Genomic DNA, 72089 nt, shown 5'->3' with positions numbered 1-72089 from the left:
TAATTGGGTTCCACTACATAACTGTAAATACATACTTTGGATAATTACCACATTACCCCTAACTTGGCTTACCCAAGCCCAAGGCCTAATCCCTAGACCCACTGTAGCACCTGGTTCTTGGTACTTAATTCTTTTTATTTTTATCTAAGTGTTTTGCAATTTTGGCCTTGGACTCGGCGAGTTGAAGGACCAACTCGCTGAGTAGAAGCGGGATGGGACGCAGGATTTAAGTGATGGACTCGGCGAGTTGAGTCCCGGATTTGACGAGTAGGCCTTGGCTGGACTAAAACCCTAATCTGAGGGTTTGCACCCTATTTAAACATCTCATTCAGCCACCCATCGTCCCATTTGCTCCAAGAAGACCCCCATAGCGAACCCCAATCGTGTAAGTGAAGGTCTAAGGATTTTTGAGTGATTTTGGTGCTTTTTTGATATAAGAAAGGAAGGAAAGGCTTGAAGAAACAAGAAGAGGCTAGAGGGATCTGAGTTTGAGCATCTTCCACAGTGCATTTGAGGTATAAAGATTATACCTTGCTCATTATTATTATAGATCTATTCTTGAAAGAAGTTAGGGCTTCTAAGAGCCATTTTGGCTACCAACCATGAATGCAAGCATGGTTGAGGGCTAGGGTTTCAGATCCAGGGTTCTTGAGGGACCCTAAGGCAGAAAGCAACTGTTTTAGAACCCGTGGAAAGCCTCATGCATGTTGGGAGTTCCTTTTTGATCCATTTGGGCTCATTCTTCCATTCATGCAAGTAAAGTTTGTAACTTTATGTGACATCCCCAAAATCTCGGCCAGAAAAGACCGATTTTCATTTATGCTTTTAAAATAATTTCAGAGTAAATCCTTTTGATTTGAAAGAGTTGCGGAATTTGTTCCCAAAAACAAAACATGATAAAACAATGTTTACCAAAGCATTTCATAAAAGAAATGTATTTTCATTATATAATCAAAACTCGGGGTGTCATGTTCCGATACAGATCAATAAGCATAAACGATAACATTACAAGTCATTCAACAAATATATACATATACAGACTTGTAAACAAAACAACTTGATGGTTCATCCATCTTATGCCCTTGCGCCACTTCCTGTAATACAAATAAAACTGAGTGGGTCAGGCTTGGGAGCCTAGTGAGCATATAGGGTTTTCAACCCACAATAAATAATCATATTTAATTTTCACCAACCAACAATAACCCAATTACCCATTCCCGTTATTATCACTTTATGTCCCTAAGACAACTAACATAAGGGACCTAGTCTAAGAATATTTCATCGGGGCGACAACACATACTTCGGGGGTACCTCAGCAATATAAGTCAAATAAGGCAACCATGAGGGGGATGGAGTACAGTGAATGAACACCCAAGTTCATTAACACCTACAGGTGGCGAACCTGCTAATGTTCCACAAGACTGTCTAGAAAAGTCCGTGGTCGTTATCTAAACTCCGCTAGATGACTGAATCAAAACAACAACGAGGCCTCTCATCTGTTTATTACACACCAACTATCTACCCATGTTCTACCCAATATATTAGTAGATAAAAATATACATTTTTATACATAGATAAAAACCTGTATAGCATGCTTTGATCAATACATATTCCACATAATAGATGAGGCACACACACATAACACGTATTTCATAGAAAACAAATCAGATCCATGAGATAGGAGAGAGTGAATATACATCCACACATATAATACAAAATATACACATAACACGTATTTCGTATAAAATACTTCATAATTATGCGTTAGAAGAAAGTAACCGCACACTCACACCTATAAACAACAATATACTTAATACACTCAAACCATACTTGTATTATTATCGTGTTTATGAAAGGTAGTATACTCTCACTTGATCAGAAGATGATCAGACAGCACTACGACTTGCAGAAGTAGTAATCCTCAGCAGATCTGGAAGATCTTCACAAAAATCGAACTTCTCGCGGGCAGAGCTTCGGCTTGGGAACCGCACTTCTCGGGATATTCGGGATCTCGGGACTTGCTTCGGGGCTTGAGAATAATAACGGGGCTTCGGGATGGCTTCGGGGGTTTACGCACAGAGCTTCGGCACAAAAACGAGGGGAAATGAGCAAATAAGCCCTGAACCCTCGCATCCTATTTATAGGAAGCTAGAGCCTCGGAGTAGGCGGGGCGTACTGTTCCGAAACCGTCATGGCGTTCGTCATCCGAAGTCCTCGAGTGCGAGTGTCGACATTCCTCGGTGTACGCGGGGCGTACTTCGGATGAGTCCGATGACTCGTCCTCGGATAATACCGGAATTAAAGATTAAATTTAATTATTAATTATTTAATAAACTTCGGAAATTCATATCTTCTTCATACGAACTCCGTTTTCGACGTTCTTTATATCCACGCGAAGGTGAGACTACGCTCTACAACTTTAGTTTAGACTTCATTGGCTAATTTTAACTTTATTTTTATTATTTATTTTTAGTAGGTTGGGACAGAAAAACTTCGTTATAAATTCATAACTTCTTCGTTTGACGTCCGTTCTCGCCTAACTTTTCATCGCTTCGATACCAACAATGAGACCTTCGATCCTCATTTAGATTGCTTCAGCTAAAAACCCCTCGATCTCAAATCGAGTATTTCAGGCTGCATACCGCTAAGCCGAAACTTCGATAAATCATAACTTCCTCATATGAAGTCAGATTTGGGCGTTCTATATATATTCGGAAACCTCGTTTCAACTACTACAACATTATTCAAAGATATCAAGTTTACTTTACACTTAAATTTTGACGCTTATTTTTATTCTTAATTAATCAAACCACATAATTAAGCAATTAAGCACAAAACACATAATACTCAAATAATACAATCATATTATTTCAAAACGGGTTACAAAGGTTAACCTAGACCATTACATTGCTAAAAATGGCAAGACCGGAAACACAGGCGTTACACTTTACGTGCTAGATCGAGCCTAGGGGCTTGGATCTATCTTTTGGTCAAAGGTTGTACATCAGAAATCAAGGATTTAAGGTGTGGACGTTACCGACTCGGCGAGTCCGTTCTTGGGACTCGGCGAGTCCAAGGCATAAAGTCCTATATCTGTTGAGGGTCTAAAGAACTCAGCTGGGTGTTAGAAGGACTGTAGAAGGTCAGAAGGAGCGACCCAACGCTTTGGACTTAGCCTTAGACCCGAAATTCATGGGATTTGATGAGTGTTAGAACAGACTCGACGAGTCCAAGAAAATCTCCTTAAGATCGAAGATGAACTCGACGAGTTGTTCATACAACTCGGCGAGTCGAGGTCAGGACTTGTTCATCAGATGAAGGTGAACTCGACGAGTTATTCATACAACTCGGCGAGTTGGATGAAGGTTCATTTGATGTTCTTATAGAAGAGGAACTCATCGAGTCATCGCCAAACTCGACAAGTCGAGTCATGGATGAAACCGTGTAAAGGGATAGGGACTCGACGAGTTGATGGACCAACTTGGCGAGTCGGGTCAACTTGAAGTTGAGTTTGACTTGGACTTGATTGGGGGTAAAATAGTCATTTTACCCTAAGAGTAGATGTCAGTTTCTAACTAAGTGTTTTGTGGGATTGTAGCTGGAGGATTTCCAGAGCAGTAGCAAGCAGAGACTTCCTACACGGATTATCAGCAACTACTTGTTCGAGGTGAGTTACCTTCCAGTAGCGGTGGGTCTACGACCACAATGTCGGCCCACCAGTAGAAGTTGTATGTTATACGATTGTCTTTGTCATATCATCTAGGTTTGCTACTACCTGATATGTTATATGCTTGCATGATATGTTATATGCGATAGTAGTAGAGTTCGGTTGTTAGGACCGAAGGGTAGGTCAGGCACCCCAGATATGTCTGACAGTATGTGATGATATGTTTATATGCTGGCATGATATGTTATATGTGACAGTGGTAGTAGGGGGAATAGTCCCCAAGTTCGATTGTTAGGACCGAAGGGTAGTTTGGACACCCCAGATATGTCTGATAGTATGTTATGTTATGATATATGTTATAGTAGCAGTAGAGGGGTGGAATAGTCTCCGAGGGTCGGTTGTTAGGAACGACGGGTAGGTCAGCACCCCATAATGGCTTGACACGGGTAGGACGGCAACCCAAAATTGCCGCATGGGTAGCTCGGCACCCAAAATGGCCGTACGGGTAGGTCGGCACCCCAAAATGGGCGTACCGGGTAGGTCGTGCACCCTAGAATTTCCCGGCAGTATATATGCTATGTGACTGTCTGGTATGTGGTACGATAGGGGAACTCACTAAGCTTCGTGCTTACAGTTTATAGTTTTGGTTTTTATGAAAAGTTATGTTTAGATGGTGTTTTCTTATAAATAATTTTACTAGTCGATTAATTAAAAATGAAATTTTTGGACTTGAAATTTGGGTCGTTACACCCACAGGCCACAGTGAACTAGGGATCAAAGCCTAACATATGGCCCAACTTTCCAAATTGGGCCCAAATCTCTACATGGACTTCCATTAAGGCCCAATTGTTCAGTCCAGTCCAATCATGTGTTATTCTAAGGGCCCAATATCATACAACCATCTAGGCCCAAACTATGGCCTAATTTTCTAAATTGGGCCCAAACCCTCCTTTGGGCCTTACCCTAAAGCCCATTAAATTATTCTAGTCTATTTGCTTGTTCTTGGATGACCTAACACAAAGCCCAAGTGAAATTAGGGTTTCACATAAAATGATAATTAGGGTTAAGTGTTTTTTACTTAACCCATTAAGGACTTAATCCATTAAATCCTTTACTCTACTAGATAAGTGATATTGAGTGATTTGGGCTTCATACATAATTCCATTTCCAATGGCCCAAATAAGTCCAAGGCCTAATTACTCAAGATTAGGGTTTTCTAAACCCTAATTAGAGTTTTCACCCAAACATGGCCCAACAGGCCCAAAATAAATCTTTAAGCCCATTAGGGTTTTGCTAGGGCAATTAGGGTTTGCTAGGGCAATTAGGGTTTGCTAGTGGGGCACCATCCACTACCACCTCGGGTAGTGGTGGTCAATGGCAGATCACGGCGGCGGCCACCATCCTAAGGTGGTGGTTTTCCATTTCTTTCCTTTAATTAATTAATTTTCACAATTACAATGTAAATCTCCAAAATAAACACACACTATAATGCTAGATATACACACACACAGCCACCCTAGTGGTGGCTGGTGGTGGCTCGTGGCGGCGGTGACTTTTCCGGCCAAATAAAACACACCATTAAAACTCAATGGAAAAAGAATACACACACCCAAGCTATAATCTTGCAACCGGATCTAGCCGCCCTCCTGGTGGCGACGGGAGAGAGCAGTGGCAGCAGCTAATGGCGACTTTTTGCGGTGACAGCCACCACCGCAAGGTGGTGGCGGTGGTTCTCTTGCTTCCTAGCCGAAGATGCACACACAACAACTCACACGTAATCACAATCTAGAGGCTGAAACTTCCCGACTCAACCATCACGGGTGGCGGACGATGACCAACTCCCAGCATCGATTCCCACCGTCGTACACGATGTTGGCCACAGAAAGAGTGAAGAAAAAGACGTAGGTGGGAGGCGATGGTCCAAACCGAGAGCTCCTTTCTGTTCATGACTTGCACGATGACGAACACCATTAGCTTTCTCAGTATCGGTGATTCTCCAGTAGCAACGTTGCAAAGGTGACCCTCCATGGCAGTACAACGGTTGTCGGTGCTCTAACGACACAACATGTGGCGGTAGAAGAAAGTGGAAGAAGAAGGAAACACGGAGAGGCGATGGAACAATGGCGGTCACACTCTCGCTGGCAGATGGTGGCCGTTGGTGGCTTCTGACCTCCATGATGATGATGGTGCGGCAACGGGAGTCCAGAGGAGAAAGGTGGTGATCGACGGAGGGGATACAAGGTATATATACCCTGGTTTCTTTCAACTTTCCATAAAATACACTTCCAGCCCTCCCTTCCCTTATTCCTTTCAATTTTGCTCCTTTATTTACACTTTAGACCCCAACTCCTAAATTCTTTTCAAAATAATCCCAAAAGTTACTAAAAGCCCCTCCTCCACAATTTATTCTCAATTTGAATCCAACACTTACACTTTTAGCCCCTGACTCCATAAAATCTTTCATAATAGATCCCTAAATTACCAATAAACCCTTAAGCCTTCACTTCTTTTCAATTCAAGTCCCGAATGTACACTTTTAACCCTTGAGTTTTAAAAATTCTTCACAAATTAATCTGGGACTTATATTTACTAATTAATTTAAATAAACGGGGCGTTACAAGTGAGGATATGGAAATCCACGAATTGGATTTCGAAATTACCTAGATGGATTAGATTTGGTTGAGCTAGTAATAAGACTGTAGGAGTGCCACTACAGTTATGGGATCATGGAATCAATGGACTGTATAAGATTGCTTGTGATATAAGGCTACCAATGGTCAGGTAGCAATCACTTTTAGTCTTGGATTTTGGTGACATCAAGACTCGACGTACGGAACCAATCAGTTAGATCATAAGGTTATTAGAGCCTCAGTGGCATGATAACTAGTGACAACTAATTACAAAGAAGTATTTCATTCGGAAGTCGTGTGAGGTAACTAAGTGGGAGTCAAATGTTATTATTTGGATTATTTGTGGGTTAATGTGTAAATTAGAGACTTACATTGTAAAGATTTTAGAAGACAGGGGGTGTTTGGTATCATTTGTACCTAATATGAAAAGATTTATGGAAGCAGGGATTAAAGCATTCCAGTAACCCTAACTCTAGAGGATATCACCAGCCGCCACCTCTCCACCCTTATGCCTCCCTCACCGACGCCACCACCACCGCATTTTCCGATCAGCGAAAAGGCCGCCAGCGACCAGAGGATTACCACCGTTGTTGAGTTTGCAAGCCACTGAAGTCAACCACCGTGCTTATCCTGATGATTGGGAACGTAGCGTGTGACCAGGAGACCCACTAGTGATCGAAGGCGGAGCGAGGAGTGCCGATACGTGGGCTGTGAACGACAGGTTGCTGCCGCTGTCAGGATGGCTCAAGACCGATGTGGATGGGTAGGCTATGAGTGCCACTGTTGCATTTGCTATCACCATTTTTTATTCTTCTCTTCTTTTCGTTAGCTTTCGCCTGCTGCCAAACGCCATAACTGCCACTGTAAGCGCCGTTGTTGTGCTGATGTGCCGTCGCTGCCCGGTGCTGTTGAAGACAATATGGTCGCCGACTTCCTGTGGATAGCTTACTTGGAGGTTCTATTTGTGTTCGTGTGTGTGTTGTTGTTGTTCCACTTGAGCTGCTGCTAAACACGGCAATCCGCCGTCAACCGCCGCATGCCGCCATTTCTTCTAGTTTCTGTCGTCGTTGTCGTATCTTGACACCACCAGCCACCGTGGGAGGTGGCTATGAGTTTGTGTGGGTGTGTGATTTTGTTTCTAATGTGTTTTGGGTGTGTTTACCAAGAAGAGGCCACCACCACCACCGTGAGGTGGTGGCTGCCACCATGTGCCACCGCCCGCTACCACAAGGTGGTTGTGTGTGTGTGTGTGTGTGTGTGTGTTTATTTTGGGATTAAAGCTTTGTAAAATGTAATTAGATCTTTAGATAACATGTTTGACTATTGACACTCTGATATTATTTTCTAATAACATGTTTGACTAGTGACACTTGGGTTTTGACATGAGATGTTATTATGGATATTTTTATACTTATGGTTTTATAATAACTTATTTAAAAACAAAATTTTTGGTCTTGAATTTCGGGATGTTACAATTGAGTCTGTATTAACCCACATGCACATAACATACAAGCATATCATTAAGATTCATGAAGACAACATGCACAAAACGAAACCTAGTAAACTATAGTATAGTGAGAAGACTCACCTGAATGAAGAATTGAAATCCCCTACTCATAGTCCCACAGAATCAGCTACAAGAACCTCCTTAACCAATCACAAGCTAAATCTCAAACTATAGCTCAACACCTCACCAAATTTCACAAAAAATCAAACTAGTCAAAAGTCAACGGTCAGCAGTCAAAGTCCATTTCATCAGGTCACCACATCGTGACCTCCCATTTGCCATGTTGTGGGAGAAAAACAACGAAATACTCAGGCATCCTGTGACATCCCCAAAATCACGGCTAGAAAAGACCGATTTTATTTATGCTTTTAAAATATATTTAGAGTAATCCTTTGATTAAAACAGTTGTGTAATTTGTTCTCAAAACAAAATATGATAAAATAAAATTTATCAAAGCATTTCATCAAGAAATGTATTTTCATTATATAACAAAATTCGAGATGTCATGTTCCGATAACAGACTAAAGCATAAACATTACAAAATAGACCTTACAACATTTACATATAACTATTGGTCTAATATCAAAATATCTTGATAATTCATCCAACTTATGCTCTCGCGCCACTACCTGTAATACAAATAAAACTGATTGGGTCAGGCTTGGGAGCCTGGTGAGCATATAGGGTTTTCAACCCACAATAAATAAATATATTTAATTCATCAACCAACAACAACCTGATTACCCATTCCTGTTATCCTCACTTTACGTCCCTAAAACAACATCTATTACCAAGGACCTAATCTAGGATTTTCATCGGGATGGACATTACTGCAAGGGGTTTCCTTAGCAATAAATGTCCTAAAGGAAACCATGAGGGGGATAGAGTACACGGGTGAACACATCGTTCACAAACACCTATAGGTTATGAGCCTGCTAGCGTTCCACTTGACTGTCTATAAAGAGTATGTGGTCGTCATCCATACTCCGCTAGATGACTAGATCAACAACAACAACATCGAGGCCTCTGATCATTTTATCACACATCAACTATCTACCCATGTTCTACCTAACATATTTGTAGATAATATATATATATATATATATATATATATATATATATATATATATATATATATATAGACACACACACACACACACATAGTTTAAAACTTGTATAAAACACTTATTCAACATGTATTTCGAGTAAACAAATAATGTATAAACACATAACACATATTTTCTAGAGAATACTTCGTATCTATATAATAGAAGAAAATGATTATGCACTCACTTCAAACACACATTTAATACATTCAAACAATACCAGTATAAAAATTGTGTTTATGAAAGGGACTATACACTCACTTGATAAGACAATTATCGGACAGCACTACGGCTCTTCAAGTAGTAATCCTTCGGTGAATCCGGGATATCTTCACACACTGGGCTTCTTGCGGGCAGAGCTTCGGCTCGGAAACTCTTTTCTTCTCGGGATCTTCGGAGCTTCAGGACTTGCTTCGGGTCTTAGGATTATACCCGGGCTTCAGGGGTATAAAATAGGGCTTAAAGAGAGTATCGAGAGTGAGAGAGTAAGAGTGGAGCAACCTAATCCGGTTGTCCTTTGATTTCTATTTATAGGGCAAGATTTTAACATATACGTCATGAACCAGAAGTGTTCAGGTCGTGAGCTCGATCATCATCCAGTGTGTCATCACAACTTGGGTCTGCCGGGCTCGGAAAGGTCGAATCAAAAAGTTCACGTCGTGAACATAAGGTTCACATTGTGAACCCTGACACATGGTGGGGTTTCGTGCCCCGAACTTCGTAAATTCATATCTCTCGCATACGAGCTCCATTTTTGACGTTATTTATATCCACGCTTAGGTGAGATTATGCTCTACAACTCTCATTTAGACTCCGTCGGCTAATTTTGACTTTAACTTTTATTAAATTATTTTAGTAGGCCGGGACAGGAAAAATTCGTTAGAAATTCATAACTTCTTCATCCGACGTCCGTTTTCGTCTGTCTTTTTACCCTTGAACTACTATCGATGAGATCTTTGATTCTGGTTTAGATTGTTTCGGCTAGAACTCACTCGATCTCAAAATCGAACTTCGGGCTGCATACTGCTAAGTTGAAACTTAGAAACATCATAACTTCTCATACGAAGTCAGATTTGGACGTTCTTTTTATGCACACTATCGATTTAATGAACTCTACGACTTTCGTTTAGATCACTAAGGCTAAATATCGCTCTATCGTAAATTCACATTTTACACCATTCAGCGTCGTACCGGTTATGTCGCGAAACTTCGACAGGTCATAACTTCTTCGTTACAACTCGGATTTCAGCATTCTATATATATATATATATATATATATATATATATATATATATATATATATATATATATATATATATATATATATCCGGAACCCTTGTTTCAACCACTACAACATTATCCTTAGATATCGACTTTATAGAATATTTCATTTTGACGCTTATTTTCATCCTTAATTCAATTAAGTTACACAATTAAGCACAAAACACAAAATAGTCAAATAATACACTTCTATTATTTCAAAACGGATTACAAAGGTTAACCTAGACTATTACATCAACATTAATGACGAGCCCAGAAACACAGACGTTATAATTCTGTTCACCTTAGGATGAATCCGTCCATGGAATTGCACACCAACAAACAAATGCGGATAGCGGCCCATCATGTCACTCTCCGTCTCCTAGGTGACATTTGGCCCATTGGTATGTTTCCAACGGACAAGCACCAATTCGACCATCTTGCATCGTAATTTCTTAGTTTTTCGGTTAACGATTGCCTCGGGTTCTTCAATCAACCTCTTGTTTTCATCAATTCTTAACTCGGAAATTGGAATTATGTCAGGAAATTATCCCGTGAACTTCCTCAAATAACACACATGAAAAGTGTTATGAATACAATTCAGTTCTTCTGGTAGTTCTAGCTTGTAAGCTTGGTTTCCAATCCTTTGAAGAACTTTAAACGTTCCAATAAACTTTAGACTCAACTTTCCCCTTTTACCAAATCTTATAAGTCCCTTTCATGATGAGACTTTAAGTAAAACCGAATCTCCAACTTCAAAAGTCATCGGTCTTCGCTTTTTGTCAGCATAACTCTTTTGACAATTCTAAGCGACTAACATTCTTTCCGTGATTATTTTCAGCTTTTCAGCGGTTTGATGGACCATCTCGGGTCCCATAAACCACTTTTCCCCAGCCTCAAGCGAACAAGATGGCGTACGACACTTTTGTCCGTACAAAGCTTGATAAGGTGCCATCTTTATGATCGAGTGGAAACTATTATTATAGGAAAATTCTACCAAAGGTAAATGTTCATCCCAATTACCTAGGAATTCCAGGGTACATGCTCTTAGCACATCTTCAAGTGTTTGTATCGTTCTTTAGCTCTGACCATCAGTCTGTGGATGGTAAGTTGTGCTTAAACACAACTTGGTACCCATTTCCTCTTGTAGACTTTTCCAAAACCTCAAGGAGAAACGACTTTCACGATCCGATACAATCATTAACAGCACACCGTGAAGCCTCAATTTCCTTCATGTAAGAATTCACAAGCTTATCCAAAGACCATTTCTCATTGGCTGCTATGGAATGTGCACTCTTAGTGAATCGATCAACGACCACCCAAATCATGTTATGACCACTTTTTGTTCTGGCTAGTTTAGTGATAAAATCCATAACAATGTCTTCCCATTTACCCATAGGAACAGGTAAAGGTTCTAAACTACCATATGGTTTCTGATGTTGTGTCTTAACCCTCGCACAAGTCACACACTCGGCCACATACTTTGCAACATCAAGCTTCATCGTCGGCCACCAGTAGTAGGGTTTCAGGTCCCTATACATTTTAGTGCTACCAGGATGAATTGAGTACATGGTCTTGTGAGCTTCTTCCATTAGAAGATCTATGACTCCTCCTGTCTTAGGTATCCAAATCTGATCTTGGAACACCTTCAATCCATGACTGTTTATACCGAACACCAACGTTTTGCTCAAACGTTCTTCCTTTTGGTCGTTCTTCTCTGAAGCTTCCTCTTGATCTTTCTTTACACTTTCCATAATTGTCGAGAAAACTTTAATTCTCAACGCTCGTGGCCTCTACCTTTCAAGATTGACTTTCCGACTGAGAGCATCAGCGACAACATTAGCTTTACCGGGGTGGTAAAGTATCTCACGGTCGTAGCCCTTAAGTAACTCTAGCCAGCGTCGTTGCCTCATATTCAATTCTTTCTGATTAAAGAGATATTGGAGACTCTTATGATCGGTGAAATTTTTGCACTTCATGCCATATAGGTAAGGCATCCATATTTTTAGAGTGAAAACTACCGTCGCCAACTCCAAATCATGAGTGGGGTAGTTCTTATCATGCTCCTTTAGTTGTCGAGACACATATGCTATCACATTTTCTCTTTGGGTCAAAACACAATCCAACCCAACACCAGATGCGTCGCTATAAACAGTGAAGTCTTCAACTCCATCGGGTAGAGAAAGAATCGGTGCTTCACATAATATCTTCTTTAGCAACTCGAATGCTTCTTCGTGATTAGCACTCCAAGTATAAGTAGCTCCTTTGTGGGTCAAATCTGTTAATGGAGTAGCGATCGAAGAAAAGCCTTGGATAAACCTTCGGTAATATCAGGCTAATCCCAAAAAGCTTCGAATCTCCGTGGGAGTTTTCGGTTGTTCCCATTTCATCACAGCTTCGATCTTTGCTGGATCAACCATTATCCCTTCTTGGTTGACCACGTGACCCAAGAATTGGATTTCTCGAATCCAAAAATCATATTTGGAGAACTTTGCACACATCTTCTCCTTTTTCAATACTTCTAACACTTCTCGCAAGTGTCTGCCATGCTCCTCTTGGCTTTTTGAGTAAATTAGAATGTCAACTATGAACATTATCATAGATTTATCAAGGAATGGATTACAAACTCGATTCATCAAATCCATGAATGTTGCTGGAGCATTGGTTAGTCCAAATGACATAACCAAAAATTCGTAGTGTTCATATGTCGTTCTGAAAGTAGTTTTCTCAACATCTTGCTTTCTCACCTTTAGTTGATGATATCTTGACCTTAAATCAATCTTTGAAAAATAACTTAAGCCTTGTAGCTGATTGAACAGGTCATCAATCCTTGGCAATGGATATCTATTCTTTACCATCCTTCTTCTATACAAATAACTCCTGAAGTTGCATCATCAGCTCCTTCATCTCCGTTGGTGCTAATCAATACGGTGCTTTCGCTATTGGCGTCATTCCGGGTAACAAGTCTATTTTGAACTCTACTTGTCGATCGGACAGTAATCCAGGCAGATCTTCAAGAAACACTTCAGGATAATCACACACCATCAGAATACTCTGCACCTCCTTCTTAGCATCAATCACGAACGCTAGATATGATGTACATCCCTTGTCTAAACACTTTCTGGCTTTCATTAGGGAAATGATTCCAGAATTTACTCTGTGTTTGTCCCCATACACCATAAATGATTCTTTTCAATATTTCGGCATCATTGGTGCTAAGCCAATCCATTCCCAGTACGATGTCGAAACCGTTTAATTCGATAGGCAGTAATTCATCGTGGAACTTATTCCCATTTAGGTTTACGAAGATGTTTTTCATGCGATAGCCAATAGGTACAAACTTGCCACTAGCAACTTCGACTAATAAAGCATTATCTAGTTTATCAACAGGAAAATCTAGTTTTCTATCAAATTCATGTGAAATAAAGGAGTAGTTGGCTCTAGAGTCAAACAAAATTTGGGCAGGCAATTCGTTTACAAGAAAGCTACCTGAAGCGACATCATCTTCTTCTTTAGTAGCTTCTAGTGTCATCTGGAAGGCTCCCGCCTTTGGCTTTGGTGGAATGTTGGGTTTTGCTGCCTCCTTCCTTGTTGGGCAGTCCCTCGACATGTGTCCCTCCTCACCACACCCATAACAAACTTTCTTGGTGAGGGTTCATGTTGGGTTTTAAGCATTCTAACACTCCTAAGTGTACATGCAACCCTAAATACCTTGGATCTATTTTTTCTCTATTATACATGCAACTATGAAAATCCAAGGTATTATCCTAATCTAGCGTACAAAACAATGAATATAACAAGATAGAATACATACCTCTTTGATGTAGAAAGTCTTCATGAAGCTTGAGTGCCTACTGCCCCAAGTGTGACACCTCAAATGGTTCACACAACACCAAATACACTTGGAATAACTTGAGAGAAATCTACACTTCATGAAATCGGCTAGCCCTTCTTTTCCACTCTCTAGTGGCCGATTTTAGTGAATAATATGATGCTTATATAGTGTGTTACAATTAAGGTTACACCATGTAAACCCTAATTTTCATGACCTTTCATTTCCATGACCCATGGGTTATGTAACCTCCATGGATCATCCTATGGGTTTAACCCAACTTGATTATCCATGGAGCTTTGGCCCATTATATAAGTTATGGATGATTTGCACAATCAACCCATATATTTAATTAGTCTTCTTTTGATCACTTAATTAATCCTAGATTAATTCTTGATCAATACTAATTAAATAATCTTATTATTCTTATTATTAATATACTAGAACTTATAATATATTAATAACCATAAGTGTCTTATTTCTCTCATTTTAGTCTATCCAAGTACATGATCCCATGCAACCCAAATGGACCATGTCGGGTCGGGTCAAGTCTTACCAATTATAATTATGGAATTAGACATTAATCCAACAGTCTCCCACTTGGATTAGTCTAAAACTATTATTGCGTATGACTTTAGGAACCGACTGGCAATCGTAGCTCTCAAAAGCTTCTGTCGAACTCTGACCTTGTAGATGAACTCTAACCTTTGTCCATGACTTGTCCATTAGATAAGGGATCATATATTCCTCCATTCTAGATATCGTATGGACTGAGACATGGATTATAATCATTCTCTCTATCCACTTGTTGTTTCCCGATTTCCGATTTATGACGACTGACTAATTGAACAAATCAAATCAGTCCTGGCCCGGCCGAGCACTTCCATTTGTCATCATTAAATCATCGAGGGGCCCACAGATATCGCTTTTATCCCGAAGGTAATAGGAATGGATAAACTTCGACTCGTATGGATTGTTGTACTACTTGTTGAATCATACACAAAGGCACGTTTTATAACACCGAGTTACCGTATGCGTTTTTCGTGCAATCAATGTATAACCAACTCATAGTAACAACTCATATCTCTAGGTTTGAAGAATATAAGATATTATTGTCTCATGATCACTCGTGATAAAATCCATGAAGTGATTCCAATGAGCGCGGGTTGAATCCAATACTCAGAACTTATGAGCACTCATGAGTGTTGTAGCCCTTTGTCCAACATCTTAGACCTCTACATGCCAACCCATGACAGTCTTGATTCATATCTACTTCCAACATATGACCGACTATGGATGGTTTGAATAACTTAGTCATTCCGGAAGAATAACCTAGTTTATTCTGGAAGTCAAAACATGCAAAATGAAACACAATAATAATTGAATCCAATATGGTCTCAGAACTTATGAATATAAATAAAACACCTTTTATTTATCACCATATGATTACACATTATTCATTGTATACTGTTTCATCTATCAACTTTATTCTTGAATTTAAAACAATAGTTGTCCCATGCTCCAAGCATGTACACTATGTTTTCTAAACACTAGTCATGCCATACACCAAGTATGCATACTATGTTTGTCTATGATCTTCACTTTATGAATTAGATCAATTGAACATAACTCCAATGATCCTCTTTCACAGTCCCAAATCCTTACTACAAATGCAAGAATTCCCAATTCATGCCATTTACTGAAATCTGTTAGATTCTAAACTTATATGCATTAATCTTCTTGTAATGATTATGCACAAAATCACAAGGACTTGAAAACAACCATTACAAAGTATTCCACAGGAGATCAACTCCTCGGGAACATCCTTCTTGCATTAAGTTTCCTAATCTTACACAGATTGAATAATTTCTAACTTTGAAACATTTCCATATTCCATTTTGACTATCACTTCTGAACAAGAGTTGCCTCCTTACAGATTATGTCAATATGGTCCTTCCAGAATTATCACTATACTTCCAACTGTCCTTGAGCAACCAATCTTTGGTAAACCTTAGACTGTCCTCGACAATTGTTTAATCCTTTTAGTCATATCCAATTCTAGACCTTTTCCCTTCTTAATGCCCCAGGCATTTGGAAAATTTTAGAACGGATGAATATAGCACATGTAATCGATCCTATATCTGAAGCATACGGAACACGATTCATGATGTCTCACATAAAACTAAACCAGTCTTTTGCTATAACATTTCCATTTCTATTTGCCAAGTTCTCATAATTTAGATTATGAAAAGGGATGTCGTAATCATAATCGAATTTTAGAAAGCAAATAATGGACCCATATACAGAATTTTCTTATGTTGAGCCATTCCAGCATGAAATTCATATATATATATATATATATATATATATATATATATATATATATATATATATATATATATATATATATATATATATATCCTTGACTAAATGATTAAAACCTCATGATCTAAGCTTATAGACTTGAGATGAAGTATAATTTCCTCTCCCTTAATTATAGCAAAACAACTTTTTCCTAATTGAAACCTTTTGTTTTCTATAATTAACATTTCTAACTTACAATACTTATCATAATTATCATGCTCCCACTAACATGATGATTATTAGCATAACACTTATGCTCCCACTAGCTTTGACATGTACTCAGAAATTAGCTGACTTTCTTACCAAAGTTCAGATTTCTGATACTAGATTCTTTTGATAAAACTTTATCAAAATCATACACCTCTTTTAGATAGCTCACAGGTGTGTCTAAACACTTTCAAGAAGTATGAAAAGGGATTCCGTAATCATAGTCTTGATTGTTTTGACCTTTGCCACTTCTCACAAGTCCATGTTAGTGTGCCGGTAAACCACACACGCTCCACTAACGACTTTGAGAATGCAAATATCACAATTGCTATCTAACTAAAATCTACTTAGTGAAAGTGTTTCCTCACGATCATTTTCATGTGTATGTGTTCTTATCCATGTGAATTGTCAAAACCATAGTCACAAGACAAGGATAATGACAAATCCAAATTCATATGGACTGAACTCAATCTTAATTTCTTGCCACCCGGCAGCTCAAGGGCCTGCCATTGCTTCCAAGTTGTTGTGCAACAAATTGAGAACTCTAAGAACTCATATGCAAAGCCAACTTTAACTGGAATGGGCACAGAATATGTCAACACGATAGGTTATAAACCTCAAGTCGTGTGCTAGTGAAGAACTTCAGGTTTTATTCTTGATTAGTTCTTGAGACTTTCAAGACCTTTAAGACTCCCACTGTCCTCGTGACATATAAGACTTTCTTGTCAGATATTCAAGAGATAGTGTGGATTCTAATCAAGACAAACACTTCACAAAATTGGCCTAAGTTGGTCTTTGTTTTACCCAAAACATCACAACTTACCAATTTCAAATGTACAAGAGTAGAAAACTTTTACTCTTACATTTGACAAGTGTTTTAAACCTTCTTTAAGACATGTCACTCAAATTACAATCTTGGAGTATGACTCTAAGACTTGTATTGGAACGAAGTATGACTCATCTTCTTGATTTAACCATTTCAACAATTCAAGTTCCTCTTCTTAGTCATAAGAATGCACTAAGATTTCCTTAGAGAACTAATTGTGCTATGGTTTCTTAATCATTAAGATGATCACAAAACTGATACTAAAGTACTCTCCCATCTTTTCAGATTTGAGAAACTTTTATCTTTCTGCTTAAGTTGATTCTTCTTATTCGCTGCCTTACATTGGAACATTTTCCAATGTCTCAGAATTACACTTAAGCTTTTAAGTATAATCATATTTACTGAGCTTTAGTAAACTATGACGAATAGTCTTATCGATCTTTTGTGGTGGACTTAATCAGTGCACAAGAATGTGTACTCGATCCCTTAGTCCATTACTTGACTCACACATCCATGTGAACAAGTAATTAGTCTTAATTTTCCAATACTTGAAAGTTCTCATTCATCATGCTATACAACTTGCATGATTCCAAGTTCCGGTCCAATTGAAACTTGGGTGATGAGAATCTTTCCTTATTTGGTAAATTTAGACATTACCACAAATGAAAAAATCAATTTCATATTTCCACTCTTGCTATTAATGGAATCCTATAAGCAACAAAAATTTTCACAGATGCCATTGTAAGGATATTTTAAAATAAATAAAATCAGAAATTTTCCTTTTATTTTAAAAACTTTGCGGAATAACTTATCCTTACAATCCATATGAAAACTTGTTGTTGTCTATTCCTAAGCAAAAATATCATAACTCCTAAGAAGTAGCTCAAGAATCCAATCTTCAAACTATGCGATAGAAATCTATCTACGCGATCAGATTCAACATATTCTTTCTTTAAGTTTCTTTACTTTTCTTTGATTCTTAAAACACCAATATGTGACCCAGTCACATCATGTATCAAGAATCTCAGAATAGAAACTTAGAAGAGTTAGAGAGTGGATTTTACCTGAAATAAAGTCAAACTTATTGACTTTACCATCCTTAGGTAAAATTGGCAGCTTCGCAACTAATGCCCCTTCCTTTGGCAATATAAACATATGGCCCCTTTGGTAATGGAACATGGGACTATCACAGACTTAGCCTTTCTCTTTACCATTTGGTCAACCCAGTTGACTATGGCTGATCCCTTTCCATTGGGAAGAGAGAGCTTTACTGGATATCCAATGTCATCATTGTCAATGTCCATAAAGTTTTAGGAAGTTGATCTTAGCAAATAGATAAGATCATTAAGGGTCTTGTCATAGTCTATTTCATAGGTGTCCCAAAGGAACTCACTATGTGACTTAGAAAATGATTGAGCCACTAACTTTCTCAAGACTTTGACACCCAACTCTCCTGGCTTGTCAATATGTGACTACATCTCCAAGATGTGACCACACCTAGACCTTGCCTTGCCAATAGGGCTTGAATGACCTTAAACTTTTCAAGAACTTGTGGGTTAGGGAGAATAATTGGAGGAGGTGAAAGAAGTATGATTTCCATGGGACATCATCTTCATTTAGGAAAGCTTGTTTCAAGAGATTTGGGAAGATCATAAATGTCTAAACCAGACATCTTTTGGGAGATATTCAAGATAGTTAATCTTAAGTCCTTAATATTACACCCAATATGAAATATTAAGGCTAGGACCCAACAAACTATTTTATAACTTAGAAGAGGGATGTCGTAATCCAAGCTATAAAATATTTGAAGGTAGGTGAATGACGATTCACCAATTTCCACCAAGATAAACGAAATGTATTATTATGTTTTAATTGGTTTTGAAACTCCTAGATCTTTTGAGATTCATTGAACTGTTCAATGGCATGTTTCAATCTCGAGTGTGCCCTTCAGGTTTTGTGACTGGGATGCCGAGGATCACAAAACAAGGTGTGAAGTAACCATACAAATTACTTGGTACCCTTAAGTGTTTACCCCTCAATCGATGTGCCGGTTAACCACATGCTCCATCGATGCTATGATAAACATTAAGTTACCCTTTGCCTACCTTGTTAAATACGAGTTAGTGTGCTAGTTAACCATACACGCTCCAATAACCGACTTAAACAAAGTGGAAAGTGTAATTTCATGGATTAGCACCTTATTCACATTTTCCTAAGTAACTAAGATTGGGTATTATTAAGAGTTTACTTACTTAGTATTTACCATTAATACTTTTAATGAAGGGAGAATTACAGTCCTGTCAAACCCGTTCGGCTAACGACCCTCCACTGGTCAAGGAGACACCCATTAAACTGCCATTTTATAGGCAGTAACCTTATACCCCCTTATAGACCGGCTTCGTGAATGAGGCCTACTAACGGTAAGACTGACTTTACTCTTATATATATATATATATATATATATATATATATATATATATATATATATATATATATATATATATTATTAACTTATAGTATTATAAAATATAAGGGTTGAATTTTAACTTTTAAAATTTTAAGGAAAAACTTGGAATTAAAGTATTCATAAGAGAAAACTTTACAAATTCCAAAACTTGAGGGCAAGTTTTGAAACTATTAAAAACTAATTAATTCCATAACTTATGTGTTTAAAGTAGTTTTAATCCAAAAACTCTTCAAGTTCCATAACTTGAGGACAAGTTATGGAAGACTTTAAACTAATAAAAGAATTAACTTTTTTTATTTTATAACTTATGGAATTAATTAAGGTTACATATTTTATTACTTAATAAAGTGACTCTTGGACCTCCATAACTTGAGGACAAGACTCTTCATTTTTTTTTGTAACCTTTGCCAACTTTTATGAGTTTTATGAAACTTAAATGTGACTTTTCATATAACTTGAGGACAAGTTACAAAAACACATTTTAGAATCAACTCTTAGATTAATTTGGATTGAAAACAATAATTTCACATAACTTTCTATTAATCTAAGCAACTCATAAGAACAAGATAATTCAAATCAAACTTTTTCATGTAATTAGCCTAATCACTAAACTAATTCAAAACATGAATCTATTGACAATTATCTTTGAAATTGGATTAGCATGAACATTACCACATCAAAAACAAGTTTATAAGTCCAAAAACATATTAGGGTAATGTTCCTAGTCCAATTCCAGCCAAAAAGGTCGAATTTATGTTGTCTGGGGGTCCAACTCGTCGAGTGCACAAACCAACTCGGCGAGTTGGATGCATTTTGTCTTGGACTCGGCAATTATGCTGGGCAGACAACATCAAAACTCGATTTTTCAGCTACTTTTGCAAGTATAACAAGAAAACAAGCCTAGGCTCTGATACCACTGTTGGTATTTAAGCATTCTAACACTCCTAAGTGTACATGCAACCCTAAATACCTTGGATCTATGTTTTCTCTATTATACATGCAACTATGAACACCCAAGGTATTATCCTAATCTAGCGTACAAAACAATGAATATAACAAGATAGAATACATACCTCTTTGATGTAGAAAGTCTTCATGAAGCTTAAGTGCCTAGTGCCCTAAGTGTGACACCTCAAATGGTTCACACAACACCAAATACACTTGGAATAACTTGAGAGAAATCTACACTTCATGAAATTGGCTAGCCCTTCTTTTACAGTCTCTAGTGGCCAATTTTGGTGAATAATATGATGCTTATATAGTGTGTTACAATTAGGGTTACACCATGTAAACCCTAATTGTCATGACCTTTCATTTCCATGACCCATGGGTTATGTAACCTCCATGGAGCATCCTATGGGTTTAACCCAACTTGATTATCCATGGAGCTTTGGCCCACTATATAAGTTATGGATGATTTGCACAATCAACCCATATATTTAATTAGTCTTCTTTTGATCACTTAATTAATCCTAGATTAATTCTTGATCAATACTAATTAAATAATCTTATTATTCTTATTATTAATATACTAGAACTTATAATATATTAATAACCATAAGTGTCTTATTTCTCTCATTTTAGTCTATCCAAGTGCATGATGCCATGCAACCCAAATGGATCATGCCGAGTCGGGTCAAGTCTTACCAATTATAGTTATGGACTTAGACATTAATCCAACAATTCATTCATTGGAAAAGTGCCCTGGATTTCCACATTTAAAACATGTGACCACTACATCACATTTTCCATGATGCTTCTTCTTACATTTGTCGCACCATTTGTCTTCGCCTCCTCCTCCTCCTCTCGAACTAGACTTCGACAATTTGTTTTTCTTGTTGGACCGCGAAGGTCCATCGAACTTCCTCTTCTCACCAACATCAAACCTCTCCGGACCCTTCTCTCTGATCTGGGTCTCAACATTCTTAGCAGCCTAGATGACGACTTTCAATGTGGTTGCTTGCTTAACCATTGGACCAAAATTCGGTGGTAAACCATGAGCAAGCTTATTGAACTTAGAGAGTTCAGTTGGAACTAGGTACGGAATAAGCTTCATCTTCTCTGTGAAACTTGCAGCGTATTCTATAACGCTCATCCCTCCCTTCCTCAGATTCTGAAATTCATTATTGATTTCCAGAAGGTCCTGATCGGAGCAGTATTGCAATTTCAGTTCCACAACAAAGTCTTCCAAAGAAATCTTACTAGCTTCTCCCTTGGGCATCGAATCAACTAGTAACTTCCACCAGCTTAGTACCCCGGACTTTAACAGAGGGATCGCAAGAGCGGTCTTCTGTCTATTGCTGCATTCGCAACTTTCAAACATTGTCTCCATCTCGGAGATCCAGTTTATAACCTCCACTAGCGTCGGGCTTCGTGATAGACATGGTGGTTTAGATGCCATGAAATCCTTGTACTTGCATCCTCTTCCATCATTTCCTCCATCTAGGTTGTTTTGGCGAACTATAGGTGGGTTGGCTTGACCAACGGTCCCATTGTAGTTCCCTCCTTCCGATTTCCCTTAATTTAATTCAGGTTGTTCAACATGTATAGAAGGTTCTTCATGATTCTACTGAAGTAATCGCCTTGTCTCCTCCATTTGGCGATCCAACATCATCTGCATCATCGCTTGTACCCTAGCCATCGTTATTGGCTCAAGTGCTACTGCTGCAATAGCTACTTGCTCAATCAGGTGGTTGATTCCTGTTTTCATTCACGTTTGCAACTCCGCTTCTTGTTATTGCCATTCTTGATCTATATACCGAATAAGGTGAATTTAGATCCTCATTCACAATAGATATTAAAATCTTCCTTATCAATCCGAAACATTTACATGTTGGTTCTAATATCGTAGCCATATGCTTAGAATCCTAAACACATAAGGTTTCCCGATCTGGTCGACAACAGACCATTGATCCGAACAAATAATATCATATATGGCATACATATAACATTTAGCACATAAAAGCATTTTAGGCAACTTTCCTAAAATATACTAGTGCTCGTGTCTAAAATATAACAAACACACATCACACAATCTTCACTTAGCATTCTAAGTTTAATTCTAGAAATCCTACAAATTTCTAGTTCGCTTAAACTAATGTTCTGATACCAACGGTGATATCCCCAAAATCAAGGCCAGAAAAGAATGATTTTATTTATGCTTTTAAAATATATTCAGAGTAATCCTTTGATTAAAACATATGCGGAATTTGTTCCCAAAACTAAATATGATAAAATAAAATTTATCAAAGCATTTCATCAAGAAATGTATTGTCATTATATAACAAAATTCGGGATGCCATGTTCCAATAACAGACCAAAGCATAAACATTACAAAATAGACCTTACAACATTTACATATAACTACTGGTCTAATATCAAAATATATTGATAATTCATCCAACTTATGCTCTCGCGCCACTACTTGTACTACAAATAAAACTGAGTGGGTCAGGCTTAAGAGTCTAGTGAGCATATAGGGTTTTCAACCCACAATAAATAATTATATTTAATTAATCAACCAACAACAACCTGATTACCTATTCTTGTTATCCTCACTTTACGTCCCTAAAATAACATCTATTACCAGGGACCTAATCTAGGATTTTCATCAGGATGGACATTACTGCAAGGGGTTTCCTCAGCAATAAATGTCCTAAAGGAAACCATGAGGGGGATAGAGTACACCGGTGAACACATCGTTCACACACACCTACGGGTTATGATTCTGCTAGGGTTCCACATGATTGTCTATAAAGAGTCTGTGGTCGTCATCCATACTCCGCTAGATGACTAGATCAACAACAACATCGATGCCTCTCATCATTTTATCATACATCAACTATCTACCCATGTTCTACCCAACATATATATATATATATATATATATATATATATATATATATATATATATACACACACACACAGTTTAAAACTTGTATAAAACACTTATTCAACACGTATTTCGAGTAAACAAATAATGTATAAACACATAACACAAATTTTCTAGAGAATACTTCGTATCTATGTGATAGAAGAAAATGAGTATACACTCACTTCAAACACACATTTAATCATTCAAACAATACCTGTATAAAAATTGTGTTTATGAAAGGGACTATACACTCACTTGATAAGACAATTATCGGACAGCACTACGGCTCTTCAAGTAGTAATCCTTCGGTGAATCCGGGATATCTTCACACACTAAGCTTCTCGCGGGCAGAGCTTCGGCTCGGAAATTATTTTCTTCTCGGGTTCTTCAGAGCTTCGAGACTTGCTTAAGGTCTTAGGATGATACTGGGGCTTCGGGGTATAAAATAGGGCTTAGAGAGAGTATTGGGAGTGAGAGAGTAAGAGAGGAGCAACCTAATCTGGCTGTCCATTGATTTCTATTTATAGGGCAAGATTTTGACATTCACGTCGTGAACCAGAAGTGTTCACGTCGTGAGCTCGATCATCCAGTGCGTCATCGCAACTTGGGTCTGCCGGGCTCGGAAAGGTCGAATTAAAAAGTTCATGTCGTGAACCCTGACACATGGTGGGGTTTTGTGCCCTGAACTTCGTAAATTCATATCTCTCACATACGAGCTCTGTTTTCGACGTTATTTATATCCACGTTTAGGTGAGATTATGCTCTACAAATCTCGTTTAGACTCCGTTGGCTAACTTTGACTATAATTTTTATTAAATTATTTTTGTAGACCAGGACAGAAAAACTTCGTTAGAAATTCATAACTCCTTCATCTGACGTCCGTTTTCGTCTGTCTTTTTACCGTTGAACTACTATCGACGAGATCTTTGATTCTCGTTTAGATTGTTTCGGCTAAAACTCACTCGATCTCAAAATCGAACTTTGGGTTGCATACTGCTAAGCTGAAATTTAGAAAATCATAACTTCCTCATACGAAGTCAGATTTGGACGTTCTTTTTATGCACACTCTCGATTTAACGAACTCTACGACATTTGTTTAGATCACTAAGGCTAAATATCGCTCTATCGTAAATTCACATTTTACGCCATTCAGCGTCGTACCGGTTCTGTCGCGAAACTTTGACATGCCATAACTTCTTCGTTACAACTCGGATTTCGGCATTCTATATATATCCGAAACCCTTGTTTCAACCACTAAAACATTATCCTTAGATATCGCCTTTATCTAATATTTCATTTTGACGCTTATTTTTATCCTTAATTCAATTAAGTCACACAATTAAGCACAAAACACATAATACTCAAATAATACACTTCTATTATTTCAAAGCGGGTTACAAAGGTTAACCTAGAATATTACATCAACATTAGTGACGATCCCAGAAACACAGGCGTTATAATTCTCTCCACCTGAGGATGATTCCGTCTCTAGAATCGTACACCTACAAACAAATGCAGATAGCGACCCATCATATCACTCTCCGTCTCCCAGATGAGATTTGGCTTATTCGTATGTTTCTAACGGACAAACACTAATTCGACCATCTTGTGTCATAATTTCTTACTCTTTCGGTCAATGATTGCCTCGGGTTCTTCAACCAACCTCTTGTTTTCATCAATTCTTAACTTAGAAATTGGAATTTTGTCCGGAACTTCTCTCGTGAGCTCGATCATCATCCAGTGCGTCATCGCAAATTGGGTCTGCCGGGCTCGGAAAGGTCAAATAAAAAAGTTCACGTCGTGAACATAGGGTTCACATCCTGAACCCTGACACATGGTGGGGTTTCGTGCCCCGAACTTTGTAAATTCATATCTCTCTCATACGAACTCCGTTTTCAACGTTATTTAAATCCACGCTTAGGTGAGATTATGCTCTACATCTCTCGTTTAGACTCCGTTGGCTAATTTTAACTTTAACTTTTATTAAATTATTTTAGTAGACCGGACAGGAAAACTTCGTTAGAAATTCATAACTCCTTCATCTGACGTCCGTTTTCGTCTGTCTTTTTACCGTTGAACTACTATCGACAAGATCTTCAATTCTCGTTTAGATTATTTTGGCTAGAACTCACTCAATCTCAAAATCGAACTTTGGGTTGCATACTGCTAAGCTGGAATTTAGAAAATCATAACTTCCTCATACGAAGTCAAATTTGGATGTTCTTTTTATGCACACTCTCGGTTTAACGAACTCTACGACTTTCGTTAGATTACTAAGGCTAAATATCGCTCTATCGTAAATTCACATTGTAAGCCATACAACGTCGTGCCAATCCTGTCGCGAAACTTCGACAGGTCATGACTTCTTCGTGGTGATGCAAATCACATCAATATTGATAAATGAAATTTGCATTAATCATAAAACTTGAGGCCGAATGATTTCCAAAATCATATTCAATTGGATTTTTGGTAATGCAATTCTCGTTCATCTCAACAAGACTATGATTTGAAAAGTAAATTTCATCCAAACTTTTCAATGCATTTGAATCAGTACGTTTTGTGGTCGAATCTGAACAAACAATTATTTAGACCAATTCATTCAGATATTCTTCGTTCTTGACAAATAGGGATTGCATTGATCATAAGACTTGTAGTTAAATGAATTCCAAAAACATATCCAACTGGATATACAGTATTGCAATTCTTATTTATAACATGATGATTCCATATGAGTACATCTCGTTCAAATATTCGAATTTGTTTTTGAACTATTATTCCTATACCATATTTACATATTTCAAGACTTTCCTTTTTAGGAAACACATGAAATGTTAAACATTTTTAACATTTTTAAATGAGTTGCCTTTTGATCTAAAGGATAGCAGTATGAACTTGGAGTCCTTGATCAACTCTCATATATATATATATATATATATATATATATATATATATATATATATATATATATATATATATATATATATATATATATATATATATATATATATATATATATATATATATACTAGCAGGATACCCGCGCGATGCAGCGATAACGATTAGTTTCATTCTGACATTTTGTTTCCGTTGAAAAAATTGTTTCGTTTTCATGGTCGTCAAATTATTTACTTTTGGTGCACAATTTCATTTGTCGATTGACATTATTTAGGTTAAAGATAAAAATACTTTATTATTTTGTTTTAAAAATACATGATTTTTAGTTAAATATAAAATGTATTATTGATTTGGCTTACAAATAAATGTACAATATTGTTGTAATGAAAAATATTTATTTCTAAATATTTAATATTTTATAACGATCTCATGAAAAAATGTTATATTTAATACTTTATATATTTGTTTCTACATATTTTTTAAATATCATCACCACTCTATAATAGTTATAAAAAAATCTATAAATTATAAGAATTACAATTTACAAATAGTACTGAAAATTAAAAATAAATACAATTATACTTACTGTTTTCATATTCATTAATATAAATAATATTAAACAATAGTTAATTATAAAAATATCACTGAAAATAAAAAACAAATTTTACATAATACAATATAATTTAGTATTTAGCATAATATAATAAACATTTTAGTATAATACAGTGATTAAAATAATTATTTTATATAATTATAAGTAGAAATATATCATTTTATTATATGTATGTATAATGTTATGATAACGATATTTTTGAAGTTATGCTAACATGTATAAATTAAATATTCGTTTGGTATAGGTTATAATAAATAATAAAGTTTGAATACAAAATAAATCAATAAATTTCATCAAATAACAAATCAATAAACACTACAAGAAACCGGAGTATTACCGGTGACGCCTTTAGCGACGACATGTAATTGACGCGCTATTGACCCATGTCGCCGCTATGTCGCCGCTAAAGGCGTCGTCGGTAATACTTGCAAATGGCGATCCGCGTCAACTTACCCTTATCCGTCCGATTTGTTTTCAATCCAACGGTTGTACAGGAAAGCGAAAACGCGCTGACTTTTCCCTCCAAGGCGTCGTCGCTATTGCCCAGTTGTTGCCGCTAATACCCTAGCGTCGCCGCTATTGCCTGTCGCAGCTAATACCAAGCGCAGATTACCCCCCTTCCAGTTCCCTTTTCTGCGACATTTCTCTTGTTTCTTTCTTCTCTCGCTCTCGTTTCTTGTTCTGCTTCTCAAAAAATAGTGGACCAGTTAATTAAGTGGAGGAAGAACATTATGGCGGTGCTAGCCCTCCTGCCACCACAAGACCGCCACTCCTTCCCCTATTACCGGCTACCATTGAGCTCATTTCCAATATTGGCCTCATTCGGGGTTTAATTCCTCTTATTTGCTATCATTTTTCTGCGTTGGATGATCAATTGGTTTGATTATGTTGGAAATTGCCTCTTCAATTGTTGTTATATTACTAATAAACACAAGACCCATTCATATTTTTTTCTTGCTTATTATTGTTCATGAATGTATAAATTGATGCTATATGTGAGTAATTGCCTCTTGAATTGTTATTAGATCACCTATAAACACAAGACCATTAATATTTTTTTTTCTTGCTTTTGTGCTTGCTTCTTGCTGAACTAGCAGGAGGTATCAAACCTCCTGATTTAACCAAACTCTATTACAAAGTATATATGATCAGCCCCTCAACTTTTGATTTGTACGGTTTTAGTCCCTTGCTCTAAAAAATAATTAAAAGTTTATTCTTAAACAAAGAAACTTCAATTAAAATCTTCAAAGTTTACCCTATTGAAATTTGGCACGTTTTTGTAATTTTTGTTTATACCATATTGGCTAAAAAATGAATTTTGGCATGTTTTTGTAACTTTTGTATATACCACATTGGCTTAAAAATTAAATTTGTGTATGTTTTTTTAACTTTTGTTTATACCACATTGGCATGAAATTGAAATTGGATATTGAAATTGGATGTGTGTGTGTGTATATATATATATATACACATTTGTTTGATTTTGTTTAATTAGAAAATCAAATTAACTTATCTTTAGAATCAAATTAAGTTACCTTTATAAAATCAAATTAAATTAATTATAAAACCAACTTAATAGTAACATACTTTTAGTGACTTAATTATATGAAATTGGATGAAATTGGAATATGCAAATTGGATGTATACATTTGGCTTAATTGTATGAAATTGGATGAAATTGGAATATTCAAATTGGATGAAATTGGAATATGCAAATTGTATGAAATTGGATGTATACATTTGGCTTAATTGTATGAAATTGGATGAAATTGGAATATGCAAATTAGATGTATACATTTGGCTTAATTAGGTTATTAATAGCGACTTACTTCTAGTAATGTATTGTATATGGTCTCAAAATGCTTAATTTTGTTAGTAACTTAATGTTTGGCCAACTTAATAGCAACATACTTTTAGTGACTTAATGTTGGTCATTACAACTTTAGCTTTAATTAGGTTATTAATAGCAACGCACTTCTAGTAATTTTAATTTAATTATAGAATAAAATTAAATTAATTTTAAAAAACATTAAAAAAATAATAAATTAATTGTAAAATCAACTTAAAGTAGTTTTAAAATCAAGTTAATGTTAATATTAAAATAAAATAAAATTAGTTTAATAAATTAAACTAATAACAAAAAAGAAAATATTAAATTAATTATAAAATCTAATTAATTTACCTTTAGAATCCATTTAAGTTACCTTTATAAAATCAAATTAAATCAATTATAAAACCAACTTAATAGCAACATACTTTTAATCGTGCAAAACAAGTAGTTGTAAACAGAGGGGGTCGAGCTCATACAGCAATGCATGTTTCAAAGAAGTAAGTTATGATATATTTAAATATTTATTTAAAGTATAAGTAAACTAAATTTTAATGTTAAATATGATATCAGTCAAATCGAAGCTTTTCGTAAGGCTAATTCCAATTGCCAAGGGGTATTTTATAGTCCTGCAGTCGAGCAACAATACATAAGTGGTTAATTTGTATTTTTCATATAAGTGTTTATATCGTCAAAGGTATTTAGTAATCTAATTTTGATGATTTTTATTATTTTAAAAAAATACAGAATGCTTTACTCGAGGAGATAAACCAATGAACCCAAGCTACTTCTGAGGCAGGCGATCTAGCACCAACTGATATAAAAGATTGTTTTGAAAGAATATTGGGTGTTCGACGCGGACATATCAGAGGCATTGGGCGTAAACCCCCTACCGTTGTGTCATGTACGATCAGGAACAACCAATGACACAAGAACAACCACAATCACAGGTAATTGTTAGTAAATGCTATAATGGAAAGTAGAATGCTATAATGATATGTTGGTTATGATTTGATATGTTGGTATTTTGTAGTTTGGTAATTTTTGGAAAGTAATGTTATAATGGAAAGTAGAATGGTATAATGATATGTTGGTTATGATTTGATATGTTGATATTTTGTAGTTTGGTAATTTTTGGAAAGTACAATGCAATAATGGAAAGTAGAATGGTATAATGATATGTTGGTTATGGTTTGATATGTTGATATTTTGTAGTTTGGTAATTTTTTGGAAAGTAAATGCTATAATAGAAAGTAGATGTATGTTTAAGTGTATTTGATATGTTGATAAGTTGATATTTTGTAGAATGGTATAATTAATTATAATGTTATTCTGATATGTTGTTAATATATTTTGTTTTCTTTATAGTTGCAAATGCTGCAAACAATACTACAGGAACCGGCCTGTTCTGCAGCATTGGAAGAGTGGTTTCGCTCATTGCCGCCACCAAATAATGAAGGAGATGATGATGAGGACGAGTAGTTACTTTAGGATTTTATGAAACGTTTTGTAATTTGGAAGAATACTTAATGTGGTATGGATTAATATTTTGGATTGATTGTATAATATGTATTAATATTTCTATAAAAACTTTTCAGATTTTTCAAATGCTATATGGATTAATATTTGGATTGATTATAAATTTAATGTTAAATAAATAAACTAAAAAAATCAAAAGAGTATTAGCGGCGACAGCTTTTGTGGCGACACGCGCGTATTAGCGGCAACAATCTATTAGCGGCGACGCGTGGCGTTTGCGACGACACGTAATATTAGCGGCGACAATAAGCGTATTAGTGACGAAACAATATTGGTGACGCATTTGCAGCGACACGTCGCCGCTAAAGATATTAGCGGCGATCCGCCTAACCTTTAGCGGCGACACGTGTCGCCGCTGTTGCCCGATCTTCTTGTAGTGAAATTATATCAAATAATAAAGTTTGAATACAAAATAAAAAACTAATAATAATCTAAGAACAAAGGTTAAATCAGGACAACAACTGAGGTGTATAATTAATAAAACTATTTACGTAAACAATAATTATTACTTTTATTTAAAAATTAATAGAAGAAGAGAGAAACATTTTTATAAGGAAAATAATGTTAGATTCTAATTATGTTTACCTAAAAAAAATAAAATGATTGAGAGGGTATGGTAATAAAAAAAGATAGTATTTTTGATTGGCCGTAAACATTAATTCCTTTGTCGAAAATTTTGAAGTCGGTATAAATAGAGTAATTGGGCATCAATTAGGGTTGAATGTTGCCTTCGGTGAACATACGCGCCTCATCCTCACGGCCTCTACGGGTCCACCTCCGGCGTTCCATCACTGCTTCATCTCCATCTGTGAGTCAAGCTCTTAGGTTTTTTCTTTATTTTTCTGTCTTTCATTTGTCTTTCAAACTTAAGTTTATTCTTGTTAGTTGTTAATGTTTTGTGCAACAAGTTCAGATTTTGGTGGGTAATGTTTTGACTGTTGATTTTTATGTGTCTGACTTTATGTAAAGTATCTCAGTATGAGAATGCTACTGATAATTTTTGTGTGAATTGTGATCATGATGTCTTGAAACACGTAGATCAAGTAATTTTGCTATTATCATGTTTTGTTTGCGGATTTTAAAATTGCTCTAATAGGTAATGAACATATATATTAAGTTACTGTTCACTATTTGGTATCGAAAACTATGGAATTGATAGATAGCATACTGTTGTTGATTTTGTGATATAAATTGGTTCGACCATGGGGGATTTGAAAACATGGCTGTGTCACGAGTTTGATCCACTTTGTTTTCAAATCCTAATTTTTTTCGCATGCTTTATATAAAAGAAATGCTCGAAATCTATGCAAATGAACTATTGTGATATTGTTTTCAATCAGGCCATGGAAACCCAACATTTTTATCATCCATTGGTAGCAAAGACATCAACTATTAGTCTTTTGAATGTTAGAGGGACGTCAAACCTTGGTTTCGATGCAACCTTCATAAAGCCACACAAACACAAACAAAACTCTTTTCAGGTATGTATGATATCTTATCTTTTCCCCTCAAATCTCATGATACAAAAACAAAAAACAAGGTCAATTTTAAAAACGATTCATTCAACAGAGCGGATGCGGAGACTACTACAAGATTAAGCATGGGAATTGTGAGATGACAAGGTCATATAGGAAAGTTGCATCAATTGTGGCCAACATAGAAGAATACAAGTGTGTGAAAGAAGTAGTTATGAGAAACCAATCCGAGTTCCAACAGAAGTTGATGATTTGGGCAGAATACAAGTGCGTTCCAGCGATAATAACAGCCATTAAAAGAGTCATGATAAGTCAACTGAAGCTCCTAGTGATGCTGGCGATGGCTGGAATGACCATGTCAATTAATTTCGTGTTCATTTTCTTGCGAGACTCTGCACCCGACTTCCCACCTCTTTGGTTCAAAGCTCTTACTGCAACCATTCCATTTTTACCTGTCCTTCTTAACTTTCTTCTCATCCCCAAAACCACCACCGTCAGATATACAGTTGCTGCCTCCATTCTCGGACAGACTCTCGGATTAGTGGCCCTCAAACGCTTTTACGCCAACCGAACCTTCTCTCACCGCCACCGCCTCCGCCTCTGATGCCTCTTATTTAATTTCTATATCATGTGAATATGTTTGTTGAATAGGTCTAATAATAATAAACCCATCTAATCAAATTGCTCATTGCGTTTGTTTGTTTTTTTTTTTTTTTTTTTTTTTTTTTTTTTTTTTTTTTTTAATATTAATCCCGTTAGTTATCAAAAACACCCACTAAACGCCCAATTATATGTAATTACATTGACTATAAAGTTAGCCCAAATCATATATATCATTTTGTCCGTTGATATTTTGTTTGGTTTTTGACTTTTGATATAAAGAAACTACTATTTTATAATTAACTAGGTGGTTATAACTGGTGGACAATTTTTAAAAAAATGTTGCTTATATATTTTTCAATATATAAATAATAGTTTTCAGAAAGTAGAATGTTACATAAGAAAATGTTTTACACTTATTTTTCAAAATCTTCAAAAAAAGAAATCTGTTTTACGTGTAAACATTGCTATAAATGATAGTTTTTAGAAACTAGAATGCTATAAACTTGTAGTCTATTGGATTTTACATCACCTATTTGAAACATAATGGTTAGAGAATAAATAAACATTCAATTGTCATAGATAATAAAAAGGATAATGACATAAAAACCCTAAAGCTTACAAGATTTTTGTTAGTTTTATCATTTTGCAGATTTTAGATTCATTAAATCAGTATTTGCAATTTTTTTTTTTAATTTTAATCTTTGGTTTATTAAGGTCTTTAAGTTTGATACAAATGTTTTGTTTTATCATTTTTCCTGGTTTATAAAAGCCTTTAAGTTTGGTTTTTTGTTCATTAAAATTCTTAAGTTCGCCAAAAAAAATTAGTTTTACTAGAGGCAATCGGAGTAAAATTGAAAAAGAAAGTTGCAAATTTGAGACTTTTATGTAGGGCTGACAATTCTCGACACGACACGAAATAAATGGGTTTGAGTTGAGTTTTTCAACCCGCCAACCCGTCAACCCGCCAATCCGTTTATTAAACGGGTCATATATGAGTTTCTCAAAAAATAAACGGGTTGACCCGCCAACCCGTTTATATTCTTAATAAAAAAATTATTTTATTTTTAAACGTATTTATGTATCAAGTATTAATATTTAATAAGTATTACAAAAATATACCATTTATTTATAGACCATTTGACTGTTTTCTACTATAATTACATTAAATTATTAAAATTAGAATAAAATTAATACTAACTATAAAATTATATAATTTCATATATTTATTTAAATCAATGATTAAAATTTATATAACTAAAAAAATCTCTTATTTATTAATTTATTTAAAATAATTAATTAATAATTTTGATTTTTTAATATAAAATTTAAATAATTTAGTAACCATAGTTCACACGGGTTACAAACTAGTGTGTGCATATATATATATATATATATATATATATATATATATATATAAAGAGAGAGAGAGAGAGAGAGTGAGAGAGAGAGAGAGAGAAAGAGAGTTAGGATCATATATAACAATCAAGTATTGTGTGAATGAGTGTACGACGAATTCTGGCCAATCATTTAATAAATGTATAATTGAAATTTTAATTCTTAAATAATTATGATAAAAAAAAAAGTAAATTAATTAATAACCCATTAAACTAGGTATATCAGTTTCACACTCTATAAGAATACCACTATCGTCTTCATCCCACCCCATCACCATCAACATTGAACGCCCTCGACCACCAAATGCCGCCACCATTTGTCGCTTCCTTCAACAACCAAATGTCACCTTCATCGTTGTCACCTACAATCAACAAAGTTAAGATTGTGCCTTGCTTACCTGCTTAACTCCCCCATCTTAACAAAGCCTTTTAATTAGTCTCCTCATATTTTCATCCTCTTCTTTCCAATAAATTCAATTTTGGTGTCTTTTCACCTATTGTCTCCAAATGGATAATAAGAAGAATCACATAATAAGCGGTTCACCATGGAACTGAGGTAGGACACTAAGCACGAGGTAAATTTTAAATGAAAGGGATAATCTTCTTGAGTAATTTATTAATATTTTCTGCAACCAGAAAATCAATTTGGAGATAATCACTTCGAAAGTTATTGATTTTGCCTTAACTTGAACAAGGTATTCTAGATGAACCAACACAGATCACATATTTCTTGATTGCAAATTTATATCTTAATTATAATGGTTTTGTTACTATCAGTTACATAAAAGGAAATCTTTTTTGTGTTGCTGTTTTGGTGTCATTGCTTAAAGATTTCATCCAAATTCAGATTTATATCAATTTGTTGATAGTTGTCATATTTTTGGTTGGGAGTGTTTACTAATACATTGAGCATTTACCTCGTCATGTCATTTCTGGTGTGCAACCGCTTTGGTGCCCTGCTTGAAGTTTTCTTCCATTTTATTTGGTGGTATGTCACTTGTTGCTATCTTGGCTGTTGGGGATTTTTTATGATATTGTAACCCTTTTACCATTGTTGGGTTTCACTTCTCTCTCAATTGTTTTGGTGTTTATGTTTCTTATGGTTTGTTTTCTTGTATCCTAGTACTGTTTCTTGTATTATTTTATTTTTTTCAGCTTCCCGCTGGAGTATTTGTTTTAATATATACCTTGTTAAAAAAATCTTAATATGTCACATGTTCATGACCTTCTGTGACATTCTATGGCGAAGAAGGAGACGAGCAAAAAATCAAATTTCCCATTGGAATGTGAATGTTAGAAACTGCCCATGAGAATGACTTAGAGCTTGAAGGTTGTTTCACTATACGCAACCAAACTAAATATAGCAATAATCTTTCATTCAAAATGATTTTTTTTAATGATTTTGCTTAAAAAAAATCATTTTGAATTTAATTACAGGAGCATGTAAAGGATCGCTAGCTTGTTCTATGATGTAATTGAGACACACTACAAGAAATTTTCTATTTAGCTACGGAAAATTTCGTAGCCAAACACTAAAATTCTGTAGCTAAAGCTGAATAACTACGAAATTTGTTACGCAAATTTTCAGTTAGACTTCGTAAGTTTATTTCTTGTAGCAAATTGTTTAGCTACGGAAATACAATTCTGTAGCAATTTTGCTATGACAGTTTCTACGACATATATTCCGTTGTAAATTGAGTTCCATAGCATTTTCGTAGCAAAATCCATAACAATTTTTCCGTAACAAATTCCGTTGTAATGTTTCCGTAGCAACTTTTCCGTAGCGAATTTCATAGCAACTTTTCCATAGCAAATTCCATAACAATTTTTCCATAACTAATTTCGTAGCAATGTTTCCGTAGCAACTTTTCCGTAGCAAATTCCATAGTAACTAATTTCGTAGCAATGTTTCCGTAGCAAATTCCATAGCAACTTTTCTGTAGCAAATTTCATAGCAATTTTTCCATAACTAATTCCGTAGCAACATTTCCGTAGCAAATTCTGTGGCAATTGTTCCATACCATTATTCAATAAATTTTGATTATTCAATTCGACTATTATATAATTTCATAAAAATGCAATTAATATAAAACCACAAGTAAAAGAGTATTTCTATAGAAACTAAAAGAAATATCCAATATATCAAAAGATACCTATTTCAAAATCAAAAGTGGCTACTAATTAAATATAAAATATTATTCGATACATAATATTCTATCATTGATTAATAAAAATTTTAACCTACTCACTCAAAGCTTGTGCAAGTTGTTCAAACTTTACTTGAACATCCATATTTTTCTGTTGAAACTCCACATTCTCTTGTTGACCATCCTTATATTTTTCTGTTGAATATCCTCATTTTATCCGCGTTGCGTCTCAACTAAGGCAATTTGGTTTGAGACATAAGTCTTTCTTTTTATGATCCTACAATATTTCAATATAACCAGTAAAAACAAGAACGAATGATTAAACAAGAAATTTGACTGTCGAATATTATAAATGATGTAAAGCACAAAAAAATTACCTCAAAAGCCTTTTTCAAAAACATAAGATTTTTTTTCGTATTTTTGTCTAGCAGAACCAAATCCCACTAAAATGGCATTAAAAATGGACATCGCCTTTTTGCACAACCTCTTCATGTGCTTCTCTAATTGCAACCTATAGTGATTTGAGAGAAGATTTTATAAAGGCTTGTACATTGGTTTATATAAAAGTCAAAGAAAATAATGAATCATACTTACTCACGTGGCCTTTGTACGATCAAAGATCGACACATAGAGATCAGTAGCCAACTCATACGCCCTTTCACACGTTGCTTCTTCAACACTCTGTAAAATGGAAATAGTTTAGTAAAACACAATAAGAATTAAAAAGAAAATTATATAAAACTAACATGCCATGAGAAGGTTACTGTAGGCACTGCTACATTTTACTTGTGCAAACTTTCTTCAAAACCAAGAAATATTAGAAACATCTGTTAACTATTGAAAAGGATTGCGAGGGCTACAAGCACAAGCCATGAAAATCCGTACACATGTAGGAATGGAAAGATTGGTTATGTTTGGTTGGTTTATAGAAATAGAATAAATTTTCTTATGAATTTACAAAAGTCGTCCCTTCGTTTTGGATTTTTATCGTGTTTAGTCTAGAATTGAAACCTTTTCTACAAAGGGACCACTTTTGTAGTTAATTGTTTTTGTGTTATATGTGAATATGCTATAGGGTAAAAATTATTGAATTATAAAACATGATAAAAGATTATTAAAACACAAATAAGATTATAATAAAGCATATATAACTCTTTGAAAAAGATGGGACTTGTCTAGATTTTGAAATTTAAATTCTTACGGATAATGATGTATTTGAATTTTGCACATCCAATTTGTAAACAACACCGTACTGGAATATGAATAACCGTAGGCTCAAAATCGTCTCCATAACCCTTCTTCGAATATGAGACTACAAAAGAATCACATTTTATCATAATTAAGAATTGTATATAAATACATGGTAATGGAAAAACAAGGATATTTTTTAAAAATTGTAGTACCAATTCTTCATCTCACCAAGCTTCCCAACTTTCTTCTCCTTTAACACTAATTCCACCTCTAAAGAAGAGTTAATTTGTCCGGTCTCTAAGTCCTCTACCGTCCTAAAAGTGGAAAACAAAAAAAAAAAGTATAAAATATAAAGATGATGTCATAAATTATAAAAAGAAAAAAGAAACTCACTTTTGCCACTTGAAACCGGATGGATTGAACAAATAAGGAGCAAAACGCCATGAAATGGCCATAAACCAACTGCTAACACTTAGAAGAATGTAGCCTACTAAACCACCTGCATTGTATACATATGCAATATACACCACTAACAATAAAACCACTTCCATTCTGTTTCAATAAATAAATAAATAAATAAAATATTAAAACCGTGAGAGATTGATTATTCTAAAGAGAGAAAAAAGAGTACCCTTTGACCAAATGACTTCACGAATATGTACACAGTGATCACTTTTAAGTGTTAACTGCATATTAAACCAAAAAAGTTGTTAGCCGTTTAAAAAAAATAATATAAATAAATAAAAAAGAGTGTGTAGTCTACCATGGTGCAGAAGTAGAATCCAACGGTTATAAACTAGAACAAAAGCATCCGGAAAAAGTCAGAGTTCCCAAAACCTGAAACTTTTCCTTCATAATCCATCTTCATTCCCTGCTACCTTCTAGTTTTTGATGAAGAAGGTGATGGTGATGGTCATGCTGATGGTGATTGGATCAGTTGTTGCATAATGATCTTAATATTCAAGAAATTCAGAATCCATTGATAGGCCTGGTTTATTTGTTCCACCAAATTTGTATAGTCTTTTTTCAAAGAACTTGCAGTGAATCATTCCAGTACTATGAGCACCTATAATGAAACTATATAGATTAAGAACTGAAGCAACTAGAGTAGAGAACTGAAGAATAAATGATTGATTTGTATACCTAAAAGAGTGACTGTTTCTTTATCAGTGAAAACCCCTTGTTGCAAATCTTGCAATATTTGTAGAAAGACCATATAAGGGACTAGGAAGCTCATAGGAGAGCCGAGAGAAAGATCGACTGTTGTCTTTTCTACCTGTGTTAGCTGGATAAAATGGTCCACCAGCCTGTAAAAGAAATTAGATGTTAATAATCTAAAGTTTCATGTGTTCTTGAATGATTTGAAGAGGAAAAAGGTGAAAAGGGAAATGATTAGGAGATAAATGTGGTTAGTTACTAGAATCACACTGTCATAAGCAGCCACCACAAGAAGATCAACACAAGAAACTACACTAGGGCATGCATTTTCTGATTCGGCTTTGATGATGTCAAGATGTTCAAAACATTTCAAACTATATATGGAAAAATCATATTTAGACAAAACTAAAAACAATAAAACTGCTACAGCATCATAGCCATAACTCTGAATCACTATGTTAAGAAGATAGAATTCTTGTTCTTCTGTGGTAGGTGAGTACACGAGTTTGTTGATTATACCAAGCACAATGTGTCTTAATCTCCCAGTCATGAAAAGCGTAAGGATTGATTTATGTAGGTAAACAAAACTTCCAAATCAAAATGAAAATTCTATCCAGAAATCAAAATGGAAGTTACTTGCTGATGGATACATTGTTCAAATATTCACAATTTTAATTTTAATTACCGTTAACCAATACGAATTATCAAATTAAACCTAAAACTCAATCGATGTAATAGAAAACATAAGTTAGGGTTTTTTTTACCAAAACATGGAGAAAAAAGCTGAAATCGGATCCAATGGTAAGGTCCACCAGCTGCAGCAGCGACTTCGACGGTGGTGGTGGCGGCAAGAGAGAGGCGATGTTGATCTTCATTCACACTGTGAGAAAGGGGAGCAACTTTACTTGTTTAAGGGGTGGTGGGTTGCATGTCGTACCGACAGTGGAAGGGAGAAGGTATGTTGCATCGACGACTTTGAAGGAGCTGGAGGGATTTGTTGCCGCTAGTGATGGCGGAGGTGACGTCGTTGGTGGAGGCAATGGTCGACTAGAGGCGGAAGGGATGGCCGACTGATTGCAGATCGGGGATGCTGGAGCCTGAGGTATCGTGTGATTAGATAGAGAAGAGGGAAAGTGGGAGTAGGGCAAAATCAAACCCACAACGATTCAGTGAAGCTCACCCTTTAACATTCTCATATTTACCAAATTGTCCCTACTACTTAAAAAATAAAAAAGAAAATCAAATATTACCAACGCGCATTTTCGACCGAATGGAAAATTATTGATTTGTGTTGGTAAAGGGTCTGTAGTTGTTCAGTGGATAATGACGTAAATGGAGACCGTGGGAAAATTGAAGAATGACGAAACTGAGGAATGAGGATGGTATGTTCAGTGGTTTATATTATGGGTCCTCGCCCTCCTATTTGCCCTTAAAGTTTGAGAATTGTTTTATGTTTTTCTCTAAACTTAAAGTTGAGGGTATAATCGGAAGTACAATGAATTCCTCTTCTCTTCTTCTATAGCAAGATCTTGCTCTTCTTTTGTAAACTCATGATACTTCACCTAACACCTATATCTAAAATTATCGCTAAATTATATATGTGTTGACTATTTTTTGATTATTTTTATTTTTGTTGTTGAGTTTTCAAAGATAATTATGTATTTTTAATCTATTTTTTTTCAATAATCTTCTATATTTTGCTACGGAAACATATTTCGTAACTACTTAACTACGGAATTTTCCGTAGCCAAATACCTATGGATTTTGATTCCGTAGCTATTTTGCAAATTCACCTTTTTGTAACAAGTTCCATAATAGATTAGCTACAAAATTTTATTTTGTAGCAAATTTTCCTAGCAAAATAACTACGGATCTTAATTCCATAGCTAACTAGCTACGTATTTTTATTTCGTAGCCAATTATGTAGTCAACTAGCTACATACATGGATTTTGTAATAAGTTTCATAGATAACTAGCTACAACCAAAAAACTTGTAGCATTATTTGTAGTAAACTAGCTACGGATTTTAATTCCGTAGCAACTATTCAAGATTTAGCTACGGAATGCAATTCCGTAGCCATTTCCGTAGCAAATTAGTTACAACCAACCATTTTGTAACGTATTCCGTTATAAAATAACTATGAATTTAGATTCCATAACAACTTTACGTAGCTATTTAAGATTTAGCTACATAATGTAATTCTGTAACCAATTATGTGGCAAAATAGCTACGATAAATTGTTCCGTAGCATATTCCGTACTAATATAGCAACGGATTTTGATTCCATAGTAACTTTCCGTAGCTATTTAGGATTTTTCTTGTAGTGACAGTATGATGTTTATTACCCACATTTCGTTCATGGAGAATATCATTTAGTTAGTGATAGCCCCATATTCAATATCTTTTGAACAACTTTAAATTCCGATCCACCGTAATATGCTACATTGTTGTTGCACGAATGGAACAAAGATATCTTCTGTCAACAAGTTTGAACCTGTACCACCTAAGCGATTCAAAACTTCACATGATGTAATAAAGTGTAAGAACAATAGATGAGGTGGTGATCCTAAAATTCTCTTGATATCATAAAATGCAAGAAAAATATATCATAAAGTGCAAGAACAATATATCATATGCATGCTTGTTAAATGAATACTATATTATTCTTTTAGAATTTATAATATTCTTTCATGTAGTATTATTTAAGAATGTATCTTATTTTTTTCATAAATGTTATATTATGTAATGTCACTTATCCAATTATATTTAATTTCTTTTTTTTTTTTTTAAGAATTCATTTTTTATTCAAGAATGTAACTATTATTCTTAAAGAATATCATATATGAACTTATAATTGATGACTCATTCTTCAAAAATGAGAATGATAAGAACGGAAATTGAATTGGATCCCTATAATGTTCAAAGCAATCTATATTAAAAACGTATTAGTTAAGAACGAAAATGATAAGAAACAATCACCAATAAAAATTCATTTTTTAAAAATGAAAAAGATAAACATGGATTGAGTTCTGTAACGTTTAAAAATGTTAACTTGTATTTGTATTTTTATCTTTTGATTTTTCTTTATTAATATGACTTACTTGTCTAAAATATAATTATATAGTAAATGCTAGCCCATGGTATTAAAATGTACATTAAGATCACATCCTTTCATTATTTTCAATCTAATAGCCAAAATTTGGTTATATCACACAATATATATATATATATATATATATATATATATATATATATATATATATATATATATTCATCCCTAAATAAGTTAAAAGAGGATAAAACAACTACCAAGTATTTCCTTTATATATATATATATATATATATATATATATATATATATATATATATATATATATATATATATATAGCATCATCCCCAAATAAGTTAAAAGATGATAAAACAACTACCAAGTATTTCCTTTATACAAATTATAGCTTCCATTTAATTGAAAAAGAATTGATAAAGAGAGGAGTTGGAAGCACTATCATCTTACACCTAGCAATTAGTGATGCCCGGTAAACATATGGAGATAAAAAGTTCAGAAACATTACTTATATGCATATAATAAATTAAAAACGAAAATAGTGATTGTTTCTTTCTGTTAGATTATAGTGTACATTGCTTTTTTATATGTATTGTATAATATAAGGACCGCAACGTAATATCCTCATATATAAATATATTGCATACATAACCTCCAATTAAGGAGGTTTTTATCATTATTAACATGGTATCAAGCTAGGTCTATGTAACGCCCACGTTTCTAGGCTAGGCATTATCGTATATGTAATTACATTGACTATAAAGTTAGCCCAAATCATATATATCATTTTGTCCGTTGATATTTTGTTTAGTTTTTGACTTTTGATATAAAGAAACTACTATTTTATAATTAACTAGGTGGTTATAACTGGTGGACAATTTTTAAAAAATGTTGCTTATATATTTTTCAATATATAAATAATAGTTTTCAGAAAGTAGAATGTTACATAAGAAAATGTTTTACACTTATTTTTCAAAATCTTCGAAAAAAGAAATCTGTTTTACGTGTAAACATTGCTATAAATGACAGTTTTTAGAAACTAGAATGCTATAAACTTGTAGTCTATTGGATTTTACATCACCTATTTGAAACATAATGGTTAGTGAATAAATAAACATTCAATTGTCATAGATAATAAAAAGGATAATGACATAAAAACCCTAAAGCTTACAAGATTTTTGTTAGTTTTATCATTTTGCAGATTTTAGATTCATTAAATCAGTATTTGCAATTTTTTTTTAATTTTAATCTTTGGTTTATTAAGGTCTTTAAGTTTGATACAAATGTTTTGTTTTATCATTTTTCCTGGTTTATAAAAGCCCTTAAGTTTGGTTTTTTGTTCATTAAAATTCTTAAGTTCGCCAAAAAAAATTAGTTTTACTAGAGGCAATCGGAGTAAAATTGAAAAAGAAAGTTGCAAATTTGAGGCTTTTATGTAGGGCTGACAATTCTCGACACGACATGCGACACGACACGAAATAAATGGGTTTGAGTTGAGTTTTTCAACCCGCCAACCCGTCAACCCGCCAATCCGTTTATTAAACGGGTCATATATGAGTTTCTCAAAAAATAAACGGGTTGACCCGCCAACCCGTTTATATTCTTAATAAAAAAATTATTTTATTTTTAAACGTATTTATGTATCAAGTATTAATATTTAATAAGTATTACAAAAATATACCATTTATTTATAGACCATTTGACTGTTTTCTACTATAATTACATTAAATTATTAAAATTAGAATAAAATTAATACTAACTATAAAATTATATAATTTCATATATTTATTTAAATCAATGATTAAAATTTATATAACTAAAAAAATCTCTTATTTATTAATTTATTTAAAATAATTAATTAATAATTTTGATTTTTTTGATATAAAATTTAAATAATTTAGTAACCATAGTTCACACGTGTTACAAACTAGTGTGTATATATATATATATAGAGAGAGAGAGAGAGTGAGTGAGAGAGAGAGAGAAAGAGAGTTAGGATCATATATAACAATCAAGTATTGTGTGAATGAGTGTACGACGAATTCTGGCCAATCATTTGATAAATGTATAATTGAAATTTTAATTCTTAAATAATTATGATAAAAAAAAAAGTAAATTAATTAATAACCCATTAAACTAGGTATATCAGTTTCACACTCTATAAGAATACCACTATCGTCTTCATCCCACCCCATCACCATCAACATTGAACGCCCTCGACCACCAAATGCCGCCACCATTTGTCGCTTCCTTCAACAACCAAATGTCACCTTCATCGTTGTCACCTACAATCAACAAAGTTAAGATTGTGCCTTGCTTACCTGCTTAACTCCCCCATCTTAACAAAGCCTTTTAATTAGTCTCCTCATATTTTCATCCTCTTCTTTCCAATAAATTCAATTTTGGTGTCTTTTCACCTATTGTCTCCAAATGGATAATAAGAAGAATCACATAATAAGCGGTTCACCATGGAACTGAGGTAGGACACTAAGCACGAGGTAAATTTTAAATGAAAGGGATAATCTTCTTGAGTAATTTATTAATATTTTCTGCAACCAGAAAATCAATTTGGAGATAATCACTTCGAAAGTTATTGATTTTGCCTTAACATGAACAAGGTATTCTAGATGAACCAACACAGATCACATATTTCTTGATTGCAAATTTATATCTTAATTATAATGGTTTTGTTACTATCAGTTACATAAAAGGAAATCTTTTTTGTGTTGCTGTTTTGGTGTCATTGCTTAAAGATTTCATCCAAATTCAGATTTATATCAATTTGTTGATAGTTGTCATATTTTTGGTTGGGAGTGTTTACTAATACATTGAGCATTTACCTCGTCATGTCATTTCTGGTGTGCAACCGCTTTGGTGCCCTGCTTGAAGTTTTCTTCCATTTTATTTGGTGGTATGTCACTTGTTGCTATCTTGGCTGTTGGGGATTTTTTATGATATTGTAACCCTTTTACCATTGTTGGGTTTCACTTCTCTCTCAATTGTTTTGGTGTTTATGTTTCTTATGGTTTGTTTTCTTGTATCCTAGTACTGTTTCTTGTATTCTTTTTTTTTTCAGCTTCCCGCTGGAGTATTTGTTTTAATATATACCTTGTTAAAAAAATCTTAATATGTCACATGTTCATGACCTTCTGTGACATTCTATGGCGAAGAAGGAGACGGGCAAAAAATCAAATTTCCCATTGGAATGTGAATGTTAGAAACTGCCCATGAGAATGACTTAGAGCTTGAAGGTTGTTTCACTATACGCAACCAAACTAAATATAGCAATAATCTTTCATTCAAAATGATTTTTTTTAATGATTTTGCTTAAAAAAAATCATTTTGAATTTAATTACAGGAGCATGTAAAGGATCGCTAGCTTGTTCTATGATGTAATTGAGACACACTACAAGAAATTTTCTATTTAGCTACGGAAAATTTCGTAGCCAAACACTAAAATTCTGTAGCTAAAGCTGAATAACTACGAAATTTGTTACGCAAATTTTCAGTTAGACTTCGTAAGTTTATTTCTTGTAGCAAATTGTTTAGCTACGGAAATACAATTCTGTAGCAATTTTGCTATGACAGTTTCTACGACATATATTCCGTTGTAAATTGAGTTCCATAGCATTTTCGTAGCAAAATCCATAACAATTTTTCCGTAACAAATTCCGTTGTAATGTTTCCGTAGCAACTTTTCCGTAGCGAATTTCATAGCAACTTTTCCATAGCAAATTCCATAACAATTTTTCCATAACTAATTTCGTAGCAATGTTTCCGTAGCAACTTTTCCGTAGCAAATTCCATAGTAACTAATTTCGTAGCAATGTTTCCGTAGCAAATTCCATAGCAACTTTTCTGTAGCAAATTTCATAGCAATTTTTCCATAACTAATTCCGTAGCAACATTTCCGTAGCAAATTCTGTGGCAATTGTTCCATACCATTATTCAATAAATTTTGATTATTCAATTCGACTATTATATAATTTCATAAAAATGCAATTAATATAAAACCACAAGTAAAAGAGTATTTCTATAGAAACTAAAAGAAATATCCAATATATCAAAAGATACCTATTTCAAAATCAAAAGTGGCTACTAATTAAATATAAAATATTATTCGATACATAATATTCTATCATTGATTAATAAAAATTTTAACCTACTCACTCAAAGCTTGTGCAAGTTGTTCAAACTTTACTTGAACATCCATATTTTTCTGTTGAAACTCCACATTCTCTTGTTGACCATCCTTATATTTTTATGTTGAATATCCTCATTTTATCCGCGTTGCGTCTCAACTAAGGCAATTTGGTTTGAGACATAAGTCTTTCTTTTTATGATCCTACAATATTTCAATATAACCAGTAAAAACAAGAACGAATGATTAAACAAGAAATTTGACTGTCGAATATTATAAATGATGTAAAGCACAAAAAAATTACCTCAAAAGCCTTTTTCAAAAACATAAGATTTTTTTTCGTATTTTTGTCTAGCAGAACCAAATCCCACTAAAATGGCATTAAAAATGGACATCGCCTTTTTGCACAACCTCTTCATGTGCTTCTCTAATTGCAACCTATAGTGATTTGAGAGAAGATTTTATAAAGGCTTGTACATTGGTTTATATAAAAGTCAAAGAAAATAATGAATCATACTTACTCACGTGGCCTTTGTACGATCAAAGATCGACACATAGAGATCAGTAGCCAACTCATACGCCCTTTCACACGTTGCTTCTTCAACACTCTGTAAAATGGAAATAGTTTAGTAAAACACAATAAGAATTAAAAAGAAAATTATATAAAACTAACATGCCATGAGAAGGTTACTGTAGGCACTGCTACATTTTACTTGTGCAAACTTTCTTCAAAACCAAGAAATATTAGAAACATCTGTTAACTATTGAAAAGGATTGCGAGGGCTACAAGCACAAGCCATGAAAATCCGTACACATGTAGGAATGGAAAGATTGGTTATGTTTGGTTGGTTTATAGAAATAGAATAAATTTTCTTATGAATTTACAAAAGTCGTCCCTTCGTTTTGGATTTTTATCGTGTTTAGTCTAGAATTGAAACCTTTTCTACAAAGGGACCACTTTTGTAGTTAATTGTTTTTGTGTTATATGTGAATATGCTATAGGGTAAAAATTATTGAATTATAAAACATGATAAAAGATTATTAAAACACAAATAAGATTATAATAAAGCATATATAACTCTTTGAAAAAGATGGGACTTGTCTAGATTTTGAAATTTAAATTCTTACGGATAATGATGTATTTGAATTTTGCACATCCAATTTGTAAACAACACCGTACTGGAATATGAATAACCGTAGGCTCAAAATCGTCTCCATAACCCTTCTTCGAATATGAGACTACAAAAGAATCACATTTTATCATAATTAAGAATTGTATATAAATACATGGTAATGGAAAAACAAGGATATTTTTTAAAAATTGTAGTACCAATTCTTCATCTCACCAAGCTTCCCAACTTTCTTCTCCTTTAACACTAATTCCACCTCTAAAGAAGAGTTAATTTGTCCGGTCTCTAAGTCCTCTACCGTCCTAAAAGTGGAAAACAAAAAAAAAAGTATAAAATATAAAGATGATGTCATAAATTATAAAAAGAAAAAAGAAACTCACTTTTGCCACTTGAAACCGGATGGATTGAACAAATAAGGAGCAAAACGCCATGAAATGGCCATAAACCAACTGCTAACACTTAGAAGAATGTAGCCTACTAAACCACCTGCATTGTATACATATGCAATATACACCACTAACAATAAAACCACTTCCATTCTGTTTCAATAAATAAATAAATAAATAAAATATTAAAACCGTGAGAGATTGATTATTCTAAAGAGAGAAAAAAGAGTACCCTTTGACCAAATGACTTCACGAATATGTACACAGTGATCACTTTTAAGTGTTAACTGCATATTAAACCAAAAAAGTTGTTAGCCGTTTAAAAAAAATAATATAAATAAATAAAAAAGAGTGTGTAGTCTACCATGGTGCAGAAGTAGAATCCAACGGTTATAAACTAGAACAAAAGCATCCGGAAAAAGTCAGAGTTCCCAAAACCTGAAACTTTTCCTTCATAATCCATCTTCATTCCCTGCTACCTTCTAGTTTTTGATGAAGAAGGTGATGGTGATGGTCATGCTGATGGTGATTGGATCAGTTGTTGCATAATGATCTTAATATTCAAGAAATTCAGAATCCATTGATAGGCCTGGTTTATTTGTTCCACCAAATTTGTATAGTCTTTTTTCAAAGAACTTGCAGTGAATCATTCCAGTACTATGAGCACCTATAATGAAACTATATAGATTAAGAACTGAAGCAACTAGAGTAGAGAACTGAAGAATAAATGATTGATTTGTATACCTAAAAGAGTGACTGTTTCTTTATCAGTGAAAACCCCTTGTTGCAAATCTTGCAATATTTGTAGAAAGACCATATAAGGGACTAGGAAGCTCATAGGAGAGCCGAGAGAAAGATCGACTGTTGTCTTTTCTACCTGTGTTAGCTGGATAAAATGGTCCACCAGCCTGTAAAAGAAATTAGATGTTAATAATCTAAAGTTTCATGTGTTCTTGAATGATTTGAAGAGGAAAAAGGTGAAAAGGGAAATGATTAGGAGATAAATGTGGTTAGTTACTAGAATCACACTGTCATAAGCAGCCACCACAAGAAGATCAACACAAGAAACTACACTAGGGCATGCATTTTCTGATTCGGCTTTGATGATGTCAAGATGTTCAAAACATTTCAAACTATATATGGAAAAATCATATTTAGACAAAACTAAAAACAATAAAACTGCTACAGCATCATAGCCATAACTCTGAATCACTATGTTAAGAAGATAGAATTCTTGTTCTTCTGTGGTAGGTGAGTACACGAGTTTGTTGATTATACCAAGCACAATGTGTCTTAATCTCCCAGTCATGAAAAGCGTAAGGATTGATTTATGTAGGTAAACAAAACTTCCAAATCAAAATGAAAATTCTATCCAGAAATCAAAATGGAAGTTACTTGCTGATGGATACATTGTTCAAATATTCACAATTTTAATTTTAATTACCGTTAACCAATACGAATTATCAAATTAAACCTAAAACTCAATCGATGTAATAGAAAACATAAGTTAGGGTTTTTTTTACCAAAACATGGAGAAAAAAGCTGAAATCGGATCCAATGGTAAGGTCCACCAGCTGCAGCAGCGACTTCGACGGTGGTGGTGGCGGCAAGAGAGAGGCGATGTTGATCTTCATTCACACTGTGAGAAAGGGGAGCAACTTTACTTGTTTAAGGGGTGGTGGGTTGCATGTCGTACCGACAGTGGAAGGGAGAAGGTATGTTGCATCGACGACTTTGAAGGAGCTGGAGGGATTTGTTGCCGCTAGTGATGGCGGAGGTGACGTCGTTGGTGGAGGCAATGGTCGACTAGAGGCGGAAGGGATGGCCGACTGATTGCAGATCGGGGATGCTGGAGCCTGAGGTATCGTGTGATTAGATAGAGAAGAGGGAAAGTGGGAGTAGGGCAAAATCAAACCCACAACGATTCAGTGAAGCTCACCCTTTAACATTCTCATATTTACCAAATTGTCCCTACTACTTAAAAAATAAAAAAGAAAATCAAATATTACCAACGCGCATTTTCGACCGAATGGAAAATTATTGATTTGTGTTGGTAAAGGGTCTGTAGTTGTTCAGTGGATAATGACGTAAATGGAGACCGTGGGAAAATTGAAGAATGACGAAACTGAGGAATGAGGATGGTATGTTCAGTGGTTTATATTATGGGTCCTCGCCCTCCTATTTGCCCTTAAAGTTTGAGAATTGTTTTATGTTTTTCTCTAAACTTAAAGTTGAGGGTATAATCGGAAGTACAATGAATTCCTCTTCTCTTCTTCTATAGCAAGATCTTGCTCTTCTTTTGTAAACTCATGATACTTCACCTAACACCTATATCTAAAATTATCGCTAAATTATATATGTGTTGACTATTTTTTGATTATTTTTATTTTTGTTGTTGAGTTTTCAAAGATAATTATGTATTTTTAATCTATTTTTTTTCAATAATCTTCTATATTTTGCTACGGAAACATATTTCGTAACTACTTAACTACGGAATTTTCCGTAGCCAAACACCTATGGATTTTGATTCCGTAGCTATTTTGCAAATTCACCTTTTTGTAACAAGTTCCATAATAGATTAGCTACAAAATTTTATTTTGTAGCAAATTTTCCTAGCAAAATAACTACGGATCTTAATTCCATAGCTAACTAGCTACGTATTTTTATTTCGTAGCCAATTATGTAGTCAACTAGCTACATACATGGATTTTGTAATAAGTTTCATAGATAACTAGCTACAACCAAAAAACTTGTAGCATTATTTGTAGTAAACTAGCTACGGATTTTAATTCCGTAGCAACTATTCAAGATTTAGCTACGGAATGCAATTCCGTAGCCATTTCCGTAGCAAATTAGTTACAACCAACCATTTTGTAACGTATTCCGTTATAAAATAACTATGAATTTAGATTCCATAACAACTTTACGTAGCTATTTAAGATTTAGCTACATAATGTAATTCTGTAACCAATTATGTGGCAAAATAGCTACGATAAATTGTTCCGTAGCATATTCCGTACTAATATAGCAACGGATTTTGATTCCATAGTAACTTTCCGTAGCTATTTAGGATTTTTCTTGTAGTGACAGTATGATGTTTATTACCCACATTTCGTTCATGGAGAATATCATTTAGTTAGTGATAGCCCCATATTCAATATCTTTTGAACAACTTTAAATTCCGATCCACCGTAATATGCTACATTGTTGTTGCACGAATGGAACAAAGATATCTTCTGTCAACAAGTTTGAACCTGTACCACCTAAGCGATTCAAAACTTCACATGATGTAATAAAGTGTAAGAACAATAGATGAGGTGGTGATCCTAAAATTCTCTTGATATCATAAAATGCAAGAAAAATATATCATAAAGTGCAAGAACAATATATCATATGCATGCTTGTTAAATGAATACTATATTATTCTTTTAGAATTTATAATATTCTTTCATGTAGTATTATTTAAGAATGTATCTTATTTTTTTCATAAATGTTATATTATGTAATGTCACTTATCCAATTATATTTAATTTCTTTTTTTTTTTTAAGAATTCATTTTTTATTCAAGAATGTAACTATTATTCTTAAAGAATATCATATATGAACTTATAATTGATGACTCATTCTTCAAAAATGAGAATGATAAGAACGGAAATTGAATTGGATCCCTATAATGTTCAAAGCAATCTATATTAAAAACGTATTAGTTAAGAACGAAAATGATAAGAAACAATCACCAATAAAAATTCATTTTTTAAAAATGAAAAAGATAAACATGGATTGAGTTCTGTAACGTTTAAAAATGTTAACTTGTATTTGTATTTTTATCTTTTGATTTTTCTTTATTAATATGACTTACTTGTCTAAAATATAATTATATAGTAAATGCTAGCCCATGGTATTAAAATGTACATTAAGATCACATCCTTTCATTATTTTCAATCTAATAGCCAAAATTTGGTTATATCACACAATATATATATATATATATATATATATATATATATATATATATATATATATATTCATCCCTAAATAAGTTAAAAGAGGATAAAACAACTACCAAGTATTTCCTTATATATATATATATATATATATATATATATATATATATATATATATATATATATATATATATATATATATATATATATAGCATCATCCCCAAATAAGTTAAAAGATGATAAAACAACTACCAAGTATTTCCTTTATACAAATTATAGCTTCCATTTAATTGAAAAAGAATTGATAAAGAGAGGAGTTGGAAGCACTATCATCTTACACCTAGCAATTAGTGATGCCCGGTAAACATATGGAGATAAAAAGTTCAGAAACATTACTTATATGCATATAATAAATTAAAAACGAAAATAGTGATTGTTTCTTTCTGTTAGATTATAGTGTACATTGCTTTTTTATATGTATTGTATAATATAAGGACCGCAACGTAATATCCTCATATATAAATATATTGCATACATAACCTCCAATTAAGGAGGTTTTTATCATTATTAACATGGTATCAAGCTAGGTCTATGTAACGCCCGCGTTTCTAGGCTAGGCATTATCGTATATGTAATTACATTGACTATAAAGTTAGCCCAAATCATATATATCATTTTGTCCGTTGATATTTTGTTTAGTTTTTGACTTTTGATATAAAGAAACTACTATTTTATAATTAACTAGGTGGTTATAACTGGTGGACAATTTTTAAAAAATGTTGCTTATATATTTTTCAATATATAAATAATAGTTTTCAGAAAGTAGAATGTTACATAAGAAAATGTTTTACACTTATTTTTCAAAATCTTCGAAAAAAGAAATCTGTTTTACGTGTAAACATTGCTATAAATGACAGTTTTTAGAAACTAGAATGCTATAAACTTGTAGTCTATTGGATTTTACATCACCTATTTGAAACATAATGGTTAGTGAATAAATAAACATTCAATTGTCATAGATAATAAAAAGGATAATGACATAAAAACCCTAAAGCTTACAAGATTTTTGTTAGTTTTATCATTTTGCAGATTTTAGATTCATTAAATCAGTATTTGCAATTTTTTTTTAATTTTAATCTTTGGTTTATTAAGGTCTTTAAGTTTGATACAAATGTTTTGTTTTATCATTTTTCCTGGTTTATAAAAGCCTTTAAGTTTGGTTTTTTGTTCATTAAAATTCTTAAGTTCGCCAAAAAAAATTAGTTTTACTAGAGGCAATCGGAGTAAAATTGAAAAAGAAAGTTGCAAATTTGAGGCTTTTATGTAGGGCTGACAATTCTCGACACGACATGCGACACGACACGAAATAAATGGGTTTGAGTTGAGTTTTTCAACCCGCCAACCCGTCAACCCGCCAATCCGTTTATTAAACGGGTCATATATGAGTTTCTCAAAAAATAAACGGGTTGACCCGCCAACCCGTTTATATTCTTAATAAAAAAATTATTTTATTTTTAAACGTATTTATGTATCAAGTATTAATATTTAATAAGTATTACAAAAATATACCATTTATTTATAGACCATTTGACTGTTTTCTACTATAATTACATTAAATTATTAAAATTAGAATAAAATTAATACTAACTATAAAATTATATAATTTCATATATTTATTTAAATCAATGATTAAAATTTATATAACTAAAAAAATCTCTTATTTATTAATTTATTTAAAATAATTAATTAATAATTTTGATTTTTTTGATATAAAATTTAAATAATTTAGTAACCATAGTTCACACGTGTTACAAACTAGTGTGTATATATATATATATAGAGAGAGAGAGAGAGTGAGTGAGAGAGAGAGAGAAAGAGAGTTAGGATCATATATAACAATCAAGTATTGTGTGAATGAGTGTACGACGAATTCTGGCCAATCATTTGATAAATGTATAATTGAAATTTTAATTCTTAAATAATTATGATAAAAAAAAAGTAAATTAATTAATAACCCATTAAACTAGGTATATCAGTTTCACACTCTATAAGAATACCACTATCGTCTTCATCCCACCCCATCACCATCAACATTGAACGCCCTCGACCACCAAATGCCGCCACCATTTGTCGCTTCCTTCAACAACCAAATGTCACCTTCATCGTTGTCACCTACAATCAACAAAGTTAAGATTGTGCCTTGCTTACCTGCTTAACTCCCCCATCTTAACAAAGCCTTTTAATTAGTCTCCTCATATTTTCATCCTCTTCTTTCCAATAAATTCAATTTTGGTGTCTTTTCACCTATTGTCTCCAAATGGATAATAAGAAGAATCACATAATAAGTGGTTCACCATGGAACTGAGGTAGGACACTAAGCACGAGGTAAATTTTAAATGAAAGGGATAATCTTCTTGAGTAATTTATTAATATTTTCTGCAACCAGAAAATCAATTTGGAGATAATCACTTCGAAAGTTATTGATTTTGCCTTAACATGAACAAGGTATTCTAGATGAACCAACACAGATCACATATTTCTTGATTGCAAATTTATATCTTAATTATAATGGTTTTGTTACTATCAGTTACATAAAAGGAAATCTTTTTTGTGTTGCTGTTTTGGTGTCATTGCTTAAAGATTTCATCCAAATTCAGATTTATATCAATTTGTTGATAGTTGTCATATTTTTGGTTGGGAGTGTTTACTAATACATTGAGCATTTACCTCGTCATGTCATTTCTGGTGTGCAACCGCTTTGGTGCCCTGCTTGAAGTTTTCTTCCATTTTATTTGGTGGTATGTCACTTGTTGCTATCTTGGCTGTTGGGGATTTTTTATGATATTGTAACCCTTTTACCATTGTTGGGTTTCACTTCTCTCTCAATTGTTTTGGTGTTTATGTTTCTTATGGTTTGTTTTCTTGTATCCTAGTACTGTTTCTTGTATTCTTTTTTTTTTTCAGCTTCCCGCTGGAGTATTTGTTTTAATATATACCTTGTTAAAAAAATCTTAATATGTCACATGTTCATGACCTTCTGTGACATTCTATGGCGAAGAAGGAGACGGGCAAAAAATCAAATTTCCCATTGGAATGTGAATGTTAGAAACTGCCCATGAGAATGACTTAGAGCTTGAAGGTTGTTTCACTATACGCAACCAAACTAAATATAGCAATAATCTTTCATTCAAAATGATTTTTTTTAATGATTTTGCTTAAAAAAAATCATTTTGAATTTAATTACAGGAGCATGTAAAGGATCGCTAGCTTGTTCTATGATGTAATTGAGACACACTACAAGAAATTTTCTATTTAGCTACGGAAAATTTCGTAGCCAAACACTAAAATTCTGTAGCTAAAGCTGAATAACTACGAAATTTGTTACGCAAATTTTCAGTTAGACTTCGTAAGTTTATTTCTTGTAGCAAATTGTTTAGCTACGGAAATACAATTCTGTAGCAATTTTGCTATGACAGTTTCTACGACATATATTCCGTTGTAAATTGAGTTCCATAGCATTTTCGTAGCAAAATCCATAACAATTTTTCCGTAACAAATTCCGTTGTAATGTTTCCGTAGCAACTTTTCCGTAGCGAATTTCATAGCAACTTTTCCATAGCAAATTCCATAACAATTTTTCCATAACTAATTTCGTAGCAATGTTTCCGTAGCAACTTTTCCGTAGCAAATTCCATAGTAACTAATTTCGTAGCAATGTTTCCGTAGCAAATTCCATAGCAACTTTTCTGTAGCAAATTTCATAGCAATTTTTCCATAACTAATTCCGTAGCAACATTTCCGTAGCAAATTCTGTGGCAATTGTTCCATACCATTATTCAATAAATTTTGATTATTCAATTCGACTATTATATAATTTCATAAAAATGCAATTAATATAAAACCACAAGTAAAAGAGTATTTCTATAGAAACTAAAAGAAATATCCAATATATCAAAAGATACCTATTTCAAAATCAAAAGTGGCTACTAATTAAATATAAAATATTATTCGATACATAATATTCTATCATTGATTAATAAAAATTTTAACCTACTCACTCAAAGCTTGTGCAAGTTGTTCAAACTTTACTTGAACATCCATATTTTTCTGTTGAAACTCCACATTCTCTTGTTGACCATCCTTATATTTTTCTGTTGAATATCCTCATTTTATCCGCGTTGCGTCTCAACTAAGGCAATTTGGTTTGAGACATAAGTCTTTCTTTTTATGATCCTACAATATTTCAATATAACCAGTAAAAACAAGAACGAATGATTAAACAAGAAATTTGACTGTCGAATATTATAAATGATGTAAAGCACAAAAAAATTACCTCAAAAGCCTTTTTCAAAAACATAAGATTTTTTTTCGTATTTTTGTCTAGCAGAACCAAATCCCACTAAAATGGCATTAAAAATGGACATCGCCTTTTTGCACAACCTCTTCATGTGCTTCTCTAATTGCAACCTATAGTGATTTGAGAGAAGATTTTATAAAGGCTTGTACATTGGTTTATATAAAAGTCAAAGAAAATAATGAATCATACTTACTCACGTGGCCTTTGTACGATCAAAGATCGACACATAGAGATCAGTAGCCAACTCATACGCCCTTTCACACGTTGCTTCTTCAACACTCTGTAAAATGGAAATAGTTTAGTAAAACACAATAAGAATTAAAAAGAAAATTATATAAAACTAACATGCCATGAGAAGGTTACTGTAGGCACTGCTACATTTTACTTGTGCAAACTTTCTTCAAAACCAAGAAATATTAGAAACATCTGTTAACTATTGAAAAGGATTGCGAGGGCTACAAGCACAAGCCATGAAAATCCGTACACATGTAGGAATGGAAAGATTGGTTATGTTTGGTTGGTTTATAGAAATAGAATAAATTTTCTTATGAATTTACAAAAGTCGTCCCTTCGTTTTGGATTTTTATCGTGTTTAGTCTAGAATTGAAACCTTTTCTACAAAGGGACCACTTTTGTAGTTAATTGTTTTTGTGTTATATGTGAATATGCTATAGGGTAAAAATTATTGAATTATAAAACATGATAAAAGATTATTAAAACACAAATAAGATTATAATAAAGCATATATAACTCTTTGAAAAAGATGGGACTTGTCTAGATTTTGAAATTTAAATTCTTACGGATAATGATGTATTTGAATTTTGCACATCCAATTTGTAAACAACACCGTACTGGAATATGAATAACCGTAGGCTCAAAATCGTCTCCATAACCCTTCTTCGAATATGAGACTACAAAAGAATCACATTTTATCATAATTAAGAATTGTATATAAATACATGGTAATGGAAAAACAAGGATATTTTTTAAAAATTGTAGTACCAATTCTTCATCTCACCAAGCTTCCCAACTTTCTTCTCCTTTAACACTAATTCCACCTCTAAAGAAGAGTTAATTTGTCCGGTCTCTAAGTCCTCTACCGTCCTAAAAGTGGAAAACAAAAAAAAAAGTATAAAATATAAAGATGATGTCATAAATTATAAAAAGAAAAAAGAAACTCACTTTTGCCACTTGAAACCGGATGGATTGAACAAATAAGGAGCAAAACGCCATGAAATGGCCATAAACCAACTGCTAACACTTAGAAGAATGTAGCCTACTAAACCACCTGCATTGTATACATATGCAATATACACCACTAACAATAAAACCACTTCCATTCTGTTTCAATAAATAAATAAATAAATAAAATATTAAAACCGTGAGAGATTGATTATTCTAAAGAGAGAAAAAAGAGTACCCTTTGACCAAATGACTTCACGAATATGTACACAGTGATCACTTTTAAGTGTTAACTGCATATTAAACCAAAAAAGTTGTTAGCCGTTTAAAAAAAATAATATAAATAAATAAAAAAGAGTGTGTAGTCTACCATGGTGCAGAAGTAGAATCCAACGGTTATAAACTAGAACAAAAGCATCCGGAAAAAGTCAGAGTTCCCAAAACCTGAAACTTTTCCTTCATAATCCATCTTCATTCCCTGCTACCTTCTAGTTTTTGATGAAGAAGGTGATGGTGATGGTCATGCTGATGGTGATTGGATCAGTTGTTGCATAATGATCTTAATATTCAAGAAATTCAGAATCCATTGATAGGCCTGGTTTATTTGTTCCACCAAATTTGTATAGTCTTTTTTCAAAGAACTTGCAGTGAATCATTCCAGTACTATGAGCACCTATAATGAAACTATATAGATTAAGAACTGAAGCAACTAGAGTAGAGAACTGAAGAATAAATGATTGATTTGTATACCTAAAAGAGTGACTGTTTCTTTATCAGTGAAAACCCCTTGTTGCAAATCTTGCAATATTTGTAGAAAGACCATATAAGGGACTAGGAAGCTCATAGGAGAGCCGAGAGAAAGATCGACTGTTGTCTTTTCTACCTATGTGAGCTGGATAAAATGGTCCACCAGCCTGTAAAAGAAATTAGATGTTAATAATCTAAAGTTTCATGTGTTCTTGAATGATTTGAAGAGGAAAAAGGTGAAAAGGGAAATGATTAGGAGATAAATGTGGTTAGTTACTAGAATCACACTGTCATAAGCAGCCACCACAAGAAGATCAACACAAGAAACTACACCAGGGCATGAAAATTCTATCCAGAAATCAAAATGGAAGTTACCTGCTGATGGATACATTGTTCAAATATTCACAATTTTAATTTTAATTACCGTTAACCAATACGAATTATCAAATTAAACCTAAAACTCAATCGATGTAATAGAAAACATAAGTTAGGGTTTTTTTTAGTAAAACATGGAGAAAAAAGCTGAAATTGGATCCAATGGTAAGGTCCACCAGCTGCAGCAGCGACTTCGACGGTGGTGGTGGCGGCAAGAGAGAGGCGATGTTGATCTTCATTCACACTGTGAGAAAGGGGAGCAACTTTACTTGTTTAAGGGGTGGTGGGTTGATTGTCGTACCGACAGTGGAAGGGAGAAGGTATGTTGCATCGACGACTTTGAAGGAGCTGGAGGGATTTGTTGCCGCTAGTGATGGCGGAGGTGACGTCGTTGGTGGAGGCAATGGTCGACTAGAGGCGGAAGGGATGGCCGACTGATTACAGATCGGGGATGCTGGAGCCTGAGGTATCGTGTGATTAGATAGAGAAGAGGGAAAGTGGGAGTAGGGCAAAATCAAACCCACAACGATTCAGTGAAGCTCACCCTTTAACATTCTCATATTTACCAAATTGTCCCTACTACTTAAAAAATAAAAAAGAAAATCAAATATTACCAACGCGCATTTTCGACCGAATGGAAAATTATTGATTTGTGTTGGTAAAGGGTCTGTAGTTGTTCAGTGGATAATGACGTAAATGGAGATCGTGGGAAAATTGAAGAATGACGAAACTGAGGAATGAGGATGGTATGTTCAGTGGTTTATATTATGGGTCCTCGCCCTCCTATTTGCCCTTAAAGTTTGAGAATTGTTTTATGTTTTTCTCTAAACTTAAAGTTGAGGGTATAATCGGAAGTACAATGAATTCCTCTTCTCTTCTTCTATAGCAAGATCTTGCTCTTCTTTTGTAAACTCATGATACTTCACCTAACACCTATATCTAAACTTATCGCTAAATTATATATGTGTTGACTATTTTTTGATTATTTTTATTTTTGTTGTTGAGTTTTCAAAGATAATTATGTATTTTTAATCTATTTTTTTTCAATAATCTTCTATATTTTGCTACGGAAACATATTTCGTAACTACTTAACTACGGAATTTTCCGTAGCCAAATACCTATGGATTTTGATTCCGTAGCTATTTTGCAAATTCACCTTTTTGTAACAAGTTCCATAATAGATTAGCTACAAAATTTTATTTTGTAGCAAATTTTCCTAGCAAAATAACTACGGATCTTAATTCCATAGCTAACTAGCTACGTATTTTTATTTCGTAGCCAATTATGTAGTCAACTAGCTACATACATGGATTTTGTAATAAGTTTCATAGATAACTAGCTACAACCAAAAAACTTGTAGCATTATTTGTAGTAAACTAGCTACGGATTTTAATTCCGTAGCAACTATTCAAGATTTAGCTACGGAATGCAATTCCGTAGCCATTTCCGTAGCAAATTAGTTACAACCAACCATTTTGTAACGTATTCCGTTATAAAATAACTATGAATTTAGATTCCATAACAACTTTACGTAGCTATTTAAGATTTAGCTACATAATGTAATTCTGTAACCAATTATGTGGCAAAATAGCTACGATAAATTGTTCCGTAGCATATTCCGTACTAATATAGCAACGGATTTTGATTCCATAGTAACTTTCCGTAGCTATTTAGGATTTTTCTTGTAGTGACAGTATGATGTTTATTACCCACATTTCGTTCATGGAGAATATCATTTAGTTAGTGATAGCCCCATATTCAATATCTTTTGAACAACTTTAAATTCCGATCCACCGTAATATGCTACATTGTTGTTGCACGAATGGAACAAAGATATCTTCTGTCAACAAGTTTGAACCTGTACCACCTAAGCGATTCAAAACTTCACATGATGTAATAAAGTGTAAGAACAATAGATGAGGTGGTGATCCTAAAATTCTCTTGATATCATAAAATGCAAGAAAAATATATCATAAAGTGCAAGAACAATATATCATATGCATGCTTGTTAAATGAATACTATATTATTCTTTTAGAATTTATAATATTCTTTCATGTAGTATTATTTAAGAATGTATCTTATTTTTTTCATAAATGTTATATTATGTAATGTCACTTATCCAATTATATTTAATTTCTTTTTTTTTTTTAAGAATTCATTTTTTATTCAAGAATGTAACTATTATTCTTAAAGAATATCATATATGAACTTATAATTGATGACTCATTCTTCAAAAATGAGAATGATAAGAACGGAAATTGAATTGGATCCCTATAATGTTCAAAGCAATCTATATTAAAAACGTATTAGTTAAGAACGAAAATGATAAGAAACAATCACCAATAAAAATTCATTTTTTAAAAATGAAAAAGATAAACATGGATTGAGTTCTGTAACGTTTAAAAATGTTAACTTGTATTTGTATTTTTATCTTTTCATTTTTCTTTATTAATATGACTTACTTGTCTAAAATATAATTATATAGTAAATGCTAGCCCATGGTATTAAAATGTACATTAAGATCACATCCTTTCATTATTTTTAATCTAATAGCCAAAATTTGGTTATATCACACAATATATATATATATATATATATATATATATATATATATATATATATTCATCCCTAAATAAGTTAAAAGAGGATAAAACAACTACCAAGTATTTCCTTATATATATATATATATATATATATATATATATATATATATATATATATATATATATATATATATAGCATCATCCCCAAATAAGTTAAAAGATGATAAAACAACTACCAAGTATTTCCTTTATACAAATTATAGCTTCCATTTAATTGAAAAAGAATTGATAAAGAGAGGAGTTGGAAGCACTATCATCTTACACCTAGCAATTAGTGATGCCCGGTAAACATAGGGAGATAAAAAGTTCAGAAACATTACTTATATGCATATAATAAATTAAAAATGACAATAGTGATTGTTTCTTTCTGTTAGATTATAGTGTACATTGCTTTTTTATATGTATTGTATAATATAAGGACCGCAACGTAATATCCTCATATATAAATATATTGCATACATAACCTCCAATTAAGGAGGTTTTTATCATTATTAACATGGTATCAAGCTAGGTCTATGTAACGCCCGCGTTTCTAGGCTAGGCATTATCGTTGATGTAATAGTCTTGGTTGACCTTTGTAACTATTTTTGATGTAATAATGATGAAATATTTGAGTATTATATGAATTATGTGTTGATTTGCTTAATTATTATAATTTAATGAATTAAGAATAAAATAAGTATTAAAATTAAAGTATGAGATAAGCCCAATATCTTTACATACAGTTGTAGTGGTTGAAACAAGGATTCCAGAGATATAAAGAATGCTGAAATCCGAGTTATAACGAAGAAGTTATGACGTGTCGAAGTTTCGCGACAGAACCGGCACGACGTTGAGTGACGTAAAATGTGAAATTACGATAGAGCGATATTTAGCCTTAGTAATTTAAATGAAAACCGTAGAATACGTTAAACTGCAAGTGTGCATAAAAAGAACGCCCAAATCTGACTTCGTATAAGGAAGATATGATTTTTCAAAGTTTCAGCTTAGTAGTAGACAGCCCGAAGTTCGAATATCAGATCGAGCGATATTTAGCCAAAACTTTCTAAATGAGAATTGAATATCTCATCAATAGTAGTGCAATGACGGAATTACAGACGAAAACGGACGTCGGATGAAGAAGTTATGAATTTCTAATGGAGTTTTCCTGTCCCGGCCTACTACAAATAGTATAAAAGTAATATATTTATAATATATTAAAAATAAATTCAAAATTAGCCAACGGAGTGTAAACAAGAGTTGTAGAGCATATTCTCACCTACGCGTCGAAATAAGAACGTCGAAAACGGAGTTCGTATTCGAAAGTTATGAATTTCTGAAGTTCGGGGTGCGAACCCCAAAGCTGTGTCAGTGGCCACGACGTGGAAACAGTGTTGACGAAGTGGCATGACTTCTGACGCCTTATATAGCCTGACAAAGCTAGTGGACGATTATGCATGCAATGACGTTCAAGCCCACGATGTGGAAACAGTGCCCACGACGTGGAAAATGAGAAATTTGCCTTATAGATAGATTTGAAGGGGCAGTCGGCCAAGATTGCTAATTCACCCTTCTCTCACCCATATTACCTTGATTTACATGCAAAGTAGTAACCCCGAAGCCCCGGTATCATCCCGAGACCTGAACCAAGTCCCGAAGCCCGAGGATCCCGAGATGAAAAGAATTTCCGAGCCGAAGGTCTGCCCGCGAGAAGTCCGATGTGTGAAGATATCCCAGATCCATCAAAGAATTTCAACTTGAAGAGCCGAAGTGATGTCCGAGCATCGTCTTAACAAGTGAGTGTGTGGTTACTTTCTTCTAACATATAAATATGGAGTATTTGCATTGAAATACGTGTTATGTGTATATATATTATTGTTTATTTGAAATGGGTATATATCTGTAGCACCTGGTTCTTGGTACATATTCTTTGTAATTAACTCTTTAAATATTGCATTTTTGGCCTTGGACTCAGCGAGTTGAAGGACCAACTCGCCAAGTAGAAGCGGGATAAGTCGCGGGGTCTAAGTTGTGGACTCGGCGAGTCGGTTCCCGGACTCAGCAAGTAGACCCTGTCTGGGCAAAAACCCTAACCCGGGTGTTTGCACCCTGTTTAAGCACTCTAACTTGGCCTCCTTTGTCCCTAACACTTACAGAGAGCTATAAAACAAAACCCTAGCCCCCATATTGTTCTTGTGAGTGATCTTGGCCTTATAAAGGAAATTTGGAGCTTAGTAGAAGAAAGAGGAGGTTGAAGAGTGCAAGAAGGGGAAATAGATCTGAAATCTACGCTGTGGGAAGCTTCCATTCAGGTAGAAAAGTTCCTATCTTGATCACTAGTTCATTAGATCCCTTTTTTGTCCCTAATTAGTGGTTTTCAAGCCCTAAAACCTCAAGCTCCATGTGTTTATGCTCTATATGCTGAAAGGACTTCAAATATGGACCTTATTGACGTCTTAGAAGTATAAAGTCTCTATGGTTGAAGTGATTAAGGTCCTTATTGAGTTTATGACCTCATAAAGAGCTTGGAATTGCCTTTTGGAGCTCATAGGGCCATGCATGCACGTAAGTTTTCAACTTTACGTGATAAGCATGCCCTAGAGCCTAGATCTATGGTTTGGAACCGTTGCATGTCTCAGATTTGGTCTGTATGGGAGGAGAGCTGAAGGGACAGCGAGTTCCAAAGTGGACTCAGTGAGTTCTATGAAGATGGTCTCAGACTCGACGAGTTGGATGAACAACTCGGCGAGTTGTTCTTCAAACTCAGCGAGTCATATGAACTGTTACTGAGTTAAGACGGGTTTAAATATAGAAGGTCCAACCCTTTGTAGCTGCACACGGAATTAGCAATTTAACATGTGGCAATTATCCCAGAAACCCAAATCCTCAAGATGGATGCTCTGGTGAGGATTTGGAATCGAGTAGAAGATCTGCTCGTGGGACTCGGCGAGTTGTTCTCGGACTCGGCGAGTCGGTCCAATCGTCCTAAGTAGTGAGTTATGGGTGACTCAATGAGTGGAAGAGGGACTTGATGAGTTAGTATTGGGTTAATAGGAGAGGGACTCGGTGAGTCTATTCCATGACTCGGCGAGTCTAGTCAACTGGAAGTTGAATTTGACCAAGGAGTTGACCTTGGACCTGGGGTAGGTTAGTCATTTGACCTAAGGGTATTTATGAGTGACTAATCTATGTTATGGATTTATAGCCGGAGGATTACCGATGCAGCAGTCAGACGTCTAGCAAGCAGACATTCAGCAGCTACTTTTCGAGGTGAGTTTCCTTCCAGTAGGAACGGGTCTAGGGCACCAAGGCCGACCCGTATAGACGATATGATAGTATCGGAGTGTGGGCAGTGCCCGTATCTCATAGTTGAGTTTGATGATGATATATGTGATATGTGCATATTTAGTGTGTATTAAGTGTAGTTTATTATTCATATATTAGCTAAATTGTTGCATATTATGGACAAAAGGTACTTAAAAGTGTTAAATTATGTTTTTCAGTCCACAGATGAAGCTCGGAAGAGAAAGGAAGCAAGAGAAGCGGTTAGGAGCTCAAGAGTGGAAAGAAGAAAGAAAACACCCATAAAAGGCTTCTACTCGTCGAGTTGCCCCTTGACTCGACGAGTCCGGTCGCGGATTCAGAAAGATAAGCATTCGGAAGTCAAGATAGTTATCAGGTTACGACTAATGTGAGAGGGACTCGACGAGTCACCATATGACTCGACGAGTCGGGATGCATATATAAAGATAACTCTATAATGCGAGAAAAAAGGAATTCTGGGAAGTTTCAGAAGTGCTTAGCTGCGAATAAGAAGCCAGAAGAACCCTAGAAGTCGACCAAAGAAGCTAGAATCCAATTCCGGGAGTAATTAAGGCGTAATTTCACCATTCTACTTAATTCTTTTGTTTTGTCAATATGATTAAGCAACTTGAACTTATTTGTTTGCTGTTATTCACCTTAGTTATGAACTAATTTCTTTATACTTCTGTTTGGGGATACAAAGTTGACAATATGGTTTGATTGATTGGTAGGATTAATTCTAAGTTGGTGATTAATTGTTATTTTAGCTTGCTAAAGAACCTTGTGTATGAATGATAATTAATTTTCTGTTAATAGGAAGATAATTGATTAGCATGAACATCTATTGATTATCAACCTCATATGATATGTGACCACTATATCATGTGTCTAGAATTAATGAATATGAAACTAGGATTAATAAGGAAATTGAGTAAACTCATGTGCAAGCTTGTAAGATGACCATCGAACAAGAGGTTGATTAAGAATAATGAATTAATTAGCTATTGCAAGTCTAACTTAACCCGAATAATTAATCTAGTAAATATAATTAAATTAAGCAATTAGCCACTGTTTGAATTAGTTTATTTGCTAAGGATTAGGGTAGTGAACACAACTTAATCACTTGAATCGGTAACCAACGAAAGAATTAATCCATTGCACTATTACCTTAAAAGCAACCATAAAGTTAACCGAGTTGAACTAAACAGAAGTTTCTTTCCCATTATTGAATCTAGTTAATTTGTCCTCTTCTAGTCTTGCATTAGTTTTGGTTAGTAAGTTTCTAGTCTTGTAAAACTAGAGAAAAACCCTTATTTGCTAAAGTAATTTAGATAGAATTAGTTTTTAATTTAATTTGCCGTTCCCTGTGTTCGATACCCTGCTTATTTAGCTATACCACAATTGATAGGTTCACTGCCTTTTGTGTGTTATTTGATAATTAAAGTAGGATTAAAACTAAGTGAGTTTTACACACATCAAGTTTTTGGCGCCGTTGCCGGGGAACGGTTCTAAAATTAGCATTAAAATTCTAATTCAATCGATCCTTTGTGTAAGATTCGTCTCACACAAAGTTAATTTTTGTTTCATTTTTTTTGTTTAAGTTTTAGTAAAAAAAAAAAAAAAAAAAAAAAAAAAAAAAAAAAAAACTGATTTTAACGTGAACTCGCCGAGTGCATTCGCCCCGACTCGGCGAGTCTGACGCTGAATCAGATTAAATTTTTGTTCTTTTTTACGCATTTTGTTTTGTTTTAGTTTGCAGTTGGTTCATGACCCGAGGATCTGCTACGCCTCTAATTCCCCCTCTTGAAGATCCGGAAACCGCATTAAGAATAAACAAGGGCAAAACCGTTGGAGAAACCGCTTCTTCAAAGAACTCACCACTCAAAAACTTCAAATCCGTTTTTGGCAAGAAGAGGAGCAGCAAAGCAGGAGCATCCAGTGCGTCGTTGACAACCGAAGAAGAAAGCGAGCACACATCCGAGTTTGAAGAAGACTTAGCCACCGCTATGGCTAATATTGACGAAATCCCCATGGGGGAATGGAAGAAAAGGATGCGTGATGACACCGGCCCGGGACTTGTGCAACCCGCAATCCCCGCTACCGCTACGTTTGAACTAAAGGGCCATATTCTCGCTCAACTCAAGGAGATACCATTTCACGGGAGAGATCATGAAGACGCCTATAAGCACTTAGATGAAGTAAATGACGTGGCGGATTACTTCAATGTACCTAATGTGCCCCGCGAGGTCCAGCTGCTACGCATGCTTCCTGTCACATTTAAAGGAGCTGCAAAGGATTGGTTGAAGTCACTCCCTCCTGGATCAGTTACAACATGGGCCAAAATGAAAGAAGAGTTCATAGATCACTTCTGCCCACCTTCCAAGATAGCCAAGCTAAAGAAAGCCATTGCCAATTTCGAGCAACAACCCGGTGAATCCCTATATGAAGCTTGGGAAAGATATAAGAGCCTACTTCGAAATTGCCCCCACCACGATCTCAATAGCCAACAAGAGGTCTCTATCTTTTATGATGGAGTGAATGTCACCACGAGGGAACTACTCGATTCACAAGGCCCACTCACCCGAAAGCCACCTCTGGAATTAAAAGAGTTAATTGAAGAATTCTCCAGGCACTCTAGAGAATACCACAACCCGAGGAATGAAGTGAGTCGCGGAGCAGTAAATTCGGTAAACGATGGTATGGCGGCGGTGATAGCGAAACTCGATAGCTTAGACCGAAGAATGACAAAAATGGATCAAACAATCCATGCTATTAGAGTTGGATGTGAAAATTGTGGCGGTCCCCATCTTACCAAGGAATGTGATCGAGACGAGAATGGTAATAAAAAGGCTCAAGTATTTTACTCCAGCGGCGATAGATACGATGAAGACCGGAGGAAACCGAAGAAGGAATGGCTCCCATACGAAGAGTACAGAAAGGCTAAGGAAGAAAAATATAAACAGAGGGAGAGGGGGTATTATCAAAAGGAAGAACCGGTGACGGACAAGAAGACGAATTTAGAAGAAATACTTACAAAATTCATAGCCGCGTCCGAGAAAAGACATAATGATCATGATGTGGCAATGCAAGAAACCAGAAACATGTTGAGGAATCAGCAAGCTTCTATTCTCAACATCGAGAAACAGTTGGGCCAACTTGCACATCAAGTAAACGAAAGAAGACCGGGCCAACTTCCGAGCGACACCCAACCCAATCCAAGAAACGAGAACGTGAGCGTAATAACCTCCAGCGGTGAAGAAGAATTGGCAGAAACACCAAGAGTTTCCAAGGGGAAGGCAGAAAAGGAAGAAAAACCAGAACAAGAAGAACTCGATCCGACTCGCCGAGTCACCAAAATGGACTCGACGAGTCCAGTCGGGAATGAAGAAAAAGCCAGTTTTCTGAAGCCATACAATCCTCCTCTGCCATACCCATCCAGAGCCATTCCTTCAGAAAAAGTTCAAGCCTATAGAACCTTCATGGAGCATGTCAAAGCTTTACAAGTCAATATGCCATTTGTGGACATAATGCTCCAAACTCCTAAATACTTTAACTTGCTTAAGGGCCTGTTTGCTGCTAGGAAAGATCTTGCTGAAGTCGCAGAGATATTGATGAGTGAGCTGCCTGAGAAGAAGGGTGATCCGGGTAACATAGTAATCCCGTGCCAATTTGGTAATGAAGTTTCTACACAAGCATTGGCTGATTCAGGGGCAAGCATTAATTTGATGCCCTATTCATTCTTTAAGAAGCTGAATTTACCAGCACCAAAGCCGGTAAATATGAGAATCCATTTGGCAAATAAAACGATAATTCACCCACAAGTTCATTTTCCCAGTAGACTTCGTGGTGGTGGAGATGAAAGAAGACCCCGAAATACCAAGTGTTTTGGGAAGAACATTCTTAAACACCGCAGGTGCCCTAATAGACATATGTGAGTCCACTTTGACATTAAGAGTGGGTGATGAGTCGGTGATGTTTAAAGCTAATCCAGAGGTCAAGCAAGAAGAAGTAAAAGGAATGGAGGCCCAACACGCCGATGTGGCATGCCTTGATACGATGCCATTTGGAGAAGAGTCGAGCACAAAAGAGGATGAGGACATAAAGGGAAGCAGAGCGGAACATGATCACCAATTCACCACTAAACCTAGAGCATGGACCGCTATGAAGTATGAAGTTATCAAATTTAAAGAAAAGGAGGTTCAAAAATTGGTGAAAAAGCATGGGTTAAAAAAAAAGAAGAGGAAAAGAGAGGCCCAACCAGCTGAGGATGATACAGCGAAAAAGAGAAGAGACGAATTAAAAAGGGCTTACAAGAAGAAGATTCACGCCTACAAGACTAAGTATAAACCACAAAAAGTGAGGCGTACATTCCCGATGCTTGAAGATGACAAAACATAAATGGGAAGGAGTCTAGCTAATGACTCCTCAAAAAGAAGCGCTTGGCGGGAGGCAACCCGTCGTTAGAGTTTGCTTTCTTTTACTCTTTAGTTTTTTTTTTTTTTTTGTTTTGTGTTTCAATTTTAATCTTCCAAATCATCGGACTTGTCTGCTTAAGGGACCGCCTAGCTTAAGAGTGGGGTGAAAAGAAATTGAATAAATAACAAAATTTTAAAAATTAGAAATGTTTTACAAGCGACTCGCCGAGTCTGACCCTGACTCGACGAGTATATACTGATTTCAGAAAAAAATTTAATTGCGCGATTGGACTCGCCGAGTCCGACCCTGACTCGACGAGTCGAGCTTATTTACAGAAAAAAATAAACATTTTCGAAATTACTTTTACATCTAATAGGGTTTTAACCCTAAAAGTTCAGTTTCCACACCACACTCGCCGGGTGCCTTTCTTTACAAACTCTCTCCCAAGCATTCAAGAGTTCTTCAACCTTTCTTCCAAATTCTCAAGAATTAAACTCAAAAGGTAACAACTTTCTTCTCGATTTCTAGATAGAATGTGATTATAAGGTCATCTACACTTACAATTTCATGAAAAAAAAACCCGTTTTTGAAATAGTGACTAAATTCTAGGTTTTAGATTTTATCATGAATATTGTTGTTTTGAACGTTTATTGTGGCCTTAATACTTAGTAGGAAGTCCCTGAACAAAACCCTTGCAAGAATTTAAAGGTTACATGGTTCAATTTTGTGAGACCCGTCGACCGACTCGTACAGGTCGCGCGACTCGCCGAGTCGGGCATGGACTCGACGAGTCCAGTCGATTTGCAGAAACAGTTCGTTTTTTTTTTACATTCTGTGTTTTCTGGGTATGGTTTATATGTTTTGCAGGAATCATGTTTAGAAGAGGACAATCTTCAAGTGGTAGCCAAGGGGAATTTCCATGGTTAAATTTCCCGCAAATCGAATCCGCTTCAACAATGCGGAAGTGGAAGAAGAAGCTTTTTGATATCAAAAAGAATGAGGTCTATGTCCCGAACAGAATTGATTGGGAATGGTTGCAAAATGTGCGATATGAAGAGGAATTAGCTCCATATCTTTTAAAGGAGTTTCAACATGACGGCGAGTCAATGATATGTGATGGGTGGAGCCGGGTCTTCCGCATGCAAGAGCCGGTATATTTGGAGCTTTGCTTGGAGTTCTTCTCCACGGTATCTTTTACCGGTGGAGTGGATTTATATCATCCGGCGAGCTTCACATTTTGTCTTGGGGGCGAGTATCATCAATGCTCGGTGGTGGATCTTGCTTGCCGGCTAGGGATTTATGATCAACCTTTGGTTTCAACGAACCTCTTTCGGGCCTTTTTAGCAACCACTCACATGGTGTTTCCCGATGGGGTTACTAGCACGGGTTGGTGGAACACTATAGGGAATAAAGTTTATATCCCGAAGTCTGCGCAGGAAGGGAGCATCCGATCCCCGACCCACCGCCTCATTCACCGCCTTATTTCCTCCACCATTAACCAAAGGAAGGATGATGACAAGGTTTCCAACCTTGATGTTTTCTACCTTTGGAGCATTATCACGCCCGGCGTCTTTTGCAACATCCCGTGGTGCATTGCTTCATACCTCTCAGCGGGTGCGGTCAAAGATCGCAAAACATCGCGTATCAATGGAGGCATGTTTGTCACTCGATTGGCTAATTCATTCAGGTTGATGAACCGTGGTGCTTGGAACCTCATGACATTGATCCCGACACCCCCATTTAATCCCATTCTTTTCCGCAGAGCACGAATCATTGAAGACTATGGTGGTGGCCATTATGCCATCCCAAATGATGACCCAGTTGTAGGTCCCGAAGCGCCGGGAAGGAGGGTGAGATCGCGAACGGAAAGGGATGTGGAGGATGAACCGCCAGTGATTCCGGTAGAGACTGAAGACGTACCAATGGATTGGTACAATATAGAGATGAGGCGGATGCAAGACCAAATGGCGAGGGGGCTAAATTTTAGCAATCAATCCCACATACGACTTTTTGACCACTTCAATATTCCACATATTGATGGTGGGAATTATCCATACATTCCATCGTGGGACGAGAGGATTAGTGCACGCCAAAGCGGAGCTGGGGGAAGTGGAGCCAACGACGATGATGAGGAGGATGAGGATTGATTTTTGTTTTTGTGTTCAAACAATTTGCGATTTTTATTTTGTTTTGTTTTTGGTGTGTATGCTTTAAGATATTATTTTGTTTAATAGTTGTTTGCTTTAGTTATTTTCAGGATTGCATTTTGGTTGCTTGCTTAGGATGAGGTAAAGCATGGATGTTTTTACGTGTGAGAGCGAGTCAAGGAAGCGAGTTTTTAACGTCAAAGTGTCAAGTCCGGTCTTAGGGGCATGAGCGAGTGAGTCCGCCTGTGAGGAAGGGTTAAAGAAGTTGTGAGAGACTAAAACAGTTGCCACATACCAAGATTTTTCATTCAGGTGCCAACTCGTCGAGTGCACTAAGCTGACTCGACGAGTCGCTTTGTATTTCCAGATATTTTGAGAATGCGCGCTGCTACTCGGCGAGTCCATCATCAGACTCGACGAGTCAATCATTTTTGAGCCGAACAACTGCTGATTTGATGCTAATACTTATACCACTTGCATCCTTCTACTTCCATATCCATTCTTGAAGATCTTATGCCGATTTTCGCATAGTAGAGCGACCCACACGATACATGGATGAGATTGTTCCTATGTATGAAGTTTATTGAAGATGGCGCTTAAATGAGAGTGATCAACCTATCCACTGCTATCCCAGGGGAGTTTGTTCCAATTTCCTCTTTATTTATATGTTTTTATGCATAATATGCAATGAGGGCATTGCATCACATAAGTGTGGGGTAGGGGGTTGGTTACATATTAGTTAATTTTAAAAATTTTGCATACCAAAAGGATTATTTAGGATACTAATTTAGAAAATTTTGGTAAAAAATTAGGATTCCATGTTAGAATTGTGTTAATAATTGCATGAAAACCCAAATGTTTAGTTGAGCCTATATACGTTCTAGTGCATTTGTGGCTTCCTTATTTCAGTGAAATCATGAGACAAAAACACGACCTTGCTCAGCCTGAGGGATGCAATCTGTTTAGCAGCCTAAACCTGAAATGTATCCAAGAAGATTTTTATCATTAGCCAATAAAGGTTGAGATTGAGCGCCCCTGCTTAAGCATGTAGGGATTTGAGTGAAAAAAGTGAGGTATACATGTAATAAAAAAAAAAGAGAGAATTACAAGAAAAAGTTTAAAGAATTTTTGGAGCATCAAAGTTAAGTATGAAATTAGAAGATCGAAAATTCTGAAGAAATTCAAAAAGTTGAAGATACCAAAAATCAAACAACAAAGGTGGTGAATTCAAAGTTATCCAAGATCAAGTTATCAAGCAAGTGAAGAATTCCAAAGAGTTCCATAGTGGTATCGAAAAGTTGTAATTCTAGATTATGTATGCTTGGGTTGCTCAATTAAAAATACCTTGAGGGTAAAGAGGTTTTCTGAGGATGGATTCGGAGGGTTGCATAAAATGAGCATAGTTCGGGGTGAGTGGGCGAATGTTTATGAGGATTGTGAGTATTTGAAGTATGGGGGGTTTTTAGGAATTTTAGACACAAATGCATGCGTTGCGGTCTTGGCATAATGGCTGGGTTGGATTGGAGTTATTATATATGATTCTAATGTGTTAAAATTCAGTTTTGCTTGAGGGCAAGCAAAAGACAAGTGTGGGGTATTTTGATATGTGCATATTTAGTGTGTATTAAGTGTAGTTTATTATTCATATATTAGCTAAATTGTTGCATATTATGGACAAAAGGTACTTAAAAGTGTTAAATTATGTTTTTCAGTCCAAAGATGAAGCTC

At 34.7% G+C, this 72089-nt stretch overlaps 1 protein-coding gene and 5 long non-coding RNA genes across 6 annotated transcripts; 1 reads left to right on the top strand and 5 right to left on the bottom strand.

Moving 5' to 3' along the window:
* Nucleotides 1-31308: 31308 nt before the first annotated feature.
* LOC145018302 (uncharacterized) lies at nt 31309-32755 on the top strand. Its single transcript, XM_078976201.1, has 3 exons — nt 31309-31423; nt 31956-32096; nt 32185-32755. The coding sequence occupies exons 1-3, from the start codon at nt 31337-31339 to the stop codon at nt 32692-32694; spliced, it is 738 nt and encodes a 245-aa protein (XP_078832327.1). The 5' UTR covers nt 31309-31336; the 3' UTR covers nt 32695-32755.
* Nucleotides 32756-36826: 4071 nt separating this feature from the next.
* LOC145013940 (uncharacterized) lies at nt 36827-37959 on the bottom strand. Its single transcript, XR_013665318.1, has 3 exons — nt 37638-37959; nt 37436-37546; nt 36827-36915 (listed from the first exon to the last, which is right to left on the bottom strand). It is a non-coding gene; the product is annotated as an uncharacterized LOC145013940 (long non-coding RNA).
* A 426-nt stretch (nt 37960-38385) lies between these two features.
* Nucleotides 38386-39671, bottom strand: LOC145014243 (uncharacterized). Its single transcript, XR_013665456.1, has 3 exons — nt 39348-39671; nt 38569-38732; nt 38386-38491 (listed from the first exon to the last, which is right to left on the bottom strand). It is a non-coding gene; the product is annotated as an uncharacterized LOC145014243 (long non-coding RNA).
* Nucleotides 39672-46309: 6638 nt separating this feature from the next.
* LOC145013948 (uncharacterized) lies at nt 46310-47442 on the bottom strand. Its single transcript, XR_013665320.1, has 3 exons — nt 47121-47442; nt 46919-47029; nt 46310-46398 (listed from the first exon to the last, which is right to left on the bottom strand). It is a non-coding gene; the product is annotated as an uncharacterized LOC145013948 (long non-coding RNA).
* A 425-nt stretch (nt 47443-47867) lies between these two features.
* On the bottom strand, nt 47868-49153 carry LOC145014246 (uncharacterized). Its single transcript, XR_013665457.1, has 3 exons — nt 48830-49153; nt 48051-48214; nt 47868-47973 (listed from the first exon to the last, which is right to left on the bottom strand). It is a non-coding gene; the product is annotated as an uncharacterized LOC145014246 (long non-coding RNA).
* A 6645-nt stretch (nt 49154-55798) lies between these two features.
* LOC145013949 (uncharacterized) lies at nt 55799-56931 on the bottom strand. The gene is made up of 3 exons (XR_013665321.1): nt 56610-56931; nt 56408-56518; nt 55799-55887 (listed from the first exon to the last, which is right to left on the bottom strand). It is a non-coding gene; the product is annotated as an uncharacterized LOC145013949 (long non-coding RNA).
* Nucleotides 56932-72089: the final 15158 nt, after the last annotated feature.

This window comes from Lactuca saligna, chromosome 9, assembly GCF_052625555.1.
Source record: "Lactuca saligna cultivar CGN05327 chromosome 9, ASM5262555v1, whole genome shotgun sequence".
NCBI lineage: Eukaryota > Viridiplantae > Streptophyta > Magnoliopsida > Asterales > Asteraceae > Lactuca > Lactuca saligna.
The sequence above is the reverse complement of the archived record's forward strand: the minus strand, read 5'-3'. Positions and strand labels throughout refer to the sequence as shown.

Bases quoted from the DNA above. Each gene is read 5' to 3' on its own strand.
- LOC145018302 (XM_078976201.1), top strand. From the start codon at position 31,337: ATGTTGCCTTCGGTGAACATACGCGCCTCATCCTCACGGCCTCTACGG. The intron at 31,424-31,955 runs GTGAGTCAAGCT...GTTTTCAATCAG, and splicing joins TCACTGCTTCATCTCCATCT to GCCATGGAAACCCAACATTT. The intron at 32,097-32,184 runs GTATGTATGATA...TTCATTCAACAG, and splicing joins ACAAACAAAACTCTTTTCAG to AGCGGATGCGGAGACTACTA.